This window comes from Pristiophorus japonicus, chromosome 15, assembly GCF_044704955.1.
Source record: "Pristiophorus japonicus isolate sPriJap1 chromosome 15, sPriJap1.hap1, whole genome shotgun sequence".
Lineage (NCBI taxonomy): Eukaryota > Metazoa > Chordata > Chondrichthyes > Pristiophoridae > Pristiophorus > Pristiophorus japonicus.
The window spans coordinates 54015779-54087867 of NC_091991.1; the positions used below are offsets into that span (position 1 = coordinate 54015779).

The window sequence follows — 72089 nt, forward strand, 5'->3', positions numbered from 1 at the left end:
ACCAGCACGCTACTGCACCAACTACTCACCCAAGGTTGAAGTGACCCGCCAAGGGTCAACCAGACAGAGCCCACATAAAGCAAATCCAGAGCACAGTCAATGCAGAGGCGATTTGCACTGAGGGCTTAGGGAGGAGTGATGTCATGTATCCTACATGGCTACTGTTGGTACTATCACAAGGTGTGCCACCAGAGGGAACAGCAGTGGAAGACTTGTAGGTTACCTGTACAGGTGTGCCTGGCCTAATATAAAAGGCAGGCCACCAGGTGTGATCTTCACTCTGGAGTTAGCAAATAAAGGACTAAGGTCACTACAGTTCAAGTACAACACGTTGCCTCATGGAGTCATTATTAGAGCATCTAAGATCACAACAATTGGCGACGAGATTACGAACTTTCATTTGAAAATGGCTACCCTTGGTACGTTGCAGCAGTTCGCCGATGGTGATGATTGGGACGCCTTTGTGGAGAGGCTCAAACATTTCTTCACAGCAAGTGACCTGGCAGGAGACGACCCGGCCACACTGGCTGATAAGCGCAGAGTTATCTTACTAACCAGTTGTGGACCCACCATCGCTGTCCTCGTCAGGGACTTGTTGGCACCAGTGAAGAGAACGACCAAGACGTACAAGGAGCTCGTAACCCTGATCCATGAGCAACTCAAGCCCAAGGAGAGCATTCTCACAGCCAGACACTGGTTCTATACCCACCGACGGCCCAAAGGCCAGGAAGTCGCGAAATACGCCGCAGACTTCAGGAGGCTGGCGGCACCGTGCAAGTTCGGCAACCACCTCAACAAAGCGCAGCATGATATTTTTGTCATTGGAATTGGCCATGAAGTCCTTCTTCACAAGCTACTGTCGGCAGATACCACAGTCACACTGCAGAAGGCCATCTCTGTGAGCCAGTCATTCATGACCTCGACCTGCGGATCTAGGCAGCTGTCTCACCCTCAGGACTCAAACCAGGCAGGTACTGTACACAGAGTGGCGGCATTTAAAGGCTGGACTGTAGAGCATGAACCCTCTCAGGGAAGAGAGAACAGGCCCCGAGTCTCTTAACTCAGAGTCCGCCAAGGGGGGCTAATCGAGTAGCACCATGCTGGCATTGTGGAGGGCTCACGAGTGCCGCTTTAAAGACTGTATGCAAAGGCTGCAGCACAAAGGGCCACCTCCAGCGAATGTGTAAGAGAAATATGACTCACTGTGTCGATGAAGAGTCTGCAGATGGCCATGAATCCAGCACGGATTATGAAACGATAGGCAGAGAGGCAGCTCAGCCCCACGATGAGGTACATAGCATGTTTACCTACACCCCCGAGTGTTCCCCGCTGAAGATGGAAGTTGAGATAGATGGCATTCCAGTCTGCATGGAAGTGGACACAGGGGCGAGCCAGTCAGTACTGAATCAAGAAGCCATTGAAAGGCTATGGGACAATCAAGCTGAACGACACAGGTTGGTCCCCGTTAGGCAAAGCTGCATATCTACACCGATGAAATTATTGCAGTCGTTGGTGGTAGGAATGTAAAGGTGCTCCATGATGGGGTGGTGCACAAGTTACCTCTGTGGATTGTTGCAGGTGATGGACCAACGCTGCTCGGCAGAAGATACATTGGAAGTGAGAAGACTTCAACGTTCCAGCGATCGACGTGTTCAGAGGCACAGCAAGCCCTCACTTGAGGGTGGACCCGGCACCAGAGAGCAGACCAGCACAGCACCCGAGGCATAGAGCGCTCAGCACGACTACGGGTAGATGATCCAGCTGAGACAACCCGAATGCACCTTCCAGGCTCCAGTGGCAGGACTCCAGAGGAAAAAAATCGGATCCAGAGGCGACTTTCCAGCTTCGGTGGCAGAACCCGAGAGAAGAAGGTCACCGCAGTCGATATCGTGGATGGAGGAAAGATGGTGCCCAAACCACGAGGTGAGGCACCGAAGGAAAAGATGGCCAAGGCCAGACCACGAGGTGCAGCGCTGATGGAGCAACACGTGGCACTAACCGGAGAAGAGGATTGGGATAAAGCAAGCAAGGCTCTCTTAAAGGAGGCCTGCAACCCACTACAATTAAAGGGGCAGTTCCACACACTCAAGCAATGTAATAGCAGCTGTAAGTTAGAGACAAAATGTGTAACTGACGATCAGAGTTGTGTACATGCAATAAGCAAGGAAATGTCACGCGATCATGTAAAATGTGTAATTGATGATCTGAATTGTGTACATGCAACCAGCGAGGAAAAGTCACGCAATCGCGAACGGAACTACAGAGTATCCATCATAAGTAATGAAAAGTTGTGCAATGTAGGATTTCAACTGCGCGCAGCCAATGCAGCAGGCAGACACCCATCGGGAGCACACAGGTCCAGCGAGCTACCCAATGCTGTAGCCTGCGTCCTGGGGACCAGAGTTATGCACCATGGAGTGTGGCCACAAGCAGCCAACACACACGAGCTACAGAGCAAGCGACCTCAGCAGGGCAACGGCACCGGTATCACTACCCTGCCCCTGATCGGCTCCACCTCTCAGGCACCCGATGGCACCAACCGCCACGAGCCTGGAAGAGCAAACTGTGGTAAGGTGCAGTCCCCAGACCCCATCACCACCAAGGCCATGCCCATAAACGAAGGGTCACCTGCTACAGCCCCCCCCAAAAGGGACTGGGACTAGTCAGGATCCCAAACCAAACAACACCCAGGCCAGCGAGTCAGCAGTTCCCTGTGCACTGTGTCATGTATTCAACTGTCATTGTAACCCATGTATAAGCTGACCTAAGTTGTATACCTTGAGAACACTGACCAGAGGGGGCGAACTTGTGGGAGACACTCCTAACCTGGACTTTCCGGTATAAAAGGGGAAATTCCACCCACTGTCTGCCTCTTCAGGTAATAAAGGTAACTGGTCACAGGGTGATCTTTTCTCAAGTATGGGCCTTGTGTGCATTTATACTGTATAGTAAGGACATTTTATTGGCGACGAGAAATTGGGATTTAAACCACGCGAGCATGGCCACCAGTGGCACAGAAGAGAGGTACTGTGTTGGTGATGATTGGGACGACTTTATTGAGAGACTACAGCAAAGTTTTGTCACTAAGGAATGGTTGGGACAGGATTCGGCGGACAAACGCAGGGCTCATCTCCTAACGGTTTGTGGATCCAGAATGTACTCCCTGATGAAGGATCTTCTAGCGCCAGAGAAGCCGGCGGACAAGACGTTCGAAGAGCTCAGTAAGTTGATTGGGGAACACCTTAAACCGGCGAGCAGCATGCACATGGCGAGACACCAGTTTTACACGCACCGGTGGCGAGAAGGGCAAAGCGTTACAGACTTCGTGACAGATCTCAGGCGACTGGTGAGCCTATGTAAGTTCCCAGATGCATGCAGCTGCGAGACTTTTTTATTGAGGGCATCGGGCACACTGGGGTTTTCAGGAAACTGATTGAGACCAAAGACTTGACTTTGGAAGTGGTGGCTATGATAGCCCAGACAATTGTCTCAGGGGAGGAAGAGACCAGAATGATTTATGGCAAAAATCTTGCCTCAAATGCGGCAAACGACCAGGGAGTCAACATTGTTAACGCGGCACATAGTTCTCTAGGCAGACAAAGGCAATCAGACATGCCTCAGCATGCAGTCGAACCCAATGGGGGAATTCAACAGAGACAATGGCTAGCTGAATGGTGATTCATGCCATCGCAATGCACAATATGGCCAGTAATGGGGCCATCAGCACCCGTTAATGGTGCACTTAAGGACAGTTACGGAGACGGTCAGAGATGATCGACTGGTAATGGATCTTTTGTTTCCAACAACGGGGTCTCCAGCTCATGCTGGAGGTGTGGAGGCAAACACCCAGCCAGAGCTTGCAGATATCAGCAATATACCTGCAGTAATTGCAACATCAGCGGTCACTTGGCATATATGTGCAGGAAGCCTGTGGTCAGGTTGATGTACGAGGAGGACGGGCCTGATATAAACCCTATGAGGCCAAATAAATACTGGGGGAAATCACTGGAAGCTGAAGTTCAGCGAGTTCATGTGGAGCATATATACAGTTCATAAACCAGGACGCCACCGATAATGGTGAAAGTGCTCCTCAATAGCATCCCAGTATTAATGGAGCTAGACACGGGGGCCGGCCAGTCCCTAGTGAGTATCAAACAGTTCGAAAGGTTGTGGGTGTCCAAGGACAGGAGGCCAAAATTATTGCCGATTGACGCGCTGTTACGGACATATACAAAGGCAGCACCACGGTAGTTGTGACCCACAAAGATTCGGAGAACAGGTTGCCACTCTGGATTGTCCCGGGGGATGGTTCCGCACTACTGGGGGGGAGTTGGCTTGCTGTCATGAACTGGAAATGGGGCGATGTCAATGCAATTTCTTCTGTGGAGCGAGTATCATGCTCACAGGTCCTGGACAAATTTGACTCATTATTTCAACCCGGCACCTGCACTTTCATAGGGACCAAGATAGTGATTCACATAAACCCGGATGCCAGACCAGTACACCACAAGGCCAGAGCGATGCCGTATGTGATGTGAGAAAAGATAGAATGCGAATTGGACTGCCTGCTGAGGGAAGGCATCATCTCGCCAGTCGAATTCAGTGACTGGGCGAGCCCGATCGTGCCAGTGCTCAAGGCGGATGGGTCAGTCAGGATATGTGGCGATTACAAGGCCACCATCAATCGGGTGTCACTCCAAGACCAGTACCCGCTACCGAGAGCGGAGGACCTCTTTGCGACGCTATCCAGTGGAAAACTTTTTTCAAAATTGGACCTGACCTCAGCTTACATGACCCAGGAGCTGGCGAGTGAATCGAAGAAGCTGACCATCATCACGACACACAAGGGGTTGTTTGAGTATAACAGATGTCCGTTCAGGATTCATTCGGCTGCCGCGATCTTTCAGCGAAATATGGAAAGCCTCCTCAAGTCGATTCCAAGGACGGTGGTTTTTCAAGACAACATCCTCATCACGGGTCGCAATACTGAAGAACACCTCCACAACCTGGAGGAGGTGCTACGTAGACTGGACTGGGTAGGGCTGCGACTGAAAAAGGCGAAGTGCGTCTTCTTAGCTCCAGAGGTAGAATTCCTGGGGAGGAGGGTTGCAGCAGACGGGATCAGACCTACTGCGTCCAAAACGGAAGTGATCCAGAGAGCACCCAGACCCCGTAACACGACGGAGCTGCGTTCGTTCCTGGGGTTCCTGAACTATTTTGGCAACTGTCTTCCCATATTGAGCACGTTGTTAGAGCTGCTACACGTGCTCCTACGCAAAGGTCGCGATTGGGTCTGGGGGGACAGCCAGGAAAGGGCTTTTGATAGAGCACGCAATTTGTTATGCTCCAACAAACTGTTAACATTATATGACCCGTGTAAGAAACTAGTTTTAACGTGTGATGCGTCGTCCTATGGGGTCAGGTGTGTGTTGCAGCATGTGAATGCCAATGGTCAGTTACAGCCGGTAGCTTATGCCTCCAGAAGTCTGTCCCGGGCAGAAAGGGGCTACGGGATGGTAGAAAAGGAAGCGCTAGCATGTGTATATGCAGTAAAAAAAATGCACTAGTACCTGTTTTGCAGGAAATTTGAGCTGGAGACAGATCACAAACCCCTAACGTCTCTTTTGGCTGACAACAAGGCCATAAATGCGAATGCATCGGCCCGCATACAGAGGTGGGCACTTACGTTAGCCACCTATGACTACACAATTCGGCACAGACAGGGCACTGAAAACTGTGCCGATGCACTCAGCAGGCTACCACTAGTCACCACTAAGGGGGCAGCTGAGCATGATGCTGAGATAGTCATGGCTGTTGAAGCTTTCGAAAGCAAAGTCTCACCTGTGACAGCCTGTCAGATTAAAGTCTGGACAAATAAAGACCCGCTACTGTCTTTAGTTAAGAAATGTGTCCTGAATGGGGACTGGGCTGCCACGTACGGGGCATGCCCTGAGGAGTTTAAACCGTTTCATAGGCACAAGGATGAACTCTCGATTCAGGCAGATTGCCTACTGTGGGGAAACCAAGTAGTCATGTCCCAGAAGGGCAGAGAGGTGTTTATCAGAGAACTTCACAATGAGCACCCGGGCATTGTCATGATGAAGGCAATTGCCAGGACACACGTTTGGAGGCCAGGGATAGATGTAGACCTGGAACTTTGTGTTCGCAGGTGCAACACGTGTACTCAGCTGGGCAATGCACCCAGGAAAGCCCCCCTTAGCCCCTGGTCCTGGCCCGCCAAGCCATGGTCACGCATCCATGTGGACTATGCAGGTCCTTTCATGGGAAAAATGTTTTTGGTTACAGTAGACGCCTACTCCAAATCGATTGAGTGTGTCATTTTAAATTCAAGCACATCCTCTGCCACAGTAGAAAGTCTGCGGGCAATGTTTGCCGCCCATGGTCTACCGGATGTCTTGGTCAGCGACATTGGCCCGTGCTTCACAAGCACTGAATTCCAGGACTTCATGGCAGGCAATGGAATCAACCATGTCAGAACGGCACCGTTCAAGCCGGCCTCAAATGGCCAGGCGGAATGAGCAGTGCAGATAATCAAACAGGGGATGCTCAGAATTCAAGAGGGTTCCCTACAAAGCTGCTTATCACGCCTCCTGTTGGCCAATAGATCGCGATCACACCCGCTCACAGGGGTTCCACCCGCAGAGCTGCTAATGAAAAGGACGCTCAAAACCAGGTTATCCCTTATACACCCTACTATGAAAGAAATTGTTGAGAGCAGGCGTCAGTCACAATGTGACTACCATGATAGGAATGCGAGGGCGCGATGTATTGATGTCAATGACCCTGTTTTTGTCCTTAATTACGCTGCAGGGCCCAAATGGCTTGCAGGCACTGTGATTGCCAAAGAGGGGAATAAGGTTTTGGTAGTTAAACTTACCAATGGACAAATCTGCCGCAAACACGTGGATCAAACTAAAAGGAGGTTCAGCAACCCCATAGAAAAAGCAGAGGAAGAACACGACGTAGAGTTTACTCCACCACAGGTGACCAAACACCGGAACCAAGTGGAGGAGAGCCCAGTCACTGTGGGCAGTCCGGACAGGCCTGAGGCACCGCAAACAGCAGACACTCAGGCCAGCGCCCAACAACCGGAGCCCCAACCCAGGCGCTCTACAAGGGAACGTAAACCACCAGAGAGACTCAACCTGTGATCCCAATAAGACTTTGGGGGGGAGGTGATGTCATGTATTCAACTGTCATTGTAACCCATGTATAAGCTGACCTAAGTTGTATACCTTGAGAACATTGACCACAAGGGACGAACTTGTGGGAGACACTCCTAACCTGGACTTTCCGGAAGCTCCACCCACCATCTGCCTCTTCAGGTCTCAGTAATAAAGGTAACTGGTCACAGAGTGATCTTTTCTCAAGTATGGGCCTCGAGTGCATTTATACTGTATAGTAAGGACATATTACACTGCTAGACAACAGCTCCTCAGGGAGCAGCAGCGACCCAGAGCGCAAAGAAAGAACAGGGAGGTCACAGGAATCTGTGAACCTGCCCGAAGCTAGGAACCACGGCAACCGCCCCAAGAGCAGGCAACTTGAGAAAACCGGGTTCCCACTACCAGCACTGGGAACCGCGCCGCCACCGCCACCAGACTGCAGGGACACCATCCAGCAATTCTGGAACTACTTTGTCCTTACGCACCGGTCACCGTATCGATAATGTATCTCACCAGTCTAACGTTACTTGTCTCATAACCGAACCACAAATGTAATGCAACCTTGTTTTTCTGAACTTGAATGTATATGAATGCAATGAGCCTCTGGCATAATCTATATGTGGGGGTGGGGGTGCGGGGAGAATGGAGTGGTCAGGGACACACACAAACAGCAACCACCAGCACTCTACTGCACCAATCACTCACCCAAGATTGAAACAACCTGCCAAGGGTCAATCGGATAGAGCCCAGATAGAGCTAAGCCCAGAGCATAGTCAACGCAGAGGCGATTTGCACAAAAGGCTTAGGGGAGAGTGATGTCATGTATCCTATATGGCTGCTGTTGGTACTATCACAAGGTGTGCCACCAGAGGGCACAGCAGTGGGAGACTTATAGGTTACCTGTACACGTGTGCCTGGCCTAGTATAAAAGGCAGGCCAGCAGGTGTGATCCTCACTCTGGAGTTAGCAAATAAAGGACTAAGGTCACTACAGTTCAAGTACAACACGTTGCCTCGTGGAGTCATTGTTAGAGCATCTAAGGACACAACAGATGTATCCTGCTATATCCCAGTATTTTGTTATCCTATAACTTAACTAAGCTAGCTAACTTCTCCCCAATACTGTACTTTACTTTTATTTATTATAATCAGTCATCTTGCTTTTAACCAATTCAGGATTTAATCCTCCTCAATATCCTTTCTTTTTTAAACACTGAAGCGAAACACCTGCCAACTTCTGTTTATTATCTCCTAACTCACTATCCTCTCCTCTCAGGGGGTCCCATCTCACATTTAACAATTAGTTTTATTGATATATTTGTAGAATATTTTACAAGTGTGGCTCAGTGGGTAGCACACTTGCCTGAGTCAGAAGGTTGTAGGTTCAAGTCCCACTCCAGGAACTTGCGCATATAATTATTGTCTGACACGCCAGTGCAGTGTTGCACTGTCGGAGGTGCCGTCTTTTGGATGAGATGTTAAGCCGAGGCCCCATCTGTTATGTCTCAAATAAAGCAATGTGACTGAGTACTGTAGACTTGAGTAAGTGTGACTTTAGTCTCTTTATTCTGACTCCAGAGTGCCAGCACAGAATGGGAGGCCTGCTTATCTGCAGTACTCCCAAGGGATGGTGGGATCCCTTGGGACTCCAACAGATGCGTCCTCTGGTGGCAGTAGAATGCTGGTTACAAGGTGTTGCATACATAACATCACCCCCCGCCGCCCCCCCCACCAAAGTCAATAGTACACTTATTTACAGGGTGAGACGATTTGGGGCTTTCCGCTCCCTAGTCGATCATCTCAGTACAAACACAGGTGTAGGTGAGTTGGTTGGGCCTTCGCTGGGCTGCTGCGCAGCTGGCCTTGCAGGGGTGCTGGGGATGATGATTTCAGCTTCGTGGTCAACCATGATATCGGTTGCTACTTGTGTGTGTATCGGAGGGTCGAAGTTGGTGGTGTCCTCTTCAGGTTGCTCGTGGCTGTCTGTGAATCACAGTTTGGTTTGGTCCAAATGCTTTCTGCAAGTTAGTCCATTTGCAAATTTGACCTCAAACACCCTACTCCCTTCTTTGGCTATGACAGTGCCAGCAAGCCATTTGGGACAATGTCCATAGTTGAGTAAAAATACAGGGTCATTGACAAATTTGCGCGATCATGGTACACGCTTTGTTGATGCCGTCTGCCCTCGACATGATCATGGAGATCAGGGTGGACTAGAGAGAGCCTTGTTTTGAGTGCCCTTTTCATGAGCAGTTCGTCAGGGGGAACCCTGGTGAGCGAGTGGGGTCTTGTGCGGTAACTGAGTAGGTCTCGGGACAGGTGGGTCTGCAGGGAGCCTTTCGACATGCATTTCAAGCTTTGCTCGATGTTTTGGACTGCCCGTTCTGCCTGGCCATTTGATGCGGGCTTGAACAGGGCAGATGTGACATGCTTGATCCCATTGCGGGTCATGAATTCCTTGAATTCAGCGCTGGTGAAGCACAGCCCATTGCCGCTGACAAGGACATCAGGCAGCCCGTGCGTGGCAAACATGGCTCGTAGGCTCTTGATGGTGGCAGTGGAAGTGCTTACAGAGCATCAACAACAACCAAAAACATTTTGCCTAGAAACGGGCCAGCGAAGTCAACGTGGATCCTAGACCACGGTTTGGAGGGCCATGACCACAAACTTAGCGGTGCCTCCCTGGGTGCATTGCTCAGTTGAGAGCAAGTGTTGCATTGGTGCACGCAAGACTCCAAATCTGAGTCAATGCCAGGCCACCACACATGGGATCTGCCTATAGCTTTCATCATTACTATGCCTGGGTGGGTACTGTGTAGGTCGCATATGAACGTTTCCCTGCCTTTCTTCGGCAAAAACATGCGATTACCCCACAAAAGACAGTCCGCCTGTATGAACATTTCATCTTTGCACCGCTGGAATGACTTGATCTCCTCATGCATCTCCGCTGGGACGCTGGACCAGCACCCCTGGAGGACACAGTTTTTTACAAGGGACAGTAAAGGATCCTGGCTGGTCCAGGTCCTGATCTGGCGGGCCGTAATGGGTGACTTTTTGTTTTCAATGCATCCATCACCAAGAGCAAGTCTGCAGGCTGTGCCATTTCCACCCCGATGGTGGGCAATGGTAGCCGACTGAGAGCATCAGCGCAGTTCTCTGTGCTTGACCTGTGGTGAATTACATAGTTATATGCAGACAGCGTGAGCGCCCATCTTTGGATGCAAGCAGAGGCATTGGTATTAATACCTTTGCTCTCTGAAAATAGCGATATGAGCGGCTTATGGTCAGTTTCTAACTCAAACTTAAGCCGAAACAGTTACTGATGCATTTTTTTTATCCCGTAAATGCATGCTACAGCTTCTTTTTCAATCATGCTGTAGGCCCTTTCGGCCTTGGACAAACTCCTGGAAGCATAAGCAACCGGTTGCAATGTTCCCGATTCGTTTGCTTGTTGTAACATACACCCGACCCTGTACGAAGATGCATCGCAAGCTAGTACTAAATGTTTACATAGGTCATACAGAACAAGCAGTTTGTTGGAACATAACAGATTTCTGGCTTTCTCAAAAGCAGTCTCTTGTGATTTCCCCCATACCCAGTCATCTCCCTTGCGTAGCAACACATGTAGAAGGTTCTAGCAAGGTGCTTAACCCGGGTAGGAAATTACCAAAATAATTGAGGAGTCCCAGGAATGATCGCAGCTCCGTCACGTTCTGTAGTCTCGGCGCATTCTTGATGGCCTCCGTCTTGGCGTCAGTGGGTCTGATGCCGTCTGCCGCGATTCTTCTCCCTAAGAACTCGACTTCTGGTGCCAGGAAAACACACTTTGAGCGTTTCAACCTGAGTCCCACACGATCTAGCCGACTTAGAACCTCTTCCAGGTTCTGCAAGTGTTCGATGGTGTCCCGACCTGTGACCAGTATGTCGTCCTGGAAAACCACGGTGCGCGGAACCGACTTTAGCAAACTCTCCATGTTCCTTTGAAAAATAGCCGCGGCTGATCAAATCCCAAACGGGCATCTGTTGTAGATGAGCAGGCCTTATTGCGTGTTGATGCAGGTAAGGTCTTTCGAAGATTCCGCCAGCTCCTGCGTCATGTAGGCCGAGGTGATGTCCAACTTGGTGAATGTCTTCCCTCCTGCCAGCATCGCAAATAGATCGTCTGCCTTGAATAGCTGGTACTGGTTGTACAGCGAAAAACGGTTAATCGTTACTTTATAGTCCCCACAATTTCTGACCATGCCATCGCCCTTGAGAACCAGAACAATCGGATTGGCCCACTTGTTGAACTCCACCGGTGCGATGATGCCCTCTCGTTGCAACCTGTCCAGCTCAATTCCCACTTTCTCTCGCATCTTGTATGGCATCGCACATGCCTTATGATGAATCGGCCGTGTACCGGGAACCAAGTGGATCTGCACCTTCGGTCCAGAGAAATTTCCGATGCCTGCTGAAACAACGACGGGAACTTAGAAACATAGAAACATAGAAAATAGGTGCAGGAGTAGGCCATTCAGCCCTTCAAGCCTGCACCGCCATTCAATGAGTTCATGGCTGAACATGCAACTTCAGTACCCCATTCCTGCTTTCTCGCCATACCCCTTGATCCCCCCTAGTAGTAAGGACTACATCTAACTCCTTTTGAATATATTTGGACAATTGGCCTCAACAACTTTCTGTGGTAGAGAATTCCACTCTCTGGGTGAAGAAGTTTCTCCTCATCTCGGTCCTAAATGGCTTACCCCTTATCCTTAGACTGTGACCCCTAGTTCTGGACTTCCCCAACATTGGGAACATTCTTCCTACATCTAACCTGTCTAAACCCGTCAGAATTTTAAACGTTTCTATGAGATACCCTCTCACTCTTCTGAACTCCAGTGAATACAAGCCCAGTTGATCCAGTCTTTCTTGATATGTCAGTCCCGCCATCCCGGGAATCAGTCTGGTGAACCTTCGCTGCACTCCCTCAATAGCAAGAATGTCCTTCCTCAAGTTAGGAGACCAAAACTGTACACAATACTCCAGGTGTGGCCTCACCAAGCCCCTGTACAACTGTAGCAACACCTCCCTGCCCCTGTACTCAAATCCCCTCGCTATGAAGGCCAACATGCCATTTGCTTTCTTAACCGCCTGCTGTACCTGCATGCCAACCTTCAATGACTGATGTACCATGACACCCAGGTCTCGTTGCACCTCCTGTTTTCCTAATCTGTCACCATTCAGATAATAGTCTGTCTCTCTGTTTTTACCACCAAAGTGGATAACCTCACATTTATCCACATTATACTTCATCTGCCATGCATTTGCCCACTCACCTAACCTATCCAAGTCACTCTGCAGCCTCATAGCATCCTCCTCGCAGCTCACACTGCCACCTAACTTAGTGTCATCCGCAAATTTGGAGATACTACATTTAATCCCCTCGTCTAAATCATTAATGTACAGTGTAAACAGCTGGGGCCCCAGCACAGAATCTTGCGGTACCCCATTAGTCACTGCCTGCCATTCTGAAAAATACCCATTTACTTCTACTCTTTGCTTCCTGTCTGCCAACCAGTTCTCAATCCATATCAGCACACTACCCCCAATCCCATGTGCTTTAACTTTGCACATTAATCTCTTGTGTGGGACCTTGTCGAAAGCCTTCTGAAAGTCCAAATACACCACATCAACTGGTTCTCCCTTGTCCACTCTACTTGAAGCATCCTCAAAAAATTCCAGAAGATTTGTCAAGCATGATTTCCCTTTCACAAATCCATGCTGCCTTGGACCTATCATGTCACCTTTTTCCAAATGCGCTGCTATGACATCCTTAATAATTGATTCCATGATTTTACCCACTACCGATGTCAGGCTGACCGGTCTATAATTCCCTGTTTTCTCTCTCTCTCCTTTTTTTAAAAGTAGGGTTACATTGGCTACCCTCCACTCCATACAAACTGATCCAGAGTCTATGGAATGTTGGAAAATGACTGTTAATGCATCCGCTATTTCCAAGGCCACCTCCTTAAGTACTCTGGGATGCAGTCCATCAGGCCCTGGGGATTTATCGGCCTTCAATCCCATCAATTTCCCCAACACAATTTCCCAACTAATAAGGATTTTCCTCAGTTCCTCCTTCTTACTAGACCCTCTGACCCCTTTTATATCCGGAAGGTTGTTTGTGTCCTCCTTAGTGAATACAGAACCAAAGTATTTGTTCAATTGGTCTGCCATTTCTTTGTTCCCAGTTATGACTTCCCCTGATTCTGACTGCAGGGGACCTACGTTTGTCTTTACTAACCTTTTCCTCTTTACATATCTGTAGAAACTTTTGCAGTCCATTTTAATGTTCCCTGCAAGCTTCCTCTCGTACTCTATTTTCCCTGCCCTAATCTAACCCTTTGTCCTCCTCTGCTGAGTTCTAAATTTCTCCCAGTCCCCGGGTTCGCTGCTATTTCTGGCCAATTTATATGCCACTTCCTTGGCTTTAATACTATCCCTGATTTCCCTTGATAGCCACGGTTGAGCCACCTTCCCTGTTTTATTTTTACGCCAGGCAGGGATGTACAATTGTTGTAGTTCATCCATGCAGTCTCTAAATGTCTGCCATTGCCCATCCACTGTCAAACCCTTAAGTATCATTCACCAATCTATCCTAGCCAATTCACGCCTCATACCTTCAAAGTTACCCTTCTTTAAGTTCTGAACCATGGTCTCTGAATTAACTGTTTCATTCTCCATCCTAATGTAGAATTCCACCATATTATGGTCACTCTTCCCCAAGGGGCCTCGCACAACAAGATTGCTAATTAATCCTCTCTCATTACACAACACCCAGTCTAAGATGGCCTCCCCCCTAGTTGGTTCCTCGACATATTGATCTAGAGGTCTGTACACAACTCCCACTTGCGTTTTCTGCCCTTTGGTATTCCGTAGCTCCACCCATACCGATTCCATATCATCCAAGCTAATGTCTTTCGTTACAATTGCATTAATTTCCTCTTTAACCAGCAACACCACCCCGCCTCCTTTTCCTTTCTGTCTATCCTTCCTAAATGTTGAATACCCTTAGATGTTGAGTTCCCAGCCTTGGTCACCCTGGAGCCATGTCTCCGTGATGCCAACCACATCGTATCCGTTAACTGCTATCTGCACAGTTAATTCGTCCACCTTATTCCAAATACTCCTCACATTGAGGAACAGAGCCTTCAGGCTTGCCTTTTTAACACACTTTGACCCTTTAGAATTTTGCTGCAAAGTGGCCCTTTTCGTTTTTTGTCTTGGGTTTCTCTGCACTCCACTTTTATTCATCTCCTTTCTGCATTGGTTCCCATCACCCCTGCCATATTAGTTTAACTCCTCCCCAACAGCACTAGCAAACACTCCCCCTAGGACATTGGTTCCAGTCCTGCCCAGGTGCAGACCGTCCGGTTTGTACTGGTCCCACCTCCCCCAGAACCGGTTCCAATGCCCCAGGAATTTGAATCCCTCCCTGCTGGACCACTGCTCAAGCCACGTTTTCATCTGAGCTATCCTGCGATTCCTACCCTGACTAACAAGTGGCACAGGTAGCAATCCTGAGATTACTACTTTTGAGGTCCTACTTTTTAATTTAGCTCCTAGCTCCTTAAATTTGTCTCGTAGGACCTCATCCCGTTTTTTACTATATCGTTGGTACCAATGTGCACCACGACAACTGGCTGTTCACCCTCCCTTTTCAGAATGTCCCGCACCCGCTCCAAGACATCCTTGACCCTTGCACCAGGGAGGCAACATACCATCCTGGAGTCTCGGTTGCGGCCGCAGAAACGCCTATCTATTCCCCTTACAATTGAATCCCCTATCACTATCGCTCTTCCACTCTTTTTCCTGCCCTCCTGTGCAACAGAGCCAGCCACGGTGCCATGAACTTGGCTGCTGCTGCTTCCCCCTGATGAGTCATCCCCCTCAACAGTACTCAAAGCGGTGTATCTGTTTTGCAGGGGGATGACCGCAGGGGATCCCTGCACTACCTTCCTTGCACTGCTCTTCCTGTTGGTCTTCCATTCCCTATCTGGCTGTGGATCTTTTACTTGCGGTAAGACCAGCTCATTAAACGTGCTATTCACGTCATTCTCAGCATCGTGGATGCTCCAGAGTGAATCCACCTTCAGCTCCAATTCCACAACGCGGTCCGTCAGGAGCTGGAGGTAGATACACTTCCCGCACACGTAGTCGTCAGTGACACCGGAAGCGTCCCTGATTTCCCACATAGTACAGGAGGGGCATAACACGTGTCCGAGCTCTCCTGCCATGACTTAACCCTCAGATTAACTTAAATTGGCAACAACAATGCTAAAGGTTACTTACTGATAAAGAAAAAAGAAAAGCTACTTACCAATCACCAGCCAATCACTTACCCCCTTGGCTGTGACGTCACCTTTCTATTTCTTTCTACTTCTTTTATGCCCTCTCCCTGTAGCTGAACCGGCTAGCCTCTTGTAGGCCTCTCGCTGACCCCGAACTCACGTCTCTCCACGCACCTCCCGACTGCTGAACTCACGGCCTTTATAGGCCTCTCGCCGACCCCGGACTCACGTCTCTCCACGCACCTCCCGACGCCTCTCGCGGCCTCTTGTAGGTCTCTCGCCGACCCCGGACTCACGCCTCCCCACGCACCTCCCGACTGCTGAACTCATGGCCTTTATAGGCCTCTCGCCGACCCCGAACTCACGTCTCTCCACGCACCTCCCGACGCCTCTCGCGGCCTCTTGTAGGCCTCTCGCCGACCCCGAACTCACGCCTCCCCACGCACCACCCGACTGCTGAACTCACGGCCTTTATAGGCCTCTCGCCGACCCCGAACTCACGTCTCTCCACGCACCTCCCGACGCCTCTCGCGGCCTCTTGTAGGCCTCTCGCCAACCCCGGACTCACGTCACTCCACGCACCTCCCGACTGCTGAACTCACGGCCTTTATAGGCCTCTCGCCGACCCCGGACTCACGCCTCTCCACCTGGGCACATGAGGCATCGTCGACGGACAAAAGCGCTCGGATGTCGTCCCAGTTCCAGCAGATTTTTCCCAGCCAGCTTCTGCCGAACAGTGTGGGGTCATCTCCTGGTACAATCCATAGTTGTAGTTCGTGCACCGCTCGATCATAGGAGACTTTTACTGCTGCACTGCCAATTACAGGGATCAGCTCTTTGGTGCAAGTTCTCAGCTTGGTATGAATAGGGCTCAGCTTGGGCCTTTGTGCCTAGTTGCACCACAGCCTCTCAAAGGCCTTTTTGCTCATGATAGACTGACTCGCACACGTGTCCAATTCCATGGATACTGGAATTCCGTTCAGTTCAACTTTTAACATGATCGGTGGACATTTCGTGGTGAAGGTGTGTACCCCCAACACTTCTGCCTCCTTGGTTCGAGTCTCTAGTTCAGTTTGGTCCGCCATGGATCAGTCTTCCTCTGCAACGTGGTGGTTTGCAGGGTTTGCAGCTCGTCTGCATTTGCTGGAGGTGTCCCATTGTTCCACAGCCTTTGCACGCATAGTGTTTGAAGCGGCACTGATGGGCTCGATGATCACCTCCGCAGCACCAACAAGGTGTTAATTGCCTCGCATTCTCACTTGATAGCGAACTCTGAGTCATCTGAGGTTGTGCAGCTGCAGGCATGTACCTTCTGCCATATGGATTCCTGCCCGAAAATGACATTACTTTGTGTACAGTACTTGCCGATGCATCTTTATGCTGCAAAATTTGTCTGGTGTTATCGCTGGTGGACATAAATGCCTGGGCTATTGTTATGGCTTTGCTCAGGTTCGGTGTTTCAACAGTCAATAGTTTGCAAAGGATAACCTCATGGCCAATGCCAAGCACAAAAAGTCTCAGCATTTGCTCCACTGCGAATTCGCAATGTCCTGCAAGGCGCCTTAGTTTGGTGACGCAGCTCGCCACTTCCTGGCCTTCAGACCGTTGACATGTATAAAATTGATACCTTGCCATCAGAATGCTCTCCTTCGGATTTAGTGCTCCCGGACCAGCATACACAGTTCTTCATACGATTTGGTTGTTGGTTTCACCGGAGCAAGAAGGTTCTTCATGAGGCCATAGGTTGTTGCCCCGCAGACGGTGAGGAGGATTGCCCTTTGTTTGGCAGCGTTCTCATTCCCTTTCAGCTCGTTGGCCACGAATATTGGTCAAGTCGCTCCACGAAGGCTTCCCAATTGTCCCCTTCTGAGAATTTCTCCAGGATACCAACAGTTCTCTGCATTTTTGCGTGATTGTTCGTTATCTATTACTCGTCGCCAGTTGTTATGTCTCAAATAAAGCAATGTGACTGAGTAGTTTAGACTTGAGTAAGTGTGACCTTAGTCTCTTTATTCTGACTCCAGAGTGCCGGCACAGCATGGGAGGCCTGCTTATATGCAGTGCTCCCAAGGGATGCTGGGAGACCTTGTGACTCCAACAGATGCGCCCTCTGGTGGCGGTAGAATGCTGGTTACAAGGTGTTGCATACATAACATCATCTACCCTCAGGTGGACGTAAACGATCCCATGGCACTACTTCGAAGAAGAGCAGGGGAGTTCCCCAATGTCCTGGCCAATATTTATCCTTCAATCAACATAACAAATACAGATTATCTGGTCATTATCACATTGCTGTTTGTGGGAGTTTGCTGTGCGCAAGGTGGCTGTCGCATTTCCCACATTACAACAGTGTCTACACTCCAAAAGTACTTCATTAGCTGTAAAGCACATTGGGTCGTGAAAGGCACGATATAAATCCAAGTCTTTCTAAAATATTTTTTCAAGATTGTTCCCCATACTCCATCCTTACATTCCTTATCCCTCCCTTAACTTGTTATTTTCTCGTATTTTGTATTTATTTTTATGTGTATCATACTTATAGGCCACATATTCCGTATTCTTCAATTTTATTTGTTTCTAACCTTTTTAGATCATATAAGTATGGACAGACACAGGGTCATCAAATTTCTGTTAATCTATTATTAGGTTTATGTATTGTGTGTCTTGTCTTAATAGCTTATTATTTCAGCTGGATAGTAAGTAATCTTGTTGCAGGATTGTTATGCTGCTCCTCAATTTCTGGTTGCACTTCAGTCCCACACTCCTGATCTTTGGGCACTCTGTGCGGAGGGGAGCGGGTAGGTCCAAGGGCCTCCTCGTAGGACTGCTCCTGGGCACGGCCAAGGGTGCCATCAGCCGGTCCAGGCAGCGGGCGGTCGAGGGGGTCGTTCAGTCTGACTGCCTGCCTCTTTTCCGTGCCTACATCCGGGCCAGGGTGTCCTTTGAGATGGAGCACGCGGTGTCCACTGGTATGCTCGCGGCCTTCCGCGAGAGGTGGGCGCCAGAGGGACTGGAGTGCATTGTTACCCCCGGCAACCAAATTTTAATTTGATTTTATTTGTTTTAAAGTTTAATTTGTTTTAATTGCCGGGTTTTAGTGTCCCCCTCCCCTTTTATAGGGGGCACTTGTAAATTAAAGGATTTTAATGCCCCCCAAAAAATCACAAAAAAACAAAAAAAAACATTAATTTAAAAAAGGGGCAGTTAAGTGTCTGGAGTGTCCCCCAGATCGGGGGGGCACTTGATCTAACGTTATTTTGTTCACCCCCCCAAAAGAGTTGCAGGATTGTTATGTTTGGGTAGCTGGAGTTAGGACGGGGTTATTATTTGCAGGGGGTTCTGCACATGAAAATGTCAATAAATACTGATTAGAAGGAGCTGGTGGCATTCGCAAAATGGTATAGGTGGGACATTCAGCTGGGAAACATGAGAAATGGTGGTGTTTATTTTTAAAGTGACATTCATCAAGTTATGCCTTTACTGTGAATGGCGGCTCCACCATCAAATCATCAGAACGGTGGTTCTGAGCGTGCGCAGACTGAAGGGTGCTGGGTGACACAGGATTGGCCACTGCACGCGCAGGCGCAGTCGATTGAGTAACGGCTTGTCGGCCTTAGGGGGCGGGGCTTAGGTTGCTGTCAGTTTGCGGGACAGCGGCGGCGAGACTAACATCCCGGGGTAATAATTACCATAGTGACCGCGGACAGCTCGTGTCAGATCACTCCCAGCGGTGGAGGGAAAAGGGGCAAGAGCAGGCCTGAGTGGGGCGATTCCCGAAACCTGTAAGTATTCGGGGTTTGGGGGCAGATACAGAGCCGGTGGTGTTAGGCCCAGGAGGAGGACGGACATCGAACGGCCTGTCTCTAGCCGGATCCTAAATAATTCGCCCTCACGCCACCTCTACCCGACCAGGAGCCGCAGGAAGGGGTGGTTGAACCCTTTCACTGCAGCGTCCCTGTCCCCCTGGTCCGAGCTGAGTGCCAGAAATGGACCCTGTGAAGTGGGTGAAATACAGTGAGGTTGTGTGTGGAGGGAGAGGCAGTGTGTTTATATATTTCACCAGAACCGAAAGTGAATCCGTTATCAAGGGTTCCAGTAAGTCGGGTGGTTGTGGCCGGCTTTCACACGCCCTTCTGTTGTACAATGTCATTTATGTGTTTTCTACATGCACAGCTTTGGGATATTAACCATGTAACCTTTTCTTAGCAAATATATTTTTTTCCTCAGTGCGTTTTCACTTGATTTTTCATCGTTGCTTTACTATTTCATCAATCTCTATTAAACCAGTTTATGCATTTTATTTTAATCTGGATTTCAACTGCAAACGGTATTTCTGCCTTTGTCGAAGACACACTAATTTCTTTGTTTGCCGAAGTACAGTGCCTTTGCAAGTCCCAGAGTGTGTTGGGAAAAAAACAGAAGACTACCACAGTACATTATAGAGAACAAAGAATTATATTTTATCTTTTAAAAACCCTTGAAGGGTTGCCTTGAAATGTTGTTTTCCTCCAAGTTGTCTGCAGAGCAGAGAACACTTAACCAACAAGGAGTATAAGTTGAAGGCCAAACAACTAAAAGTAAGGAATTCCAGGATTTTGGTGAAAAAGCTGTGATCTATGACCAAGTCAGGATAGTGTAGTTCTTGGAGGGGAACTTGGTGGTGATGATGTTCCAATGATCTTGCTGCTCTTGTTCTTCTTGGTGGTAGAGGTCATAGGGCTAGGAGGGTGTTGAAGGAAGCTTAAGGAGTTTCTGTAATATCCAGCAGACCTTACATGCTGGCCATTGCCTGGCCATCTCCTGACCTTCAACGGCACCAACTAGTGCTGAGTCCCCATCATCAGCATCCTCGGGGATCACTTGTCAGCTCAAGCCTGGATGTTTGTCCTGGTTCTGGGTGGGCTGGACTGTTTCATTATATGAGGAACTATGAATGGATCTGAACAGTAGAGAATCATTTGATAAACAACCCCATTTCTGATCTAATATAAATGTTATTGAAGCAGCTGAAGATGGTTGGGCTGAGTACGTTGCTCTGAGAAACTCCTGCAGTGATGTACTGGGGTATTAAGTTGTCTTCAACAACTGCGACCATCTTTATTTGTGTCAAATTTGATCCCAGCCATCGGAGGATTTTCTCCATAAACCTCCAATGACTTGGAAGTGATTGGGAATGCAAAGAATTTGTCGGAAGTGTTTCCCCCCCCCAGCGGTCAAAATCTTTTGCTAAGCTAATTCCAAAGCACAGTCAGGAAAATAGCTTTAAAATACAAATGATCATTGATCTTCTGCTTGAAGAAAACCATAGAACAGTTTAGAGGTTCCTGGAACACCTTGGATGACATAGGAGGCTGTTGCTGCCCAAAACAAAAATCGTGACTTTATTTATATGGGTAATTCTTGGAATATTGTGAATATTCATTTCCTTTTGCAGCAAGAACTTTAATACTGACTGCTGGTGAAACCAGTGAGTGATGTCCTGACCGATGTGCTGTATTTTAGATGAGATGTTAAACTGAGTCTTCTATAACTGCTCGGATGGATATAAAAAAAACCAAGGCATTAGTCGAAGAAGAGTAGGGAGTTCTGCTGATATCTTGGCCAACTTACACCTCAAATACCACCATCAAAACTGATTGACTGGTTATTTATCTCATTGCTGCTTGTGGGACCTTGCTGTTTAAAATCATTTCAGTGCAGAATTGGCACATCTTTAGGATGTGAAGGGTGCAATATAAATATAGGTCTTTTACCATAAGATGCTGGAATGAAACAAGAAAAATAAGAAGGTTTCAGATACCCTGAAATTCTTCTAAATTATTGGAGAATGACAATTTTCTGTGTCATGTCACTGGATGCTCAAGCAGAAATTGATTATACTTTCCAGTGACTCAGATCCTAATTAATCTATGATTTAAGAGTTTTAGATTCTTCTGGGTGGCATGTTCCGACATGAATGCTCTGTGCCACAGAATGGTGGTGTGAGTTTTTGCCTGCAGCTTCCTGCAAACCTGCTGAGTTTCTGATCTCAATTGTGCTGTACTGTAGGGTGACCATGTTTTCGAAACCAAATCCGGGGAGACACCGGGTGGGGGAACTGCAAAGTAGCCAGGACGCGTTTCAAGAAAGCCAGCATGGTGACTTTGTTGCTTCTGCTAGTGGAATACACGTAGAGGCAGCGCTTTTTTCACTTTACACAAATCTCGAATCTTGCGTGTGTTCTGGCAATAGTGCTGTACCATCTGTTTTTGTCCCCGAATACCCAAACTTTTAATTTCTCAATTTTAAATCTGTTCCAAACAGACTGAAATTTTCCATATAAGGTGAGAAACACCCTCTGTCTCAGAAGGTTTCAGAAAACTCTTCCCGGTGGGAATTTAGAGCTCGCCATATCCATTTAAAAAAAAAAGATGCACCATACTGATCCGAAGTAAAGTAAATCCACTCACCCACCAGCTCTCGCTGCATCCTCGGCTTCTCCTGCGCATTTTAATGATTCTGCATTCCGACCAGTCACTATTGGCCGAAGCACTGGGTCAGGTGACTCAATCCACCAGAGTGCATTGCGGCCCGAACTATCAATTGGGCCTTTTCTCCACCACACTGCATTGTGGGAAAGCAGGGCTACCGTCGTCGCCTCTGTTCAACTAGCTCCTGAAATCCATTCCTGAGCTCAAACTGGGTACGAATGGGACAAGAAGCTCCCTCTGGGGCTTCTGTACATTTGTGTTTTTAAAAAAAAAAACACGATTGAATTTTTCTAGTTTATCCAAAAATAAAGTTTAAAATCAAACTCCTGCTGACCAGGGGACCAATGAATATGGGATTATTCGGAGACAAGTTTCCTGAACCAGGGAGAAAGTACCTAATCCAGAACTGTCCCTGGAAAACGGGAGCCATGGTCAGCCTCATGGGTGAGGGAGCAGTTATCCTTGGGTAACACTTGCAACAGTCAGAGTGGCATCGGTGGAAACCTTGGAGCTGGTCCGCCTCTATTCTACAAGCTAGCCATGAATACAGAAAAAGAGAGAGTATCCTTTTTTTTTAAAAAAAAAGAGGGGATCACTATCATTAGAAAGGTATTTACTGCCTCCATTTTTAGAACTCAATTTTTTTATGGCTGAAAGGAAACTGACTGCCTATTAATCTTTGTAACTGAGATAGAGGTGGCCACTTCTGTGTTTTTTTTCTCCATTCACTCTGGGAGTTTCCTGATCTTCCATTTGATGCCTTTCCACAATGAGAATAGCTAATGTGAGGAACGCGATGTGTGGGAATTAAGTGTGTGTCCCAGTTCTTAGCCAAGGTGTCTCAGCATGTATACCACAAAGTTTATTAACCTGCATTTCAGTTAAATTTGATTCTTTTTTGAGAATACTGTAATTTTAGTCTTTTTCTTCTCTCTCCAGCTCCTCTTGCACCCGCAGAAATACCAACAGCAGTTGACAACTTCATGTTGAATCAGCTGCAATGAAACTGCGTGTGCGAGTTCAAAGACAGAGAGGCTGGGTGGATTTGGAGGAGAATGAGCCTACACTCGATGACCTGCGCAGGAAGATTAAAAACTCCTTTCTGCCATCCTTAGGATACAAGTAAGTGAAGCAAAGTCAAACCACTGCTTCAATAGTTAACTAATTTGAGTGTCTGTGCTGCTAATATGGTTTGAAATGCAAAATATCTTTATTTTCATATTATCAAATGGGCCATATTGCCTACTAAAAAGCTTTCTGATCAAATAGCAATTTATTGACATTCTTAATAATTTTAGAGCATAGAGACATTTTTTTGACTTGTCACGCTGTATGCTGTGTTCCAGAATATCTTTACAATAAGTTAACTAGAATGGAATGTCACATATCAATGCTGTCAAATTATGGTTTGAACACAGTAACAAAAACTTGTATTTATATAGCGCCTTTAACGTAGTAAAACATCCCAAGGTGCTTCACAAGAGTATTATAAGACAAAAAAATTGACACCGAGTCACATAAGGAGAAATTGGGGCAGAGGACCAAAAGCTTGCTCAAAGAGGTAGGTTTTAAGGAGCTTTTTAAGGGCTGCGTGGCTCTTTGTCAGCCGGCGCAGACACAATGGGCCGGAATGGCCTCCTGCGCTGTAAATTTCTATGTTTCATAGAAACATAGAAAATAGGTGCAGGAGTAGGCCATTCGGCCCTTCTAGCCTGCACCGCCATTCAATGAGTTCATGGCTGAACATTCAACTTCAGTACCCCATTCCTGCTTTCTCGCCATACCCCTTGATCCCCCTAGTAGTAAGGACCTCATCTAACTCCTTTTTGAATATATTTAGTGAATTGGCCTCAACAACTTTCTGTGGTAGAGAATTCCACAGGTTCACCACTCTCTGGGTGAAGAAGTTCCTCCGCATCTCGGTCCTAAATGGCTTACCCCTTATCCTTAGACTGTGACCTCTGGTTCTGGACTTCCCCAACATTGGGAACATTCTTCCTGCATCTAACCTGTCTAACCCCGTCAGAATTTTAAATGTTTCTATGAGGTCCCCTCTCATTCTTCTGAACTCCAGTGAATACAAGCCCAGTTGATCCAGTCTTTCTTGATAGGTCAGTCCCGCCATCCCGGGAATCAGTCTGGTGAACGTTCGCTGCACTCCCTCACTAGCAAGAATGTCCTTCCTCAGGTTAGGAGACCAAAACTGTACACAATACTCCAGGTGTGGCCTCACCAATGCCCTGTACAACTGTAGCAACACCTCCCTGCCCCTGTACTCAAATCCCCTTGCTATGAAGGCCAACATGCCATTTGCTTTCTTAACCGCCTGCTGTACCTGCATGCCAACCTTCAATGACTGATGTACCATGACACCCAGGTCTCTTTGCACCTCCCCTTTTCCTAATCTGTCACCATTCAGATAATAGTCTGTCTCTCTGTTTTTACCACCAAAGTGGATAACCTCACATTTATCCACATTATACTTCATCTGCCATGCATTTGCCCACTCACCTAACCTCACAGCATCCTCCTCGCAGCTCACACTGCCACCCAACTTAGTGTCATCCGCAAATTTGGAGATACTACATTTAATCCCCTCATCTAAATCATTAATGTACAGTGTAAACAGCTGGGGCCCCAGCACAGAACCTTGCGGTACCCCACTAGTCACTGCCTGCCATTCTGAAAAGTACCCATTTACTCCTACTCTTTGCTTCCTGTCTGACAAATAGTTCTCAATCCACGTCAGCACACTACCCCCAATCCCATGTGCTTTAACTTTGCACATCAATCTCTTGTGTGGGACCTTGCCGAACGCCTTCTGAAAGTCCAAATATACCACATCAACTGGTTCTCCCTTGTCCACTCTACTGGAAACATCCTCAAAAAATTCCAGAAGATTTGTCAAGCATGATTTCCCTTTCACAAATCCATGCTGACTTGGACCTATCATGTCACCTCTTTCCAAATGCACTGCTATGACATCCTTAATAATTGATTTCTATGTTTTAAAGGAGGTAAGAGAGGTGGAGAGGCAGGGAATTCCAGAGCTTAGGGCCTAGGCAACAGAAGGCATGGTCATTAATGGTTGAGCGATTATAATCACGGATGCTCAAGAGGGCAGAATTAGAGGAGCGCAGATATTTTTTTTGGGGGGTGTGGCGGTGTGGGTCTGGAGGAGATTAGAGATAGGGAGGGGAGGGACTTGAAAATAAGGATGAGAATTTTGAAATCGAGGTGATGCTTAACTAGAAGCCAAAGTAGGTCAGCGAGCACGGAGGTGATGGCTGAACGGGACTTGGTGCGAGTTAGGGCACAGGCAGCTGAGTTTTGGATCACCTCAGGTTTACGTAGGGTAGAATGTGGGAGGCCAACCAGGAGTGCGTTGGAATAGCCAAGTCTAGTAAGGCACGGATGAGGGCTTCAGCAGTGGATGAGCTGATGCAAAGGCAGAGACGGGCAATGTTACGGAGGTGGAAATAGGCGGTCTTAGTTATGCTGCGGATATGTGGTCGAAAGCTCATTTTGGGGTCAAATATGACATCAAGGTTGCAGTCTGGTTCAGCCTCAGACAGAAGTTGGAGAGAGGGATGGAGTCAGTGCTAGGGAACAGAGTTTGTGGCGAGGACCAAAAACAATGGTTTCGGTCTTCCCAATATTCAGTTGGAGAAAATTTCTGCTCATCCACAACTGGATGTCGGACAAGCAGTCTGACAATTTAGAGACCGTGGAATATTCAAGAGAAATGGTAGTTAGAGCTAGATGTTGTCAGCGTACATGTGGAAACTGACGCTGTGTTTTCGGATGATGTTGCCAAGGGGCAACATGTAGATGAGAAATAGGAGAGGGCCAAGGATAGATCCTTGGGGGACACCAGAGGTAACGATGCGGGAGTGGGAAGAGAAGCCATTGCAGATGATTCTCTGGATACGATTAGATAAGAATGGAACCAGGCAAGTGCAGTCCCACCCAGCTGGACGATGGTGGAAAAGGATAAGAATGGTCAACCGTGTCAAAGGCTGCAGCAAGTCAAGAAGACTGAGGAGGGATAATTTGCCTTTGTCACAGTCACAAAGTATGTAATTTGTGACTTTGATGAGAGCCGTTTCGGTACTGTGGCAGGGGCGGAACTTGATTGGAGGGATCCAATCATGGAGTTGCAGGAAAGATGGACATGGATTTGGAAGGCGACAACACATTCAAGGACTTTGGAGAGGAAAGGGAGGCTGGAGATGGGGTGGTAGTTTGCAAGGACGGAGGGGGTCGAAGGTTGTTATTTTGAGCAGAGGGGTGATGACGGCAGGTTTGAGGAGAGAAAACCGTTAACAATGCCGGCTAACATGGGAGCCAGAAAAGGAAGTTGGGTGGTCATCAGTTTAGTGGGAATTGGGTCGAGGAACCAGGAAGTGGGTCTCATGCTTTTACAGATATATAAAACGAAAAAGAGTAACTAAAGTAAATGTTGGTCCCTTAGAAGATGAGAAGGGGGATTTAATTATGGGAAATGTGGAAATGGCTGAGACCTTAAACAATTATTTTGCTTCGGTCTTCACAGTGGAAGACACAAAAACCATGCCAAAAATTGCTGGTCACAGGAATGTGGGAAGGGAGGACCTTGAGACAATCACTGTCACTAGGGGGGTAGTGCTGGACAGGCTAATGGGACTCAAGATAGACAAGTCCCCTTGTCCTGATGAAATGCATCCCAGGGTATTAAAAGAGATGGCGGAAGTTATAGCAGATGCATTCGTTATAATCTACCAAAATTCTCAGGACTCTGGGGAGGTACCAGCGGATTGGAAAGCAGTTAATGTAACGCCTCTGTTTAAAAAAGGGGGCAGACAAAAGGCAGGTAACTATAGGCCGGTTAGTTTAACATCTGTAGTGGGGAAAATGCTTGAAGCTATCGTTAAGGAAGAAATAGCAGGACATCTGTATAGGAATAGTGCAATCAAACAGACGCAACATGGATTCATGAAGGGGAAATCATGTTTAACTAATTTACTGGAATTCTTTGAGGATATAATGAGCATGGTGGATAGAGGTGTACCGATGGATGTGATGTATTTAGATTTCCAAAAGGCATTCGATAAGGTGCCACACAAAAGGTTACTGCAGAAGATAAAGGTACGCGGAGTCAGAGAAAATGTATTAGCATGGATAGAGAATTGGCTGGCTAACAGAAAGCAGAGAGTCGGGATAAATGGGTCCTTTTCGGGTTGGAAATCGGTGGTTAGTGGTGTGCCACAGGGATCGGTGCTGGGACCACAACTGTTTACAATATACATAAATGACCTGGAAGAGGGGACAGAGTGTAGTGTAACCAAATTTGCAGATGACACAAAGATTAGTGGGAAAGCGGGTTGTGTAGAGGACACAGAGAGGCTGCAAAGAGATTTAGATAGGTTAAGCGAATGGGCTAAGGTTTGGCAGATGGAAGACAATGTCGGAAAGTGTGAGGTCATCCACCTTGGGGGGAAAAAAACAGTAAAAGGAAATATTATTTGAATGGGGAGAAATTACAACATGCTGCGGTGCAGAGGGACCTGGGGGGTCCTTGTGCATGAATCCCAAAAAGTTAGTTTGCAGGTGCAGCAGGTAATCAGGAAGGCGAATGGAATGTTGGCCTTCATTGCGAGAGGGATGGAGTACAAAAGCAGGGAGGTCCTGCTGCAGCTGTATAGGGTATTGGTGAGGCCGCACCTGGAGTACTGCATGCAGTTTTGGTCACCTTACTTAAGGAAGGATATACTAGCTTTGGAGGGGGTATAGAGACAATTCACTAGGCTGATTCCGGAGATGAGGGGGTTACCTTATGATGATAGATTGAGTAGACTGGGTCTTTACTCGTTGGAGTTCAGAAGGATGAGGGGTGATCTTATAGAAACATTTAAAATAATGAAAGGGATAGACAAGATAGGGGCAGAGAGGTTGTTTCCACTCTGGGAGACTAGAACTAGGGGGCGCAGCCTCAAAATACGGGGGAGCCAATTTAAAACTGAGTTGAGAAGGAATTTCTTCTCCCAGAGGGTTGTGAATCTGTGGAATTCTCTGCCCAAGGAAGCAGTTGAGGCTAGCTCATTGAATGTATTCAAGTCACAGATAGATAGGTTTTTAACCAATAAGGGAATTAAGGGTTACGGGGAGCGGACGGGTAAGTGGAGCTGAGTCCACGGCCAGATCAGCCATGATCTTGTTGAATGGCGGAGCAGGCTCGAGGGGCTAGATGGCCTACTCCTGTTCCTAATTCTTATGTTCTTATGGACAGGATGAGCTCGGAAAGGTCATGAGGAGAGATCAGAGAGAAACTGGAGAAAGATGCGAGTTCAGGGCGAGGGCAGGGGGGAACCTTTAGAGGAAGTTTGGCCCAGTGGGCTAGGGGAAGGAAGGGAAGAGGCAGAGGCAGCTGATCGGATGGTCTCAATCTTGGAGACAAAGAAGTCTATGAGCTCCTCACACTTGTCGGAGATGGGGGGAGACCGGGGAGAGGGGTTTAAGAATTGGTTGGCAGTGGGGAACAGAAGCTGGGATTTATCTTTGCATTCCAGAATGATTATGGAATTGTGAGCAATTTTGGCAGATGAGAGTCGGACCCAATAGTGCTTTATGTGGTCCAACCAGATCTGCTGGTGAATGGCTAAACCAGTTGTCCGTCACATCCGTTCAAGCCTGCGTCCCTTGGACTTAAGGCAGCGAATATGAGGGCTGTACCAGGGGGAACAGCCAGGGTGGGTGAGTGAGTGAGTGAGAGAGTCATTGTTTTAATAGGGACTAGGGCATCAAAGGTGGTGGGCAGCAGTTTGGTGGGAATAGGATCGAGGGAGCAGGAAAGGGAATAGAATATAGATACAATACAGTGTTATCCAGTGTTATACATTGTTCTTAAACACTGGAATTTGATTTTGGTGTAGTGCAAACCATAAATTTATACCTGCTAATTTTTATTGGAAATTGTACATGTGCACAGAAAGCCTAAGGGAAAGTTTAGAATCCTAGAAAAATTATGACATGGCAAGAGGTCATTTGGCCCATCGTGTCCGTGCCGGTCGAAAAAGAGCTACCCAGCCTAATCCTACCTTCCAGCACTAGATCCATAGCCCTGTAGGTAACGGCTCTTTAAGTACACATCCATGTACTTTTTAAATGTGCTGAGGGTCTCTGCCTCTACCACTCTTTCAGGCAGTGAGTTCCAGTCCCCATCACCCTCTGGGTGAAAATAATTTTCCTCATCTCCCCTCTAATCCTTCTACCAACTATTTTAAATCTATGCTCCTCTGGTCATTGACCCATCTGCTAAGGGAAAATAGGTCCTTCCTATTCACTCTATCTAGGCCTCTCAATTTTATACACCTCAATTAAATCTCCCCTCGGCCTTCTTTTGTTCCAAAGAGAATAACCCCAGCCTATCCAATCTTTCCTCATAGTTAAAATGTTCCAGTCCTGGCAACATCCTCGTAAATCTCCTCTACCCTCTCTAGTACAGTCAAATCTTTCCTGTAATGTCGTGACCAGAACTGTATGCAGTACTCAAGCTGTGGCCTAACTAGTGTTGTATACAGTTCTAGCATAACTTCCCTGCTCTTATATTCTATGCTTCGGCTAATAAAGGAAAGCATTCTGTATGCCTTTTAACTACCTTTTGTATTGGTGTAAGAATATAAAAAGTATAGACTGGGAAAAGTGCAGTAAACAGATGAGGGAACTTAATTTTCCTCTTTCCCTCCCTCAGTGCAGGATTACAATAATTTTGTAATTTTTAGTTACAACCCGCAACCTCTACCACCTAGAAGGACAAGGGCAGCAGGCGTATGAGAATGCCATCACCTGCAAGTTCCCCTCCAAGTCACACACCATCCTGACTTGGAAATATATCTCCGTTCCTTCACCGTGGCTGGGTCAAAATTCTGGAACTCCCTCCCTAACAGCACTGTGGGAGTATCTTCACTTCATGGACTGCAGCGGTTCAAGAATGCGGCCCATCACCTCCTTCTCCAGTGCAATTGGGGATGGGCAATAAATGCTAACCTTGTCAGCGACATCCACATCCCATAAATGAATAAAACACCTGTCCTGCTATCTTTAAGGATCTGTGGAAATACACTCCAAAGTCCCTCTGTTCCTCCACATCTCTCGGTATCTTCCCATTTATTGTGTATTCCCTTGGCTTGTTGCACCTCCTCCAATGCATTATCTCACACTTTTCCAGATTGAATTCCATTTTCCACTTTTCTGCCCTACTGACCAGTCAATCGATTTATTCCTGCAGTTAAAGTTTTCCTCCTCACTGTCAACCACATGGCCAATTTTTGTATCATCTGCAAACTTCTTTATCATGCCCCCTACATTTAAGTTAAAATCATTGATATATACGACAAAAAGCAAGGGACCCAGCACTAAGCCCTGTGGAACCCCACTGGAAACAGGCTTCTAGTCATAAAAACATCTGTCAACCATTACCCTTTGCTTCCTGCCACTGAGCCAATTTTGGATCCAATTTGCCAGTCTCCCTTGGATCCCATGGGCTTTTACTTTTTTGATCAGTCTGCCATGTGGGACCTTGTTAAAAGCCTTACTAAAATCTATGTAGATTACATCAAACGCACTGTCCTCATCAACCTTCCTTATTACCACCTCACAAAATTCATTCAAGTTAGTAAGACATGACCTTCCCTTAACAAATCCATACTGACTGTCCTTGATTAATCTGTGTTTTTCTAAATTAAGGTTTATACTGTCCCTCAGAATTAATTCCAAAAATTTGCCCAACACCGAGATTAGACTAACTGGCCTGTAGTTATTCGGTTAATTCCTTCCTCCCTTTTTAAACAATGGTACAACGTTAGCAGTTCTCCAATCCTCTTGCAACACTCCTGTAGCCAGGGAGGATTGGAAAATGATGGTCAGAGCCTCTGCAATTTCCTCCCTTGCTTCTTTTAATAGCCTTGGATATATTTCATCTGGTCCTGCCGATTTATCTATTTTCGAAGATAACTAAACCCCTTAATACGTCCTCTCTTACTATGTTTATCCCATCCAATATCTCTCACATTTCTTCCTGAACTTCAACGTCGGCACTGTCCCCCTCTTTTGTGAAGACAGCCGCAAAGTATTTATTTAGTACCCTACCCATCCTGCGGCTCCACACATAGGTTACCATTAAGGTCCCTACTCTTTAGTTATCCTCTTGCTCTTTATGTAATTATAAAACATCTTTAGGTTTTCTTGGATTCTACTTGCCAGTATTTTTTCATGCCCTCTCTTTTTGTTTTCCTAATTTCCTTTTTAATTTCACCCCTACACTTTCTATACTCTTCAACACTTTCTGCAGTATTGAGCTCTTGATGTCTGATATAAGCTTCCATTTTTTGCCTTATCTTGCCCTGTATGCACCTTGTCATCCAGGGGGCTCTAAATTTGGCAGTTTTACCCTTTTTCTTTGTGGGAACATGTTTACCCTGAACCCCTTGTATCTCTCTCTTGAATGCCTCCCACTGCTCTGACAGTGATTTACCTTCAAGTAGCTGTTTCCAGTCCACTTTTGCTAAATCACTTCTCAACTTAGTAAAATTAACCTTTTCCCCCCAATTTAGAACCTTTACTCCTATTTTATCTTTGTCCTTATCCATAACTATGCTATAACTAACTGAATTATGATCATTACCACAAAAATGTTCTCCCACTGATAGCTGTCCAGCTTCATTTCCTAAAACTAAATCCAGAACTGCCCTCCCCGCCTCCGCCCGCCCCCGCCCCCCCCAGTTGGGCTTGCTACATACTGGCCAAAAATATTCTCCTGAATGCAGTTTAGGAATTCTGTGCCCTCCAAACCTTTTACACTGATAGTGTCCCAGTTACTATTGGGGTAATTGAAATCCCCCGCTATTACTGTTCTATTGTTTTTGCACTTGTCACTAATTTGCCTACAAATTCGCTCTTTTATCTCCCTCGGACTGTTTCAGGGTCTATAAGGATACTCCCAGCAGTGTGATTGCCCCTTTTTTGTTCTTTAGTTCAACCCATATAGCCTCATTTGATGATACTTCTCAACATATCATCCCTTCTCACAGCTGTAATTGTTTCTTTAACCAATATTGCCACCACCCTCCTTTTTTAACCCCTCTCTATCTCATCTGAAAACCTCATAATCAGGAACGTTAAGCTGCCATTCCTTCCCCTCTTTAAGCCATGTTACAGTAATCGCTAAGATATCATACTTCCACATGTCTATCTGTGCCCTCAACTCATCTGCCTTATTCACTATACTCCTTGCATTTAGGTATATACCATTACGCACAGCCAAACTTCTTTTTGTCTATTTTCCAACCTTTATTTGCTCTGCCTTCCAAACTTTCTTACTACTCTTCTACCTTCCATCTCTAGCTTTGCTTTTCTCCCTTTTTAAGAAGGGAGGGAGAGAGAAGGTGGGTAATTATAGACCGGTTAGCCTGACATCAGTGGTGGGGAAAATGTTGGAATCAATTATTAAAGATGAAATAGCAGCACATTTGGAAAGCAGTGACAGGATCGGTCCAAGTCAGCATGGATTTATGGAAGGGAAATCCTGTTTGACAAGCTTCTAGAATTTTTTGAGGATGTAACTAGTAGAGTGGACAAGGGAGAACTGGTGAATGTGGTGTATTTGGACTTTCAAAAGGCTTTTGACAAGGTCCCACACAAGAGATTGGTGTGCAAAATTAAAGCACATGGTATTGGGGGTAATGTACTGACGTGGATAGAGAACTGGTTGGCAGACAGGAAGCAGAGAGTCGGGATAAACGGATTCTTTTCAGAATGGCAGGCAGTGACTAGTGGCGTGCCGCAGGGCTCGGTGCTGGGACCCCAGCTATTTACAATATACAGTAATGATTTGGATGAGGGAATTGATTGTAATATCTTCAAGTTTGCAGATGACACTAAGCTGGGTGGCGGTGTGAGCTGTGAGGAGGACGCTAAAAGGCTGCAGGGTGACTTGGACAGGTTAGGTGAGTGGGTAATCGAGTAGCAGATGCAGTATAATGTGGATAAATGTGAGGTTATCCACTTTGGTGGCAAAAGCACAAAGGCAGAATATTATCTGAATGGCGGGAGATTAGGAAAAGGGGAGGTGCAACGAGACCTGGGTGTCATGGTTCATCAGTCATTGAAAGTTGGCATGCAGGTACAGCAGGCGGTGAAGAAGGCAAATGGGTATGTTGGCCTTCATAGCTAGGGGATTTGAGTATAGGAGCAGGGAGGTCTTACTGCAGTTGTACAGGACCTTGGTGAGGTCTCACATGGAATATTGTGTTCAGTTTTGGTCTCCTAATCTGAGGAAGGACATTCTTGCTATTGAGGGAGTGCAGCGAAGATTCACCAGACTGACTCCCGAGATGGCAGGACTGACATATGAGTAGCGGCTGGGCCTGTATTCACTGGAGTTTAGAAGGATGAGAGGGGATCTCATAGAAACATATAAAATTCTGACGGGACTGGACAGGTTAGATGCAGGAAGAATGTTCCCATTGTTGGGGAAGTCCAGAACCAGGGGACATAGTCTAAGGATAAGGGGTAGGCCATTTAGGACTGAGATGAGGAGAAACTTCTTCACCTCAGAGTTGTAAACCTGTGGAATTTCCTACTGCAGAGAGTTGTTGATGCCAGTTCATTGGATATATTCAAGAGGGAGTTAGATATGGCCCTTATGGCTAAAGGGATCAAGGAGTATGGAGAGAAAGCAGGAAAGGGGTACTGAGGTGAATGATCAGCCATGATCTTATTGAATGGTGGTGCAGGCTCGAAGGGCCAAATGGCCTACTCCTGCACCTATTTTCTATGTTTCTATATTTCTGAATCTATGCTCAGCTTCCCATCCCTTGCCAAGCTAGTTTAAACCCTCCCCAACAGCAGTAGCAACCCCCCTCGTGAGGATATTGTTCGCGACCCTGTTGAGATGCAACCCGTCCAGCTTGTACAGGTCCCACCTCCCCCAAAGATCTAAAGCCCTCCCTCCTGCATCATCTCTCCAGCCACGCATTCATCTGCTCTATCCTCCTATTTCTGTACTCTGTTGCTGAGGCAGGGATATTCAGATGTGTATTATGCTGTGCCAATTTTGTTGCTACTTTGTCAAATTTTTCCCAACTCTTCAGTTTGTTGCCATTGGGGTGTCGAGATTGAAAGCTATATTATTGACAGAATTTATCACGGAAACTACCCCTTGCTAATTCTGTTTATCTCTTAATGTTAGATCATTCTAAGTTGTGGCCTCAAAGCTTTAGTGAGTGAGCATGGTGTGAATTCATAGACATACAAAGATGTTACAACATGGAAATGGGCCATTTAATAAAAAATATAGTAAATCGTCAGCATGGATTTCTAAAAAGAAGGACATATTTAACCAATCTTATTGAGTTGTTTGAAGAAATAATGGGAAGATTAGACCAGGCTAATAGGTGTATGTGAGAGACGTGGACTTTAGAAGGTCTTTAATAAGGTACCACATAAGAGATTCATCAAAAGGTCAGGGAACCTGGAGTGTTTCTCATACTGCAGAAAGTGAGAGGTGTTGTCCTGTAGTGATTTGTGCTGGGACCACTGTTGTTTGCCGAATGCATAAATGATTTGGGCCTAAGGAATTGGAGATATGGTGTCGAAATTTGCACATTATACAAAATTGTGGGATATAGAATCATGGAAACTTACGGCACAGAAGAAGGCCATTTGACTCATCGTGTCTGTGCTGGCCGACAGAGAACTATCCAGCCTAATCCCACTTTCCAGCTCTTGGTCCACAGCCTTGTAGGTTGCAGCACTTCAAGTGCATATCCAAGTACTTTTAAATGTGATTAGGGTTTCTGCCTCAACCACCCTTTCAGGCAGTAAGTTCCAGACCTCCACCACCCTCTGGATGAAAAAAGTGCTCAATTCCCCTCTAATCCTTTTGCCACTTACTTTAAATCTATATCCCCTGGTCAGTCACCTCTCTGTTAAGGGAAATAGGCCCTTCCTAACCACTCTATCCAGGCCCCTCAGAATTTTATACACCTCAGTCAAGTCTCCCTTCAGCCTCCTCTGTTCGTCAGGGGGAAAAAAAAGTTTAACCAATCTTTCCTCATAGCTAAAATTCTCCAGTCCTGGCAACATCCTGGTAAATCGCCTCTGTATCCTCACTAGTGCAATCACATCCTTCCTGTAATGTGGTGACCAGAACTGTACGTTGCACTCTAGCTGTGGCCTAACTAATGTTTTATACAGTTCAAGCATAAACCTCCCTGCTCTTGTATTCTATGCCTTGGCTAAGAAAGGAAAGTATCCCATTTTCCTTAGCCACCTTATCTACCTGTCCTGCCACCTTTCAGAGATCTGTGGATATACACTCCAAGGCCCCTCAGTTTCTCTGCACTTTTCAGTATCCTACCATTTATTGTGTATTCTCTTGTCTTGTTAGCTCTCTCCAAATGCATCACCTATAGCTAATAATATGAAGCACTACACTACAATACAGGAAGACATAAACAGGTTTCTTCCCTTAAGACCCTCCTTCAAGCTTTAGGTTGTCTCCCCCCCCACCTCCTTGATTTCTCCTCCTCTGGCTCAATAGCTAGTTTTTTGCTTGCATTTCTGTGATAACACTTGGAATTGTTTTTTTCCATAAAGGCACTATATAAATGAAAGCTGTAGTATTGGAACTCTGTCAGATTTCACACCAACTGATTGGCAACATAAATTCTTTTAAATCTACATGTAGTGCATTAAAATAGTGTGAACTTTAATGTTTAATAGTGTCTTTATGAGCAGAAAGCTATTTGTAAGATTTTTGGAAAATTCTTTGTTTGCATTAGCATTAAAGCCCAAAAAAGCATGTTGTAATTTTTAATGATTGTGGCCACAGTAAACATCAAAATTGTACTCGAGGTCCTCTACTTGAGCAATGGCAATGGAAATCTGCTCGTGGAGAAGGAAAGTAAATTATTCTGTTTTGCTCTGGTGGTGATTGCATTGCATAATTCAGCTCAAATGCATTTTGCCAAATCCCAGGTTTCTAAATTTCCTTTTTATTTGAGATTCATTATTGGGGAAAAGAAAGGTCTTCTGTTGTTAACAAAAAAAGGGATATTGGGAGGCTTATGAGCAGAGTACTTTGAAGTTGTTGATTTGATTTAACATTTTGATTTATGTACACTCATCATTCTAGTCGATTTTCTTCAAATTGCTGGAGCATACTTCTCTCCCAGATATTCTCACCGCTCTATAGATCAGCTGAAGTGACAGATTTGATGGCAAGCCAGTCTTATCTGCCATTAAGCTGTGAAATAGAGTCAGAGAACACTCTGCTCAAAGCTGCTTACATTAAAAATGGCAGTGCTGCTCCTGTCCAGGGTAGATGGCAGCAGTCTTTGAATTCGCTGAATGCAAATTGGAAGCCGCATTTCCCTAATTTTGATGTTTGATGTAATCCTTAATCAGAACTGGAAAAAAATTGAAGACGAACAGCATTTAAACAGGAGCAGCACACAGGAAAGGGAGAAGAAATCCCCCCAATAAACACGCATATGAGAGAAATATGTGTAGAATGACTTGTAAAGTGCATAAAAGGAAAATGGAAGCTGGCAAAATAGTTGGTGATATTAACATGAGCCAATAGGAAGAAGCATAATAAAATAAATTAAAGACACTTAAGGGACTCAGAACATGTGAATAGCTGAGACAGTGGCAATTGAGTTGGGGCCGGTCTGAAATGGAAACAGGAAAAGTTGGCAAAGTGGAACAGATTGCCTGAGAAGAACAAAAGCAGCCTGACACCATGTGCAAACTGCCCTGCCAGCACAGTGTTCCCATGGAGTACCCTTCCCCAACTGCCAACCTGTCTTTCCCCAAACCTGCAGGAATGCTGAGACATCCATCCTTTACTGCCAGCATCTCCTGCTGTAAAGAAATGGGAGCTATAATGAAGATTAATGTTATTAAAGGTTAAGGCCAGTGGACTGCAAAGTGACTGAAATATAAGGCGTTGTTCCTCGAGTTTGCGTTGAGCCTCAAATGAAAGGGAGTCCAAGGCTAAAGACAGAGAGGTCAAAGTGGGAGGAGTGGAAGGGGCGAACGACAGGGACTTTGTCATATTTGACAGAATGGAGATGTTCTGAAATGTGTTCACTTAAAGGCAAGGATTTGCATTTATATAGCGCCTTTCATGGCCTTGGGACATCCAAAAGCACTTTTTGACAAATTAGTCACTGCTGTAATATAGATAAATGCAGCAACCAATTTGCGCACAGCGACGTCACACAAACAGCAATGAGATAAATGACCAGATAACCTGTTTTAGTACCATTGGTTGGAAAGATAAATATTGGCCAAGACACTGGGATAACTTCCCATCTCTTCTTCAAATAATACCATGGGATCATTACGCCCACCCGAGAGGACAGATGGGGCCCCGGTTTAACGCCTCATCCAAAAGATGGTACCGCTGATAATGCAGCATTCCGTCAGAACTGCACTGAAGTATCTGCCTGCATTATGTACTCAAGCCTCAGGAGTGGAGCTTGAACCTATGACCTCCTGACTCTGAGGCAAGAGTGCTACCATTGAGCTAAGGCCGTGTTTAGTCTCCCTAATGTAAAGGGGCAGCAGATATACTATACTAGATTGGAAGATGTACACATAAATTGCTGTCTCATGTGGAAGGAGTGTTTGGGCCCTGGACAGTAGTGTGGGAGGAAATGAATGGACAGTTATTACATCTTTTGAGCTTGATGGGAAGGTGCCAGAGGAAAGGCAGCAACTGTTGGGGGTGGTAGAAACGTTAGCTAAGGTATTGCAAAGGGAACTGTCCTTTCAAAAGGCGGGGAGGGGAGTGTTATGTTCGTAACGAAGTAATGTAACTGAGTACTGTAGACATGAGTAAGTGTAACCTTAGCTCCTTTATTCAAACTCGAGTGTTGGTACAGCATGGGAGGCCTGCTTATATACAGTGCTCCCAAGGGATGCTGGGATCCCTTGGGACTCCAACAAGTATGCTCTCTGGTGGCGGTATGATGCAGGTTACCTAGGGTTGCATACATAACATCACTCCCTCCCAAAATCAATAGTACACTTATTTACAAGGTGAGACGATCTGGGGCTTGTCGATCGTCTCGGTACAAATGCAGGCGTGGGTGAGTTGATTGGTCTTCGCTGGGCAGCTGGCCTTGCTGGGCTGCTGGGGATGGTGAGTTCAGCTTCATGGTCAACCGTGAAGTTGGTTGCCACGTGTGTGTGTGTGTGTGTGTGTGTGTGTGTGTGTGTGTGTGTGTGTTGGAGGGTCGAAGTTGGTGGTATCCTCTTCGGGTTGCTCGTGGCTGTCAGTGAATCGCAGTTTGGTTTGGTCCAAATGCTTTCTGCAAGTTAGTCCATTAGCAAGTTTGATCTGAAATGCCTACTCTCTTCTTTGGCTATGACAATGCCAGCAAGCCATTTGGGACCATGTCCATAGTTGAGTACAAATACAGGGTCATTGATTCAATATCGCGTGACACGTCTGTGCGATCATGGTGCATGCTTTGTTGATGCCGTCTGTTCTTGATGTGATCATGGAGATCAGGGTGGACAAGAAAGAGCCTTGTTTTGAGCGCTCTTTTCACGAGCAGCTCAGCTGGGGGAACCCTGGTGAGCGAGTGGGGTCCGGACCGGTAGCTGAGCAGGACTCTGGGCAGGGAGCCTTCCGACACCTGTTTCAAGTTTTGCCTGATGGTTTAGACTGTCTGGCCGTTGGATGCGGGCTTGAACGGGGCAGATGTGACCAACTTGATCCCATTGCAGGTTATGAATTTCTTGAATTCAGCACTGGGGCAGCACAGTCCATTGTCACTGACAAGGACATCAGGCAGGCCGTGCGTAGCGAACATGGCTTGTAGGCTTTCGATGGTGGCAGTGGACGTGCTTACAGACATTATTACGCACTCAATCCATTTTGAATAAGCATCCACAACAATCAAAAACATTTTGCCTAGAAACGGGCCCGCAAAGTCAACGTGGATCCTAGACCATGGTTTGGAGGGCCATGACCACAAACTTAGCGGTGCCTCCCTGGGTGTATTGCTCAGTTGAGAGCAAGTGTTGCATTGGTGTACGCATGACTCCAAATCTGAGTTGATGCCGGGCCACCACACAGGGGATCTGGCTATAGCTTTTATCATTACTATGCCTGGGTGGGTACTGTGTAGGTCGCGTATGAACGTTTCCCTGCCTTTCTTAGGCAAAACCACGCGATTATCCCACAAAAGACAGTCCGCCTGTATGGATATTTCGTCTTTGCGCCGCTGAAATGGCTTGATCTCCATGCATCTCCGCTGGGACGCTGGACCAGCTCCCATGGAGGACACAGTTTTTTTTTTACAAGGGATAGTAAAGGATCTTCGATGGTCTAGGTCCTGATCTGGCGGGCCGTAACAGGTGACTTTTCATTTTCAAATGCATCCATCACCAAGAGCAAGTCTGCAGGCTGTGCCATTTCCACCCCGGTGGTGGGCAATGGTAGCCGATTGAGAGCACCAGTGTCCTTCTCTGTGCCTGGTCTGTGGCGGATTACATAGTTATATGCAGACAGCGTAAGCGCCCATCTTTGGATGCGGGCAGAGGCATTGGTGTTAATCCCTTTGCTCTCTGAGAATAGCGATATGAGCGGCTTATGGTCAGTTTCTAACTCAAACTTGAGACCAAACAGATACTGGTGCATTTTTTTCACCCCGTAAACGCATGCCAGAGCTTCTTTTTCAATCATGCTGTAGGCCCTTTTGGCCTTGGACAAACTCCTGGACGCATAAGCGACCGGTTGCAATGTTCCCGATTCATTTGCTTGTTGTAACACACACCCGACCCCGTACGAAGACTCATCACAAGCTAGTACTAATCGTTTACATGAGTTATACAGAACAAGCAGTTTGTTGGAACATAACAGATTTCTGGCTTTCTCAAAAGCAGCCTCTTGTGATTTCCCCCATACCCAGACATCTCCCTTGCGTAGCAGCACTTGTAGGGATTCTAGCAAGGTGCTTAACCCGGATAGAAAATTACCAAAATAGTTGGAGTCCCAGGAACGACCGCAGCTCCGTTACGTTCTGTGATCTCTGCGCGCTCTTGATGGCCTCCATCTTGGCGTCGGTGGATCTGATGCCGTCTGCCGCAATTCTTCTCCCTAAGAACTCGACCTCTGGCGCCAGGAAAACGCACCGAGCGTTTCAACCTGAGTCCCACGAGATCTAGCCGACTTAGAACCTCTTCCAGGTTCTTCAAGTGTTCAATGGTGTCCCGATCTGTGACCAGTATGTTGTCCTGGAAAACCACGGTGCGCGGAACTGACTTTAACAGACTCCATGTTCCTTTGAAAAATAGCCGCGGCTGATCGAATCCCAAACGGGCATCTATTGTAGGTGAACAGACCTTTGTGTGTGTTGATGCAGGTGAGGCCTTTCGAGGATTCTGCCAGCTCCTGCGTCATGTAGGCCGAGGTCAGGTCCAACTTGATGAACGTCTTTCCTCCAGCCAGGGTCTCAAATAGGTCATTTGCCTTGGGTAGCGGGTACTGGTCCTGTAGCGAAAAATGGTTAATCGTTACTTTATAGTCCCCACAAATTCTGACCGTGCCATCGCCTTTGAGAACCGGAACAATCTGGCTGGCCCACTATTGAACTCCACCGGCACGATGATGCCTTCTCGCTGCACCTGACCAGCTCAATTTCCACTTTCTCTCGCATCTTATATGGCACCACCCGTGCCTTGTGGTGGATGGGTCGTGTACCGGGAACCAAGTGGATCTGCACTTTCACCCCCGAGAAACTTCCGATGCCTGGCTCAAACAATGATGGGAACTTGCTCAGAATCTGGGCGCATGAGATGTCGTCGACGGACGAGAGCACTCTGATGTCGTCCCAGTTCCAGCGGATTTTTCCCAGCCAGCTTCTGCCGAACAGTGTGGGACCATCTCCTGGTACAATCCATAGTGGGAGTTCATGCACTGCTCCATCATAGGAGACTTTTACTGCTGTGCTGCCAATTACAGGGATCAACTCTTTCGTGTAAGTTCTCAGCTTGGTATGAATAGGGCTAAGCTTGGGCTTGTGTGCCTTGTTGCACCACAGCCTGTTGAAGGCCTTTTTGCTCATGATAAACTGACTCGCACCCGTGTCCAGTTCCATGGATACTGGAATTCCATCCAGTTCAACTTTTAGCATGATCGGTGGACATTTCGTGGTGAAGGTGTGTACCCCGTACACTTCTGCCTCCTCAGTTCGAGTCTCTAGTTCAGCCTGATCCGCCATGGATCGATCCTCCTCTGCAACGTGGTGGTTTACAGCTCGTCTGCACATTCGCTGGAGGTGTCCCATTGTTCCACAGTCTTTGCATACAGTGTTTGAAATGGCATTGATGGGCTCGATGATCACCTCTGCAGCGCCAACAAGGTGTTAACTGCCTCGCATTACCGTTTGATGGCGGACTCTGGGTCATCTGAGGTAATGCAGCTGCAGGTGTGTACATTCTGCCATATGTGTTCCTGCCTGAAAACGACGTTACTTTGCGTACAGTACTCGCCGAAACCTCTTTATGCTGCAAAATTTGTTTAGTGTTATTGCAGGTGGTCATAAATGCCTGGGCTATCATTATGGCTTTGCTCAGGTTCGGTGTTTCAACAGTCAGTAGTTTGCGAAGGATAACTTCATGGCCAATGCCAAGCACAAAGAAGTCTCTTAGCATTTGCTCAAGGAATCCATCGAATTCGCAATGTCCTGCAAGGCGCCTTAGTTTGGCGACGTAGCTCGCCACTTCCTGGTCTTCAGACCGTTGACATGTATAAAATCGATACCTTGCCATCAGAACGCTTTCCTTCGGATTTAGGTGCTCCCGGACCAGCGTACACAGTTCTTATGATTTGGTTGTTGGTTTCACCGGAGCTAGAAGATTCTTCATGAGGCCATAGGTTGTTGCCCCACAGACGGTGAGGAGGATCGCCCTTCATTTGGCAGCGTTCTCATCCCCTACCAGCTCATTGGCCATGAAGTATTGGTCGAGTCGCTCCACGAAGGCCTCCCAACCATTCCCTTCTGAGAATTTCTCCAGGATACCAACAGTTCTCTGCATTTTCGTGTGATTGTTTGTTATCTCGTCGCCAGTTGTTACGTTTGTAATGAAGTAATGTAACTGAGTATTGTAAACATGAGTAAGTGTGACCTTGGCTCCTTTTATTAAACTCCAGAGTGTTGGTACAGCATGGGAGGCCTGCTTATATACAGTGCTCCCAAGGGATGCTGGGATCCCTTGGGACTCCAACAGGTATGCCTTCTGGTGGTGGTATGATACAAGTTACCTATAACACAGAGGATATGTTTTGTGATGGGATTATGTGTAGGTGGTGGAAATGGCAGAAAATAATCTGGTGGAAGGTGAGGATATGGGGGGACCCAATCACAATTGCGACTGGCTAGAGGTGAAAGCATAAAGAAATGGGACAGACCTGGTCAAGGGTCTTGTCCACCATGGCACCATCCTCACCTGAGGGAAAAATTGAACAACTCTGAAACTCTGATGTGAAAGGAACAGATGTGAGAAAGATAGAAACAAACTAGGTGAAAAGAATGAAGTCCTTTCAGGAAGCAGTATAATCCAGTTAGCTGTGCAATAGATTTGTAATACCCTGTAGATATTTGTGGAAAGCCCATCGCATGGGAAGGGGGAAGAGACAAGAGCATGTGAGAGGAAGAGAAACGAGCATGTGAGAGAAAGAGAAAGAGAAAGTCCAGGAAGGGAAGAAAAGCAATCAGCGGTGGATCATGTCAAGTTAAGGGATGGCTAGAAATTTGAATCATAGTTAATGAAATTCTCTAGATCAGGGCGAGGGTCGAAAGCAACACCAACACAGTCATTAGAGGTCCAGGAGGGGGCCAGAGGGGGCCAGAGTGGGACTGGAACAAAATGTTTAACATATCCTACAGAAAGACAGGCATAGCTGGGATGTGTATGTGTATCCTCCTATGCTCCAACTTAACAAATTCTGAAATTGTCACAATGTTGAGCTCTTCTTCCGCCACCTTGACCTTTATACCAACGTTTGTTCGAGGCTGGAGTAAAATTCCTCTTTGGTCTCATCTGTTGCGTCGAATGTTGGGGCGTACGCGCTGATGATTGTGGTGCACTAGTTCAGGGCTAGGGTGAGCCGGAGAGTCATGAGATGTTCGCTTATCCTGCAGGGTGAGTCTCGGACGGCCCACCAACTCATTCTTGATGACGAAGCCAACTCCACGGAGGCAGCGTTCTTCTTCTGGTTTGCCTTTCTAAAAGGTGTAACCACCACCTTGTTCTTTGAGTCGGCTTTTCCCTGCCCGCCGAGTCTCACTTAGGGTGGCGGTGTCAGCGTCGAAGCGTCTGAGTTCCCAGGCAACGTTAGCAGTGTGACATTCCGGTCTGTCAATGTTGGGGTTGTCCATGAGGGTCCTAACGTTCCAGGTCCTGAACTTCATTTTGAAGGGTGGAAAATGCCTGTGCGTGAGTTATTTTAACGTGGGATGGCCATTGCACACCAGCTACCACACGGGCTTAGCAGAGCAAGGTGTTGGTCCAGTGGCAAAGGGGTCTGAGACAATTGGAGACCAGGCTCTACTGTATGGGGCCTAGTTGCCTACGGTGGGATCTGAGCTGTAAGCTCAGCACTGAGCAGCGCCTTCAGGAGAGGTGGTGGGAGATCTGAGGTGTGATGAGGGGCTGGGATGAGAGATGCTGGGGCCCTGCTCCACTTTAGCTTCTTGAAGGGTTGTGAGAAAAGCTGCCATTCCCTTCGGCCAGCTCAGAACCTTGACCGGACCTGTAATAGTTAGCTTATTTTAAAACTCCCTCCAGCTGCTCCAGGCTGAAGCTGCCCCTGTTGTCAGTGAGATACTTATATTTAAAACTCGCTTGAGCTGCCTCCGTTGTCAGGGAGACGCTTAGAGACAATATAGATAAGTATCAGGTGGTGCATTTTGGTAGGAAGAATAAGGAGGCCACATACTGCTTGGATAATAAGAGTCTGAATGGGGTAGTGGAACAAAGGGATCTAGAGGTACAGATACACATCACTAAAAGTAGCGACACAGGTTAATAAGGCCATTGGGGGAAAAAAACGCAAACTAAGCACTAGAGTTTATTTCTAGAGGGATAGAATTGAAGAACAGAGAAGTTACATTAAACAATTAACAAACCTTGGTTGGACCACACTTGAAGTACTATCCACATTATAAGAAGGATAAAAAAGCATTGGCGAAGGTACAAAAAAGATTCACGGGTGATACCAGAACTGAGAAGGATATACTTATCAGGAAAGGCTGAACAGGCTGAGGCTCTTTTTTTCTAGAAAAGAGAAGATTGAGAGGTGACCTGATCGAGGTCTTTAAGATAATGAAAGGGTTTGATAGGGTAGACATAGAGAAAATGTTTCCACTTGGGGAGTCCAAAACTAGAGATCATAAATATAAGATAGTCACTAATAAATCCAATAGGGAATTCAGGAGAAACTTCTTTACCCAGAGAGCGGTTAGAATGTGGAACTTGCTACCATATGGAGTTGTTGAGACAAATAGCATAGATGCATTTAAGGGGGAAGCTAGATAAGCACATGCAGGAGAAAGGAATAGAAAGGTATGCTGATGGGGTTAGATGAAGTAGGGTGGGAGGAGGCTCGTGTGGAGCAAAAACGCCAGCAAAGATCAGTTGGGCCGAATATTGTCCAGACTGATGTAAGTGAGATCTGCTATTGCATTCAGATGAGATGGGAGAAACAGTGAGAGATTATTACATCAGTTTCTTTTCAACGTCTCTTACGCATCTTGTTTTTGGTGTCATTAATGGAATATTATCAGAATAATAGATAGTTGATACAAGCAGCAATTAAGTCGATCATTTCTAATAACTTAAATTTGGACAAATGTCAACTAAACAGAAATTTACTAACATCCTTTAACTTCCTGTCCAAGACTAATTATTTCTAAGTTATATATTCTGTAGCTTTTATTAAATAACTCCTTTCTGGTTTTCATATATTGTGAGATGAATAAAGTGAGATGATGTGGCTATGATAGTGAGGTGAGATCTGTAGATGTATTGTGTACTCTGCCAGGTTCTGCAGTATTAGCATTTTTTGCGCGGGGGTGGTTACAGGAAATATACGTGCAATGAAAAATGGAGTGAAGTTCTGTCTGTCTTTTATATTCATGCAGCAAGTTCAAACTTTGCAGCTCTCATTTAAATTCTGAAACTGTTCTCCACTTTTGCTTTACAGTTCTGCTACCCAGTTCAACATCAGTTTAAATGGGAAAGATGTTCTGACTGACCACCAGCAAACTGTGAAGTCCATAGGAATAGTCTCTGGGGATTTGATCTGCTTAATACTGCCAGATTCCTCTTCAGCCTCTGACTCTGCCTCTGCCTCTTGCTCGGTGTCAGACTTGAATGTTAAGGAGCAGCCGTCATGCTCCAATACTGCTCAAAATCTGGTCCTTATTAATGGTGGGAATAGACATGAGTCCAGTCATGAGATTGACTCTCGTGCATATCAGCAGCCAGAAGCAAGCCTCCAGAGTTCATCGTCTGACGAACTGTCTGAGACCACAGCAAAATATTCATATGAGCCAATGCTGTGCAGTGAAGCAGTTGATGGGAAGGTGCCGCATTCGTTAGAAACACTCTATCACTCTGCTGAGTGCACCAACCCAAAGGATGCTCTGATTGTGGTGCTTCATCTCCTCATGCTGGAGGCAGGATACATTCCACAGGTAAACAATCTGAGAGTGACATGATATTTCTTTTGGAATCACAGAAATTTACAGCACAGAAGGAGGCCATTCAAATAAGTGCTATCCAGTCTAATCTCACTTAGCCTTGTAGATTACAATATTTTAAGTGCATATCCCAGTAAATTTTCAATGCAGGGTTTCTGCCTCTACCACCCTTTCGGGCAGTGAGTTCCAGACCCCCACCACCCTCTGAATGAAATAAATTCTCTTCAACTCCCCTCTAATCCCTATATCAATTACTTTAAATCTATGCCCCCTGGTTATTGATCTCTGTGCTAAGCGAAATAGGACCTTCCTATCCACTCTTATCTATGCCCCTCATAATTTTATACACCTCCATTAAATCTTCCCTCGGCCTTTCAATGTGTGATCTGCTTATGTACAGTAAAGAATCACGCCTACAGCATTGATGTCCAACCTTTTGGAGCAGCTGACGAATAAGAATGAATTTGCTTTCTAATGGACAGAATCATGATTAACCCCCATGACCATCTCCCACTCTACTTTGAACATCTTGCAGTTGTAATTTTCACTGTTATTTCTCTCTCTCTCTCTCTCCGTCTCTCTCTCTCTCTCTTTGTCTCTCTCTGTCTAGATTTTTTTTTGTTTCCTCTATTTTAAAATGAATCCCTGCCTTTGAGTGCATAGAGATGACCTGTGCTATTTCCTAGCAGTGTATTCATTCCACAAGACATTGAAAACTGTCCTTCTATTTTCCTTCAATCTTAACAATTATAAGTGTTGCATTTATGTAGTACTCTTGTCAAAGATCCCAAAGCATGAGTCCAAGTAAAAGGGTTCTATCATTGTCTTAGCCAACATTGATCCCTAGATCAAGACTTCCAAAAAGAGATGAATTGGTCATTTTTCTTTTTGCTGTTTGTGGGATCTTGCTATGTACAAACTGACTGCCTCATTAGTCTACCAAACAACAGAAACTATACTTCAAAAGCAATTAATTAGCTGTAAAGTGTTTTAGGATGTTGTGAGGATGTGGAAGGCCCTATATACATGCAAGTTTGTTCTTTAAATTTTCATATCAAAATGTCTTTACTTTAAAGAATGACTTGCTTGAGAAGTGCAGTGACTGTTGACAAAATACTGCGGCTTTTTTGTACCAACAATGTCCCACAAAGAACACTGAGGTGAATGCCCAATTAGCTCTTTTTGGTGATATTCAAGGAAAGAATGTTGGCCAGGACACTAAGATGACCCTGCTCCTCTTTAAATTGTGGCCATGTGTTGTTTAACATGCACTGGGAGGGGCAGATGGAGCCACACTGATAGCTTATTCACAGGACAACAACTGGAGCAATGCAGCACATTCTCTATCTACTGCACTGGATGATTACCCTAGATTATCAGCTCAAGTTCACAAACTGCCCACCCTGAGGGTGTTTGTACACAAATCTTTGAAGGTGGCAGGACAAGGCTGTTAAAAAAGCTTATGGGATTCTTGGCTTTATTAATGGAAGAATAAAGAGCAAGGAAATTATGCTAAAACTTTATAATACCTTGGTTAGGGCTCAGCTGGACTATTGTATTCAGTTTTGGGCACTAAAGTTTAGGAAGGATGTCAAGGCCTTGGAGAGGGTGCAGAAGAGATTTACTAGAATGGTACCAGGGACGAGGGACTTCAGTTACGTGGAGAAGCTGGGGTTGTTCTCCTTCGAGCAGAGAAGATTAAGAGGAGATTTGATATTCAAAATCATGAATGGTTTTGATAGAATGAATAAAGAGAAATTGTTTACAGTGGCAGAAGGGTCGGTAAGCAAAGGACACTGATTTAAGGAGATTGGCAAAAGAACCAGGGGTGACATGAGGAAACATTTTTATACACAGTGAGTTGTGATCTGGAATGCACTCTCTGGAAGGGAGAGGGTGGAAGCAGTTTCAATTGTATCATTCAAGAAGGAATTGGATAAATACTTGAAAAGAAAACAATGACAAGGCTATAGGGAAAGATTAATTGGATAGCTCCACCAAAGAGCCAGCACAGGCACAATGGGCCAAATGACCACCTGTGCTGTATCATTCTATGATTCTGCAATCTGACAAAAATATTTTTATCCGCTTCCATTCGATTTGGATGGAAATCGTTGGTGTCTGGTTCAGTGCTCCCTCTAATTTTTTTTTCGCCTGCGGTCCCTTTAAATTTGCTGCACAGCATCTTCACCAGCGGCAACAGCTGGTGAGCAGCCTACGCGGGATCTCTCGATCAATGCGCGGCCACACACCCGTGCATTTTAGGGAGAAAGTTACTCTGGTTATTAGTGGACCTTTTGTGTGTTAAGTGAACATGAGCACCATACAGGAATGCATAGCAGACACGAAGGTTAGTTTCCACCTCAATTGCACCCTTAAATTGTTGGCTGGTTTGAGGCTGATGGGGAAATTTGAGTGGAGGGGAGCTTGCCCTGTGACCATCATACAGGATTTTTAAGCTACCACTTCAGGTGGGCTGTATAGTAGTGCTGCTGGTTGTATCAAGAAATGGTAACATGTGGTGCATCGACTGTTCTACATATGGCAAGTCCACAGCCTGAAATATAATATGAAGGAAGGTGTCCAGGAGAGGCTAAACTCTTTCCTAAGGAAGAGTCACCCAGGTCACACTCTCACGCCTTTCGCCTATACTGGTTGAGCCCTGGGTGCAGGTCAGCTGCTCACTTTCTTAGCTGGAACTTTTGCTGGGATCTCAAAGAAAGGGGATGGATATAACTTGCAAAAAAAAAATCTTTGTATTTTCCTAGGGTACTGGACTGAAGGTTGCCTATATGCCTGAGAAATGGAAGAACGGAGGTGTCTATAGACTGCAGTACAATCACTCCCTGTGTGAAGATGGTTCTGCCACACTTGTCTGTGTCCCAATGGGAAATCTGGTTGTTGTCAATGGTAATGCATGCTAGCTTTTTGGAAATAGTATATGTCGCTCATTTGACAGCTGTCATGTATTGCTTTATGTCGCATGATCTTTAGACTAGGGTAGACACGCATACTTGTTTAGTGGCACTTCTGGTTTTAGAACAAGAGAGTCTTGACCACCTCCCCATTCATTCAATGGCATTACCATCGTTTAATCCCCCATCATCACCATCTTGGGGGTCACCACTAACCTGAAACTCAATTGGACCAGCCACATACATGCTGTGACTACAAGAGCAGGTCAGAGGCTGAGTATTCTGCACAGACTGACTCCCCAAACCCCTTCCACCATGTACAAGGCACAAGTTGGGGGTGTGATGACCACTTGCCTGGATGACTGGATGAGTGCTGCTCTAACAAACTCAAGAAGCTCGACAGCATCCAGAACAAAGCAGCCGCTTGATTGGCAGCCCATGCACCACCGTGCACCATGGCTTCAGTGTGTACCATCTACAAGATGCAGTGCAGCAACTCACCAAGGCTTCTTCAACAGCACCTCCAAAACCCGTGATCTCTACCACCTAGAAGGACATGGGCAGCAGGTGCATGGGCACACCATCACCTCCAAGTTCCCCTCGAAGTCACACATCCTAACTTGGAAATATATTGCCGTTCCATCATCGTCGCTGGGTCAAAATCCTGGAACTCCCTCCCTCACAGCACTGTGGGAGTACCTTCACCACAGGGACTGCAGCAGTTCAAGAAGGCAGCTCACCATCACCTTCTCGAGGGCAATTAGGGATAGGCAATAAATGCTGACCTTGCCAGTGACGCCCACATCCCGTGAATTAATTTTTTTAAATCCCTGAGTTTCTACTTTTGGTGATCAAGCCTTTGATTAGTCCAAAAAAGTCTGATTCTCCTTTGTTTCAAATTACCCTCCCTTTTGCTCTCTTGCTTTATCTGCTAGCTATGAAGTATTTCTGCTTCCTACCTGATTCTACTCTTGCAGCAATACAAGAATTGTGGAATATATGGGTCAAAAAGGTCTAGTCCCCAGAGTGAGACCAGTCTCGGGTACTGAGGAAACTGGGATAGCCGTTCTGCTCCTCCACCTCCCTCCCCCCCCACCCCCAATACAGTAAAATTCTGTGACAGGTTCAAAGTGGGAGGGTACCGTGACATTTTATATCAAGCAGAGATTAAGGGGTTTCTGGAAAGCGAGGCCAGCATAGCATTTTTTAAAAAAGAAAGAACTTGGTATTTATATGGTGCTTTTCATATCCTCACGATGTCCCAACGCACTTTACAAGTGAATTTGTGCATAGTGAGAGCCTACACACAGCAGGGAGATCAATGGCCAGTTAATCTGTTTAGGTACTGCTGTCTGAGGGATAACTGCTAGCCAAAACACGGAGAATGTTTTACTTTGAATAATGCAATGTGATCTTTTACGTCCACCTGAACAGGCAGATAGAGCCTTAGTTTAATGTCTTATTTAAATACAGCATCTCCAGCAGTGCTGCACTGAAGTGTCAACCAAGTTTAAGTGTTTAAGGTGTAATACATGTAAGAGGGAAACAGTCATTTTAATTTTTAAACAGCCATAGTAAATGACCAAAGAATAGTTTATAAGTGAGTATTCATAGCTATATCTTATTTACAATCCTCATGCCTTAATCGCTTTAAAGTAATGAGATTAATGAAGTTTGAGCATTGCCCATTTTACTACCTGGATTGTGCACCAATTTTGAGAAGACAGGTGCCTACAGATGTAGGCCATGCTGAACATCCTTTCCTGTAGATAAGCATCTGGCAAACTCACCATGATATGCTACTGAGATTGGGAACTTGCCAGTTTTGGGGGCATGGGGAGAGAGAAAGTGGGCTTGCATCCTACCACTCAGTGACGTCGTATTAATACTCCCAACATGCTGCTATCAAGCCCTTTAAGCTTTTTGTGCAGGGTTTCTCAATAATAGTTGGAATAGTGCAGGAGCTCTGTAACATACTTCACTTTGGTTGTGAATGCATTAATAAATGCTGATTGCATTAAATGTTTTCTCTCTTCCCAACAGCCACACTGAAGATCAACGAGAATGTCAAAAGTGTAAAAAAAGTGCAATTGTCTCCTGCGTACTATGTTTATTTAAATAGACTGGGTAAGTTATGTTTGTAACATCTGTGGTGGAATTTAAAACTAGGTTTTTGAATGTACATATCTTTATTACATAGTTATGGGAAATAATCACAGGAATGAACATATTACTTGAATAAATTGTGTTTACTTTTTGCTGAGGCAAAGAATTGATGGTTTCTTTTTTTTAAAATGAATATCGACAAGAGGGGTGTCAGTGCTGGATAACAGACACAGTTTGTTGTTTTGGAATCCATTGACAGCATTAGCAGTTTCAGTTCTCGCACAGCACATGAGATTGTCAAGTTCGACTGAATTACAGCGAGATTTGTACTCGCTAAGAATTGCCAAAGTCCAGATTAACATGACTCGGGTGAAAGGGACTAACCCACTGTACCAACTAGTCTCTTGCATATCCTTCCATATTTACTGAATTGAGCATTTCATCAGTAAGAGGTCAGGTTATCTGATTCAGTAAAACGTTTCTTTTCCTAGCACTACAGAGCTCCATTGCAGCTGTTTGTCAGTGGGCCCTTGACTAACTTGTACTTTCCTAATACTTTAGCTGGTGTGTTATTGATAGCTATCGTCTTCTGCATGCACACGTCTATGTTTGTGATGTTCTGATCCTTAGTTCTGTGATGTGGTGTAACTATAGTACTGCAGTACATGTGCATTATTTTCTCAGTATCAGCATCAATTATTTGAGTAAAGTAGAGTAAATCAGGTGTAGAGTTAACTATAATATAAAATCTGAAATTTAAAAAAAAATTGAAAATCCACAACAGGTCAGTTTCAGATGGAACCCTTCACCAGAGCTCAACATTCCAGGATTTTTATAAAAAAGCACATTAGCATCCTATGTCCTTTTCAATGCATTGCTTGTAGTTACCTGTGCTCATGCAAAATATTTTCTTAAATACATCTGTACACAGAGAAATATTTTTACGTTTTTTTTAAATTACTTTTGAGTGGGTGAGAAATGTAAACAAATGTAAGTACAGCTTAAAAACCTTTGAGGGTGAGAGTATGTTGAGTTGATAGCAGCCAAGTTGTTTTCCTCCTGTTTATGAAACTGCCCAACTTTATGGATGGCAGAGTAATTTCACAAATATGACGTGGGGACACTGAATACTTAGACCTGACTCGGGGTTGAGTTTTAAATTGCATCATCATAGGCAGTCCCCCGGAATTGAGGAAGACTTGCTTCCACTCTTGAAGTGAGTTCTTTGGTGGCTGAACAGTCCAATACGAGAGCCACAGACTCTCTCACAGGTGGGACAGATAGTCGTTGAGAGAAGGGGTGGGTGGGACTGGTTTGCCACAAGCTCTTTCCGCTGCCTGCGCTTGATTTCTGCATGCTCTCGGCGTTGAGACGCCACAGTCTCTCACGAAAGAATGTTGTAACAAAGATATCAGGGCTGAAATTGCTTTCAGCGGGAAATTGGGGCGGGCAATTCGAATATTCCAAAAATTTTCTGCCCGGTGGGAATCAGAGGGAAGAATAGGAAAATTAGGCTCTTTAACTCTGACACCACATCCCAGCACTTTGGGGCGCTGTTTGAGGTGATGTAGAGACGGGATTGGGTATGGAGCGGGGCGGTGTCCATCACCGCCGCGTTGACCATTCAGCATGGCGGTAATGACGTCAGCACGACATGGACATGCCACGTCGTGCTGATGCGTCGCAACGTCCCTCCCCTTCACTTAAAAGAGAGGGACGCTGCGAGGCCTATGCGAGCCCAGTGGGCCATCGGGGAGGGTTTCGGCTGGGCCAGTTGCCCGGCTGGGCTGCCTGTTGGTAGCCTAGCCAAACCAGCGGCCGCTGTTGTCTAGCCGGCTAGAACGGCCACACCGCCCAGCCACTGGCAGCTTCCCAACTCTCGATGTTATCTGGACCGGCGACCACCGTGCTTCCGCAGGGTAATTTTCCCCGCGGGGCAGAAAAGGGGTTGTCGCCGCCGGTCAGTAAGGAGTTGGGTTGGCACGCGGGGCGGGGTGGAATCACGGGACGTGCGTCCCTGGCCTGGGGGCAGTTCCGGATGGGTCAGCCCCGCCGCCTGCCCCCGAGCGGAAAGGCTTTACCGGCCCGTTACCATTCTAGCCTTAAAGAAGAGGGCAATTTCCCCTCCACCCTCATTTCTGGTCTAACTTTGAGAGACTTAACAATTTAAGCTTGGCGTCTCAACCATTCCAAATTGTTTCCAATAATTTTTTGTCTTTGCAAGGTGAGAGTGCTGCAAATGTGTATAAAGATCTACAAAAACTGTCCTGCATGTTCAAAGATCAGCTTGTGTATCCTCTACTTGCCAGTGCCAGACAAGGTAAGAGCCTTGGCCTATTCCATCCTCCCAATATATCTCCTGGGATGAGAAGGAGCGGGATGGGTAGGGACAGGGATGCTAATTTACATTGAAAGTAATGCTTTCTTCTCAAATACTAATGATTTCCATTTAGAACCTTTTTTAGTCCCTCATTGCTTTTAGAAAGCTGAACAAGTTTCCTGGGAAATTACTTTCTGGAAATGAGTTGCTGAACGAGTGTTAATTTTAATGGCTTCGCAACCTGATGCTTCCTAGCAGACCAAATATGCCCTGATCTGCTCTGCTGAGAATCTCCATTGCATCTTAATCAGCGAAGAGAGACACACTAATGTTCAGTGGCAGTAATGTGTATGGAAACAAAAGGCTGTGATTAAATTGGGTATAAGTATACAGAAATATTATTATTTATGTAGTAAAGTTTATCTACTGTCTTTCATTTTTCTTTAATATTTTATAATTTAAAATGTCATTGTTTTGCATTACATTAAAGGTGCTATATTGGTGTAAGTTGTTGCATTATAACATTTCAGTTTGAAATCAGAAATCAATTTAAAAAAAAAGATTGACTTTATTAAAGGAGGAAATGCAGTTTCCTTCACCATGCAAAAGCAATAACTGTTTTATAAATGATACATTTTAAACCCTTCCAGCTTTGAACCTCCCCGATGTGTTTGGTCTTGTGGTTCTCCCTTTGGAACTCAAATTGCGAATTTTCCGACTCCTGGATGTATTCTCTATTTTATCTCTCTCGGCGGTATGCCGGGATCTTCATACAGCTACCAACGACCAATTACTTTGGAGATTTCTGTACCTGAGGGACTTCAGAGGTGAGTAATATTCTTATAGTTCAGGGGACCCCCATCAAGGCAACCATCGAGCTGATATGTGCCTGGCAGCAGAGCCCTGATAACTCGTACAAGTGTCATGCATATATAGAAATGTTACTTGTGATGTTGAAGCATAATGGCTCTCTCATATTAAATGAATAGATACAACATTTGTTGCACTACCAACCCTCTAATATATTTCATTGTGATCAGAGTCCAGTGATGAAATTTTCGAGTCACAAAATATTGTCAAGAAAGTGGACACTGCTATTTATTTCATAGAAAATAATAGAATAACATTTATTATTAGTCTGTGTGTATATTGTAAATCTCATTAATGTTTTTAAATGCCAGCATCAATGCCAAAAATTAGCCTTATTTCTGGTTGAGAAAGCCTTTAGTCAAGCTTTAAAGCAGCAAACATTCCGAGTAATATATTGTAACTTGCCTGTTGCTTCACTTGCAAATTAAGTTAAGGATCATCCAACTTTCTATTTTTGAAACAGATTCACGAACCAGCAGCCATGACTGGAAGAATGTAAGTAGAGCTTTTAAAGAATTACATTTTATTGTGAAGTTACAGAGATAATATTTTAAAGTCTCCAGATTAGTGCAAGGTTGACTGAGTGGGATTCAAATGTTTGCATGAATGTAATGCTGTTTGTGTGTTTTTATTTTGTTTTAATAATTGGCTTTAACTTCCGTGGGCTAGGGGAGAACAAAAATCAGCCCAGTTTCCCATTCAACTCTCATTAAGTGCATTTGTTTAGGTGCTGAGGAGAAGAGAAGGCTGGGTTGATCTCTGTTTCACATGTGCACTGTCCACTACCCCCCAGATGAATAACCTGACAGTTGCTGTTCAGACTCGCGCATTAAGAATGTCCAGTTAGGCAAGGGGCTAATGGTGCCTGTTCAAGTACACCCCAGCATAAGGCACCACCAAAAGGAGAGAAAATTAAAGCAAGGAGGTTGTTGTCATATGACAAGGACACAAGAGTATGGTGCTATTGAGATGACGATGCAGAGGGTAATCTTGAAGATTTGCACAAAGTACCATTGAATTCAAATTTTAAGGAAAAAAGTTTATGCAGGAAGTGATATGGGCACTCCCTGCTGCATTGTTCCATCGAGCAGTAGGTACTGATTAGTGCAAAATAAGTTCCTAGTCTCGGTCGTATTGTTGGGAAGACTTGCCTAATTGGGATACTGTTTTCCCTTTGCATTAAAAAGGGACCATCACAGCAAGTCACCCCACACAGCCTCATACCTTTCCCAATTTGGGAGGTGAAAGCCTGCCCTGCTTTCTCAACTGAGGTGTGCCATGTGGCAAAAACACTGGGGTGTAAGCTAAGATAGTTAAATGAGGAAAAATGGATAATTAAAGGAACTTTAAAAAAAAAATGTATCCTTACATTTGTACAGATGTTCTAACTTCAGCGTAACCATTGTTTTTAAAGCTCTACAAGGAAAAGCATGCGCTGAGGAGAAAAACACTGCACAGAATTCCTTTGTATTTGCCACCCGCTTTGCCCCTGTTTCCAGGTCAGCCCGGCCCCTTCAATCCCTTCCCATTTGAACCTCGCCAGTTTTATCCACCTGGGATTATCGGAGGAGAATATGATGAACATCCTCAGCTGCCTTACAGAGGAGATCCTATTAATCGCTTTTTACCTGGATCAGGACCGATGCCAGGGACATTGCCTCCATTCAGACCACAGTTTGACCCAACTGATTCTATGCCAGGTCAGTCATCTGCAGTGCCTGGATTTCACGCTAACAGATTTCCAGGGAGGTCTACTGGAGGCAGATCAGCAAATATTAGACGTGGTATCATTTAAGAACTCTTCCTGGAAGCTTTTGGACTTTAGACTTAGTTCTTAAAGGATGGTTAGTTTCTGCATCTCTAGTCTTTGTCAATTTTCTTTTTAAATCTGAAAAACTTGCAACTGAAACATACACAAGTTATATTTTCAATTGCCAGGTGAAATAAGGACTACACAAAATGTGGAACAAAGTGATCTAAATGCACAATTGGTCCAAGATAGTGGAATATTTGTACATTTTATTTCATGGGGGGGGGAGCAAAAGTGGGCTTTAGAATATTGCATCAATTTTTCTGAATATGTTCACATTTTTGTCTGGAATACTTTTCATGGAAAATTTAAATACTTTATTTGACTGAGCAGATTGTAATGTAGATTTGTAAAGAATGGGTTAAATTGAAGTATGTGATTCAAAGAAAGCAGCTACTGAAGAATTGGTAACCTGCATAGTAAGTGTTTCAATCTTATCTGTATTTTGCTTCTAGATATATAACCAAATTATGATTCCTGCATGCTACATGTAAGGGAAAAACAGCTTGCTAAAGTAAAAATCATTTATAACATCTACTGTAAAGTGCACAGAAATAAATGGGTTCCGATGACTTTGGAATGATTCTTTCTGAAAACTGGAATAGTTTATGAAAACATTTTTGTAAAAATCACCATTGGTACAACGATAATAATTAATTATTCTGGAAAGGACCTGCAAGATCATCTGTGGATCTGGTTTATTGGAGTTTGGACCTGCTCTGATTTATTTGGATTCTTGTGCTGTAGATTTGTGAAGTGAGATTTACTTTTTTTTATATCATATTCCTTCATTCCCTCCCCCCCCCCCCCCCCGCTCCATCATTTCAACTTGTGTCCAACCTATCCCAGTGTTGCTCTTGAGCCAGCAGGTGCAATGGGTTAATTCTTTTCCGTGCCTTCCTCTGACTACAATCAGGAGCTCCCCCTTTTGGGGAACCATGAGCATGAACCTACATCTTAACGCACTGGCACAGCACATTGATGCACATACACAACCTAGCCAAAGTAAAGCAGACATGTTTGCAGCAACTATGTGTTGATAAAATGGTTTGGCTTATTAAACTTGCGCTTTTTTTATTCACTTGCATATCAAAAATTAGCAAGCTGGTGCAAAGCATTATAGTTAGCGAAGAGTTTATAAAGTCAGCTGTCTAAAGCATGTCACTGATATTTTAAAGCTGCATTGATATCTTTGTGTATGTCAGAGAGGTAATTTTCCATCTTTGCATTCCCGATGGGGACCCTCACCCATTGCATGCATATCTGAAATTTAATATAAAGTAATGTAGTGCACATGCTGGGATTCCCAATATACACTGTCAGCTGGTGAGGCTCGCCTGGAGTGCAGTGTTGGAAAATTAACCTGCCAGTGTCGGTGTCACGTGCTTCCAGATTAGGTACAGCACCGGTTAAATGAGGAGCCTCAAGAGTGCATCAAGACTTGTGGCATCATTTCCAACCTCCAACTATCCTGCAGACTTTGAATGAGATTACTAATTGTGGTTAGTGGTGGTTTTGTGCTTTGCATTCATGCTTGAAACTACATTGTTCAATGAGGGAGCACAGGTATTTCTGTCATCAATCTGGCTTGAATTTGAAGCCAGATCTCAGAGTACAGTGCCATCCAGTTTGCATAAACTTTTAAGCAAAAGAATATCAAAGATAATTATAATTTGCAGGCAGCTCCTACTGGCTGAATGGTGTGAAACCATGCAAACTAGAAAGGTCTCAAGTGGATTCCCTAATATTGGTTGAAATAGGCAAATTCAGTAAAGTTGGCCTCAGTACTCCTGATTAGCATGGGGTAGTAACATAGAAACATAGACAATAGGTGCAGGAGTAGGCCATTCAGCCCTTCGAGCCTGCACCACCATTCAATAAGATCATGGCTGATCATTCTCTCAGTACCCCTTTCCTGCTTTCTCTCCATACCCCTTGATACCTTTAGCTGTAAGGGCTATATCTAACTCCCTCTTGAATATATCCAATGAACTGGCATCAACAACTCTCTGCGGTAGGGAATTCCACAGGTTAACAACTCTGAGATGAAGAAGTTACTCCTCATCTCAGTCCTAAATGGTCTACCCCTTATCCTAAGACTGTCCCCTGGTTCTGGACTTCCCCAACATCTGGAACATTCTACCTGCATCTAACCTGTCCCATCCCGTCAGAATCTTATATGTTTCTATGAGATCCCCTCTCATCCTTCTAAACTCCTGTGAATAAAGACCCAGTTGATCCAGTCTCTCCTCATATGTCAGTCTCGCTATCCTGAGAAACAGTCTGGTGAACCTTCGCTCCACTCCCTTCCTCAGATTAGGAGACCAAAACTGAACACAATATTCCATGTGAGACCTCACCAAGGCCCTGTACAACTGTAGTAAGACCTCCCTGCTCCTATACTCAAATTCCCCTAGCTATGAAGGCCAACATACCATTTGCCTTCTTCACCGCCTGCTGTACCTGCATGCCAACTTTCAATGACTGATGAACCATGACACCCAGGTCTCATTGCACCTCCCCTTTTCCTAATCTGCCACCATTCAGATAATATTCTGCCTTCGTGTTTTTGCCCCCAAGGAGGATAATCTCACTTTTATCCACATTATACTGCATCTGCCATGCATTTGCCCACCCACCTAACCTGTCCAAGTCACCCTGCAGCCTTTTAGCGTCCTCCTTACAGCTCACACCGCCACCCAGTTTAGTGTCATCTGCAAACTTGGAGATATTACACTCAATTCCTTCATCTAAATCATTAATGTATATTGTAAACAGCTGGGGTCCCAGCACTGAGCCCAGTGGCACTCCACTAGCCACTGCCTGCCATTCTGAAAAGGACCCGTTTATCACGACTCTGCTTCCTGTCTGCCAACCAGTTCTCTATCCACATCAGTACATTACCCCCAATACTATCTGCTTTGATTGTGCACACCAATCTCTCATGTGGGACCTTGTCAGAAGCCTTTTGAAAGTCCAAATACACCACATCCACTGGTTCTCCCTTGTCCACTCTACTAGTTACATCCTCAAAAAATTCCAGAAGATTTGTCAAGCATGATCTCCCTTTCATAAATCCATGTTGACTTGGACCAATCCTGTCACTGCTTTCGAAATGCGCTGCTATTTCATCTTTAATAATTGATTCCAACATTTTCCCCACTACTGATGTCAGGCTAACCAGTCTATAATTACCAGTTTTCTCTCTCCTTTTTTAAACAGTGGTGTTACATTAGCGACCCCCCAGTCCATAGGAACTGATTCCGAGTCGATAGACTGTTGGAAAATGATCACCAATGCATCCACACTTTCTATGGCCACTTCCTTAAATACTCTGGGATGCAGACTATCAGCACCTGTATGCACTTTTAAACAGGGGTCACTGCATAGCTATATTTTGCCAGGTGAGGGAATGTTTGGGCTTATTGTGATGCCCCATCCCAAGATGAATAGTTTTCTGACCCTCCCTGTCCAGACTTGCATGAAGAGCCACTTGATTAATGTACCAGAGGGTTGCTGACTCACTGCGGGCAGTACCTCAACACAAGTTAGATACCTTTTTGAAAGGGAAATAAATTCCATCTGAAGTGTAAATGTTTACATAGTCACTTTTTTTCCTAAAATCCAACCCCCATGACAAATTGAAGACCATTTGCAATGGAAATTTAGTCTTCTACAATTCATGTTATCTATATGGTTTTCTGCAGTCTTCTTAGACGGTCCCTTGTATCGAGGAAGACTTGCTTCCACGCCAAAAAGGGATAAGTTCACAGGTGTTTCAATGAAGGACCTGATATTCCAGGTCCCGAACTACATATTGAAGGGTGGAAGATACCTGTGCATGGATTTTTTTAACATGTGGTGGCCGTTGTATACCAGCCACCACAAGTGCTTCACAGAGCTAGGTCTTGGTCCAGTGGCAAGGATATTAACCAAGACGACTGGAGACCAGCTCTGCTGCACGGATCTAGTGCGCACACATATCGTAGTGTGGGCTGGCCCGTGCTGCCCCTGGGCCCTCGTCTCTCCTGGGCCCCGATCACGTCGCTCTACAATCTCTTGCCGCTCCTGCTGTACCTCCCATGCTCCAATCAGCATCTGGATTATGCTGACGTCCAATCCAGTCGCCCTCTTCACAGCCGTCGCCCTCTTGAACCGGCTCGCGCTGCACCTTGTAGTGGCCCCGACTTGCCGCTGATGGTTCCTCGCAGATCGGGGCCGCTTCACACTGATTTGTATCTTTGAATATTAAGCAGTGTCATTATTAAAAGTCCCACTCCACCTGACAAATTCCAGGTTGCCTTTTCCACCAGAGGGAAGAGAAAGTTGTATTTTTCTAAAAGGTATTATACTTCAATCTAAAATATGAGTGAAGATTCTAAAAAAAATTGTACCACATCAATAGATAGCTGGTGGCTTTTAACAAGAGCTCATTCTTAACCTTTCAAATACTGAGGGAGGGATTTTAACCACAAAGAGTGAGTGGGTTTGGGAGCGAGTGGGTGGTTAAATGCGCTGAAATTGTCAGCACATTGGGAAGCCGGCTCCAACCCGCTGACTTCCGCTTTTAACTGCAGCGGATTCGGTTGTGTGCAAGAACCCCCCATGGGAGATGTAGGTTGGCAATTAACAGATGTTGGGCCATTAGGAGTGTTTTAACTGCAGATTTGAGCTTCAACTCTGAGTGCACCGGGCTTCCTGAAACTTGCCAGTTAAAGCAAGGCGAGAAATGACTGCGCGAATGGAGGGGGCTGACCAAATGACAGCAAACAATCCTGTAAGTGCTCAAACCTTACACTTGCTTCCTTGCCTAAGTGAAAGGCTTTTGCTCACTGGACTTGTTTCGAGGGTGTGCTTTCACTACTTTGAGGTGATTTACATTACTTTGAAGGTCATTTCTGATACCTTAGATATTTGAGAGTCTGATCTACACTTTCCATCTGTCAAGCATCAGTTCAGCCTTCGCTTGGCCTACCTGCCACTCCATAGGAGAGGGGATGAGCACAGGGGTGCAGCTCACAGGATGCCCCCCAACAGGATATATAGGCAGAGGATCAGCTACCTGGACATGTCGGAACAGCAGGGCCTCAGGAGGCACAGAATCTCTTAATCTACTGCCCATAATTGCAGCACTCAGGTGATCGATGTCATGTTTACCAGGACTGGCACTTTGAAACCGATGAGGCCAGTCATAATGAGCAGACGTCAGCTTGTGGCTTCCCACAGGTCCAGGGTCTCATCGATTGCAGACGTGGCAATCAAGACACCCCCCCCCGATCACCCTGATCAGTCTTCATTGACTGCAAGGGCTTCCACTCCATCAATGTTCAGCTTGTATGCCACCACAAAAAGATCATCGTGCCGATGTGTACAAGATTCCCAGGCAGCTGCCATGGTGCTTTCATCCTAGTCAGTCCATTCTTCCAGAGCTCCTCGGACCTTGAAACAGAGTTGGCGGCTGGCTCCTCGGAGATGTGGGCTACACCTGGAAGATGCAGCTGATGCCATTCTTTAGGAGCCCACACAATGAGGCCCAGGAGAGATACAATCAAAGCTACGTGACCACGAGAATGGTCATCGAGCAAGCAGTCAGAAGGCTGAAGATGTGCTTTATGTGCCTGGACAGATAGGGTGCGCCTACAGGGTAAGTACGAATGAGGAGTGATGTGTTGGTTTTGGGCAGAGAATCTCTGCGGGCCCTTACAGAACGCAGTATCAGCTCTAGGGAGGCATCATTTAAGCAAGGTGTAGCCTTGCCACGTTGGGACTCGATTAATGCAGTTGTTGCCTCTGTTCCCCCACCTGGACAATCCTTTAAATAGTTCAACTGAAATAGACCCATGTGTGTTGTCCCGCCCGCGCTAATTGGTCGGAAACTCGGAAGTCAGATGCCACTGAGTGAAGCGTTGCAGCTATATTCGGATTTCCCGCGCCGCGCACTTACCACCACCACCACCACGTCAGGACGGTAAATATTCCGGCTCGAGTTTCAAAATCGATATTTGTGTCAACAATGAGGCACACATTTACACTGTGTTAAATTGCCAATTGACAAGTAGGTTGGGGTGTGGGAGAAACTAGTCAGTTGCATTGTTGTGTTTTTATGCCAGATATTTTCTCCGGCTCTGACACAAGCCCCTCCCGTAAACGGACATTATCCCTACTACGATCTGGAATACGCTGTTTCCTGGCCAATGTCAAGGTAAACGATAGCAAAACCTAAGGATCACAACAGAAAACCCTTACTCTGCACAGCGGCGACTAAAATATATCAAGCGTCATCACACGATTCAGCACTCCAAGGTGGATTGGATAAGCACACTTGGTGAGAAATCAGGATTCTGAACCAACAAATGGTTTTATTTGCGTAAGATGAATGAACACTAAACAGTTTAACAAATGTAAATATATTTCTCTAACCTCCTTAATACATAAACATAAAATAATACGATACCACTTTCTTTCTAAATGTAGACTTTAAACAGAGACTTGATCTAGTCGAGGTTACTTTGAGTCCTCTGGCTGTGACTGCATAGCTGGCATGCATGTTCCGGAGTACATGATGCATGTTTTGTGAAATGGCACAATTTCTTTACCAGGTCTGGTGGCAGTGCATCATTTTGGGAGACCCAAGCTATCTTGTTTACCCCTTTCATTATTTTAAATGTTTCTATAAGATCACCCCTCATCCTTCTGAACTCCAAGGAGTAAAGACCCAGTCTACTCAATCTATCATTATAAGGTAACCCTCTCATCTCCGGAATCAGCCTAGTGAATCGTCTTTGTACCCCCTCCAAAGCTAGTATATCCTTCCTTAAGTAAGGTGACCAAAACTGCACGCAGTACTCCAGGTGCGGCCTCACCAATACCCTATACAATTGCAGAAGGACCTCCCTGCTTTTGTACTCCATCCCTCTCGCAATGAAGGCCAACATTCCATTCGCCTTCCTGATTACCTGTTGCACCTGCAAACTAACTTTTTAGGATTCATGCACAAGGAACCAGGGTCAGGGACCTGCTCGATGGCGGAGGAGCGGGCTGGATGGCGCCAGTCACGCTGGCGCGGCGCCTAAATTCTGCCAACGTCCGCCACGCGGCCGATGCCATCGAGTCGCTAAAAACAGCTCTGGGCCCTGACTCCGTTAGGTGTATCGAGGAGGCTCAAGCACGTGGGGAGATCCCGTCCGAACTGACCCCCGTCCGGACGGAATTCCTCATCGGCGCCAAACCCCGGAACCTCCCTCGGGGGCCGGCGCCTCACAACTTGAGCCGCCTCGGGGAAATCCCCTCCGTGCCTTTCAGTTCCGCGCGGAGGGGTTTCCTGTACGGGCTGCTCCTGCACACCCTCAACTTTGCCATCCTCGCCGGCCGTCCGGACACGCCATGGCGTACCATCTTGCCGTCCGGAGGAGGCGGGGGTCCCCGATGGAGGGCACTCTACGCAGGGGTCCTCCCACTATTCATCGGGGACTTGGCCTGGAGGGTGGTGCACGGAGCAGTGCCGTGCAATAAATTTTTAAGCCGGTTCACGGACTCCCAGGCCGCCTGCAATTTCTGCGGTCTGGAGGAGTCCGTGTTCCATGTTTTTATTGAATGCACGAGGTTGCAGCCCCTGTTCCACTATTTGAAGGGGCTGCTCCTGAAATTCTGGCTGCACTTCAGTCCCACTCTCCTGATCTTTGGGCACCCTGTGCGGAGGGGAGCGGGTAGGTCCGAAGGCCTCCTCGTAGGACTGCTCCTGGGCACGGCCAAGGGTGCCATCAGCCGGTCCAGGCAGCGGGCGGTCGAGGGGGTCGTTCAACCTGACTGCCTGCCTCTCTTCCGCTCTTACATCCGGTCCAGGGTGTCCTTGGAGATGGAGCACGCGGTGTCCACTGGTACGCTCGCGGCCTTCCGCGAGAGGTGGGCACCGGAGGGACTGGAGTGCATCATCACGCCCGGCAACCAAATTTTAATTTGATTTTACGTTTTAAAGTTTAATTTGTTTTAATTGCCGGTGCTTTTAGTGTCCCCCTTCCCTTTTATAGGGGGCACTGGGGAAAATTGTGATTTTAGTGCCCAAAAAAAAAAAACCAAAAAAAAAAGAAAAACACAAAAAAAAAACCAAAAAAAAAAAAAAGGGGGGAAAAAAAGGGCCTTGAAAATGTCTGGAGTGTCACCCAGGTCGGGTGGCACCGTTTATTGTTTTTATGTTTTCACAGGTGAACTCAAAAGAGTTTCATGCACAAGGACCCCCAGGTCCCTCTGCACCGCAGCATGTTGTAATTTCTCCCTATTCAAATAATATTCCCTTTTACTGTTTTTTTTTTTCCCAAGGTGGATGACCTCACATTTTCCGACATTGTATTCCATCTGCCAAACCTTAGCCCATTCGCTTAACCTATCTAAATCTCTTTGCAACCTCTCTGTGTCCTCTACACAACCCGCTTTCCCACTAATCTTTGTGTCATCTGCAAATTTTGTTACACTACACTCTGTCCCCTCTTCCAGGTCATCTATGTATATTGTAAACAGTTGTGGTCCCAGCACCGATCCCTGTGGCACACCACTAACCACCGATTTCCAACCCGAAAAGGACCCATTTATCCCGACTCTCTGCTTTCTGTTCGCTAGCCAATTCTCTATCCATGCTAATACATTTCCACTGACTCCGCATACCTTTATCTTCTGCAGTAACCTTTTGTGTGGCACCTTATCGAATGCCTTTTGAAAATCTAAATACACCACATCCATCGGTACACCTCTATGCTTGTTATATCCTCAAAGAATTCCAGTAAATTAGTTAAACATGATTTCCCCTTCATGAATCCATGCTGCATCTGCTTGATTGCACTATCCCTATCTAGATGTCCCGCTATTTATTCCTTAATAGTTTCAAGCATTTTCCCCACTACAGATGTTAAACTAACCGGCCTATAGTTACCTGCCTTTTGTCTGCCCCCTTTTTTAAACAGAGGCGTTACATTAGCTGCTTTCCAATCCGCTGGTCCCTCCCCAGAGTCCAGAGAATTTTGGTAGATTATAACGAATGCATCTGCTATAACTTCCGCCATCTCTTGTAATACCCTGGGATGCATTTCATCAGGACCAGGGGACTTGTCTACCTTGAGTCCCATTAGCCTGTCCAGCACTACCCCCTAGTGATAGTGATTGTCTCAAGGTTCTCCCATCCCACATTCCTGTGACCAGCAATTTCTGGCATGGTTTTTGTGTCTTCCACTGTGAAGACCGAAGCAAAATAATTGTTTAAGGTCTCAGCCATTTGCACATTTCCCATAATTAAATCCCCCTTCTCATCTTCTAAGGGACCAACATTTACTTTAGTCACTCTTTTCCATTTTATATATCTGTAAAAGCTTTTACTATCCGTTTTTATGTTTTGCGCAAGTTTACCTTCGTAATCTATCTTTCCTTTCGTTATTGCTTTCTTAGTCATTCTTTGCTGTCGTTTAAAATTTTCCAATCTTCTATTTTCCCACTAACCTTGGCCACCTTATACGCATTGGTTTTTAATTTGATACTCTCCTTTATTTCCTTGGTTATCCACGGCTGGTTATCCCTTCTCTTACCGCCCTTCTTTTTCACTGGAATATATTTTTGTTGAGCATTATGAAAGAGCTCCTTAAAAGTGCTCCACTGTTCCTCAATTGTGCCACCGTTTAGTCTGTGTTTCCAGTCTACTTTAGCCAACTCTGCCCTCATCCCACTGTAGTCCCCTTTGTTTAAGCATAGTACGCTCGTTGAGACACTACTTCCTCACCCTCAATCTGTATTACAAATTCAACCATACTGTGATCACTCATTCCGAGAGGATCTTTTACAAGGAGATCGTTTATTATTCCTGTCTCATTACACAGGACCAGATCTAAGATAGCTTGCTCCCTTGTAGGTTCTGTTACATATTGTTCTAAGAAACAATCCCGTATGCATTCTATGAATTCCTCCTCCAGGCTACCCCGTGCAATTTGATTTGACCAATCGATATGTAGGTTAAAATCCCCCATGATTACTGCTGTTCCTTTTTCACATGCCTCGATTATTCCCTTGATTATTGCCCGCCCCACCGTGAAGTTATTATTTGGGGGCCTATAAACTACGCCCACCAGTGACTTTTTCTCCTTACTATCTCTAATCTCCACCCACAATGATTCAACATTTTGTTCATTAGAGCCAATATCGTCTCTCACAACTGCCCTGATATCATCCTTTATTAATAGAGCTACTCCACCTCCTTTCCCTTCTCGTCTATCTTTCCGAATCGTCAGATACCCCTGTATGTTTAACTCCCAGTCTTGGCACCCCTGCAACCACGTTTCTGTAATGGCCACCAAATCATACCCATTTGTAATGATTTGGCCGTCAACTCATTTACTTTATTTCGAATGCTGCGTGCGTTTAGGTAGAGTGTTTTAATACTAGTTTTTAAACCATGATTTTTAGTTTTGACCCCTCCTGCAGCCCCTTTACATTCAGTGGCCCTTTTTTGTTTTTTGCCTTGGGTTTCTCTGCCCTCCACTTTTACTCGTCTCCTTTCTGACTTTTGCTTTTGTCTCCTTTTTGTTTCCCTCTGTCTCCCTGCATTGGTTCCCATCCCCCTGCCATATTAGTTTAACTCCTCCCCAACAGCACTAGCAAACACTCCCCCTAGGACATTGGTTCCGGTCCTGCCTCAGTGCAGACCGTCCGGTTTGTACTGGTCCCACCTCCCCCAGAACCGGTTCCAATGCCCCAGGAATTTGAATCCTTCCCTGCTGCACCACTGCTCAAGCCACGTATTCATCTGAGCTATCCTGTGATTCCTACTCTGACTAGCACGTGGCACTGGTAGCAATCCTGAGATTACTACTTTTGAGGTCCTACGTTTTAATTTAACTCCTAGCTCCTTAAATTTGTCTCGTAGGACCTCATCCCTTTTTTTTTTACCTATATCGGACTGCTCAGCAAAATCAACGAATGTATGGAGCAAAATGCAGCAGACTTGTACATGAAAACACAAAATAATTTCTATAAACCTACTTTCTCCCTTCAAGAAGACTGCTTCAGCTCCTGGGACTTTTGTTATCTTATGGGTGAGCCTTGTGCTGTAGGCAGTACCAAACCAGATACTATTGCTATATGAAATTATAGTATTGCGTCTGTACTATCAAATGACCAATTTCATAAGTTTGAGATTGTTTAAGCCCTTTATTCCCAAGATATCAACCAAGAAATAAAATGGTGCAGCTGAATAAAATGGACAGCAAAATCTGATGAATATGTAGATTAAGCGTATAACCTTCAGGAACGATAAAGTAATCTATTTGAAATGGAACACAATGAACATTTCCAAAAGAGTTTTCTATTGAAACTAAATATTTTTTCAACTCTCACCAGTATCAATGTACTTATTGAGACGTGTTAAAGTGGAAGGATTAAACCACGTGATTGGTCGTTTTCCTTGAATATTCCTCATTTTGTTCATGCGTGCGCACTCTCCAGCTTAGAGGATGGGCAGGTAGCTATCCCAGAGATCTATCCATGCCATGATAACACTCAATATTAGGAGGTGCAGAAGAACGGTCTGGATTGATTTAAATACATTTATAAGAGATCTTCACAGTGCTATGTGAATGAATAGTCTCTTCCTTATGATAGATAGATAAATAAACATATGCAGAGAAAATACACAAGACGCACAAATCACTATGTAACATGGGGTACCAGCTCTTTATTTTTATTGTTTATGGTATGTGTTTTTATAGCAAAGGTCAGTTTTTTTAAGTTAGGGAAAGATTAAACTAACTTCCATCTTCACTAAATATCTCTGCAATAGTTTCACCAAAAGCTTCTGCTTAAATATCTGTTTAAAATGGGGACTTTTATTCGAAATCTCCTTCAAACTTTAATAAATCCTTTCAGTACATGTCTGTTTATATGAATCGTTGCTGTTTGAGATAATAGACGTAAATAAAAGAAATGCAGCTGGGGTAAGCATTTACAATTACTAACTATTAAGCCCTGCAGTGAGTTTTTCTAACCGAGCCCTTGCCCGCTCACCTCTCCCCCAGCCTTTACTTGCTGAATATAATTGTAAGAGATCAGCTAATTTAGGTTCCCAACCCTCTCGATTTCGACGGGAGTCTCCCGATATCGATGGTTCGTATCCCGAGCATTGCCATTGACAACTCGGGAGAAAAGTTTCTTTGGAGATGATCTACCTTTTGCTGTACATTATTTTATTTCGACGTTTTTAAATGGTAGCAGCCAATGCGCTATTCACAGCTGCCGCGCTGTGCCTCTTGGCCGCACTTCTGGAGTTCCAGCAGCTCGAATTTTGGGTTGAGTCGGAGTTGCTGCCTGGGCGTACCGAGTGCTCAGGACTGGTGTGGAGGCAGAAGAATCCATATTGTGAGAGGATTTATTGCCAGGACTATCTGCAACTTCTTGCAGGTAAAGAAAAACATCTCTCTGCGGTGACTGTACAGTGCAGAGCAATTATTTCCTGCTTTTATCTGGTTGCATTAATTTTCTGTGTGTTGGCAACCGATAGTTAAGGTTGATGAGCAAAAATCCGGGAGAAACATCATGGGGGCAATAAAAAAAAACGTTTTTTTTTCATTTTCTTCGAACAATTTTGGTTGTAGAAATATCAGAGCTAGGGGAACGGCTGCCTGTTTTGACAGTCAAGGAACAGCCAATGAGTCTGCTCCCTTCCGATTGGCTGTGTAAGGCAGTTTGTCGTGATGATGGATGTATCGTCGACCAGTGGCGGGAGAGTGGGCGGGGCATTTGAAGGCGGAAGGTCCTGCCACAAAATCTTCAGGGAAACGTCCCAAGTTGGCAACCTTAACTTGTGTCTAGTATACAGCATTATTTCCTTCAAAGTTATCTCAGAAGTACTCATACATTTACCTTGCCTGTTTTATGTTTATTTTCACTTAAAACTGTTTCCTTGGGGAAGTTTGTCCGCAGAAATGTCCCATTAGCACACCTTTATGGCGTGGAGCTGTTTACAACGATGTCCTGGTACGCTGCGTGATGGGCATTTCTGTCAATCAAACAAATACACATTTGAGAACTGTAGGCACAGATGCATGTCAGAACGTGTAGGCTGCTGTTTCGTTAAGTCTCTTCAACTGGGATTGATGGCTCTGGGAACCACATGAACTCAAGACTCGGGCTTCAGATGGAAAACATTGTAGGTTGTACAGGTAAAGATCCACCCAAACAAGATTTTCAAAAAATAATTTGCGTTTTATTGTGCACCTTCCTTTTATTGATATATTTTGCTGATTGCACATTTTGTATTGATTTCAGTCTTTAGTTTTTTTTTGTATGCTTACATTCCTGCTTCCAGTCGGTATATTTCCGAATTATTCAGTTGTGATTTGTTGCTGTTTTCTGAATATGAACATTGAGCCAATAAAGTGAAAATGTGAGAGACAATTACATATAGACAAACTCAGAAGTTTGATGTCCCAAGCGTGGTGGATAAATCACAAGTTAGGCACAATAATACACCCCTATTTGGTGCATGATGATATCCTATTCTGAAAAATCACTGAAAGTTTATTAAGTGGGAAATAAGAGCCCATTACTGAAAAATAATGTGGTGAATGATCATTATTTATTCATAACTTGAGTTTAATTTATATGTCAGTGTATCATTGGTGCCCTGTGACTCATTTTTCCATAATCGGGTTTGTTCTGAGGATTCTTATCCAAGAAGTTCTTGCAGACACCATTCGACTTCAGTTTTCAAGCATTGGTCAAAATATGGTGGGTTGATGTCTTTACTGATTTTTCTAAATACCATTAGTGCGGAGAAAGGTTCCTGGCGGCAACAAAGGTGCAACATTCCTGGCGACAATGAAGGCTGTTTTACAGCCCCCTGAGCATTCTGCAAAAGTGTCAGAGATCAAGACAGAAATTGATAGGTTTTTGGATATTAAGGGAATCAAGGGATATGGGGATAGTGCAGGAAAGTGGAGTTGGGGTAGAAGATCAGCCATGATCTTATTGAATGGTGGAGCAGGCTTGAATGGCCTACACCTGCTCCTATTCGTATGTTCTTATGTCTTGGTCAATGTTTATCCTTTAACATTACTTAAAAAAACAGATTTTCTGGTCAGTACCTCATTACTGTTTGAGGGACCTTGCTGTGTGCAAATTTCCCTACATTACAACAGTGACTACACTTCATAAGTACTTAATTGACTGTAAAGCGCTTTGGGATGCTGAGATCATGAAATGTGCTATATAAATGCAAGACCTTTTTCTGAAAGATAATCGGAAAGCTGTTTAACCCTGGTTAATAATTTCCTTAAAGTTGTACTTTTCAAAGCCATGGAAGTTGCTGTTAACTCTAAAATTACCTGTTGCCTTTATAGTTCTGGCCTCATCTATGATCACCTGTATACTTTTTTGGCATGACTGCAATGTTACCTTGCTATTGAATATTGCTGATGCATTTGTCATCTCCTAGAAAATATCCTAAGTCTTTGATAAGGTCTGACAACATGCACTTCTAAACAAGTTACCATTATTTGGTCTTCCACTGTAGCTATTTTCCTGGCTATCAAATTGCTCCATGTATGCAGTAGTTCATGGCTCATCCTGTGAAACTTTTTCATTAGCTCACGGTTCCCCCAGGGCTCTGTTCTCACTCCCTTCCCCCCCCCCCCCCCCCCCTGTTCTGCACTCATTATTCAACTGTTAACTCTTTTGATTTCACTGTACATTCATCAGCTTTCTTCAGGTTATATAACTTCAATGTGCACAACCTTCATTCTTCTAGCAGCGCCATGGTTAAATTGCTAAAACTTGATCTGCTATCTTTGTTTTCAAAGAGAAATAAAAATCTTGCTTCTTTCACTTCTTCAATGATACACTAAGTGTTTCCACCCATTGACTACAAATAATTAGTTGGTGTCCCGTCCTTGTCTCTCTCAAGACCAACAAGCAGCGACTGCCTCTTGCCTTTAGTGGATTCTCTCATGCTTTCTTCTTCCATTCTTAGCCTCAACTGAACTCCTAAATTTCTTCCATTGCTAAAAAAGGTGCTTGGTTTCTCATTACGTGTCACACACTGGTATCCCTCAGCAACTTTTTAATTCTTTATATAAAACCTATATCCATGAAAGGTTCGAAGTTTGCTTCCATATCTGGGGAAGCTCTTCTAACGCCAGGCTGCTGCTGAATATCATGTGGTCCTTGAAAAGCCATTATTGAACCAATGCCTCAACCCAAGAGTACTTTCCTGTATCAGGTATTCCTCCGCCTGCTGCAAAAGACCTTTGGAGAACTAGTTCATTCTTGGATTAGCATCAAGAGTTCCCAATCAAGCACTGGTCACTCAGTCGGAATTGCCTGTGACTTAAGTAAGTTGCTGTTTTGCCACCCATGAGCCTTGTGCAGTATGTTTTTTGTTAATTTAGCTGCTCCCTCTTTTTATATTTCCCCACAACATGCACTTATCCCAACAAGAGGACGAGTTGCTCGTAGCTTGCAGACTTCTGTCATTGCTGATCTGTCGGAGGTACGCGAGATCACCTAGTGGGAGGATTAACTCTGATTTTGTTCTGTGCTGGAAGATGTCAGGGCCTTTCGCTTGTCATCTCTCTGTGGTGGCACAGTTCTAATAGAATCTCACTGTATGAAGGGATAGTATGACTTGATTACATAAACTACAAAAAATATTTTTATATTATACTAGTTTAGACAGTATGAACAAATTGTGATACTGAGTTTATACAGACCAGGAAACACTCAGGATTTCCTCTTCTGATTACTGTCCTGTGAATACTGCAGCAAGGTGTGCAGGTATGGGTGTTGGATGAAGACAGCATCAGACTTGGTTGTGCTACCCTCTATGATTGAAAGTCTATTTACACTCGCTGTCTAAGCTCATACAAAAAATAATTACTTTGGCAGCATACGCACAGCTACTCGCCCCATAGAACTGCACCCGAGGATTAATCATCGCTGGCTGATGAGGAGGGAGAAAATTGGCATTTAAGAAAACAACTGTACAGAACACAAAAGATTAACTTTATTTCTAAAAGAAACCAGTGTCACTCTTAATTCAACATATTACAACAACACATAGTCCAAATACAACATTCTTCCTCATTACAAGATTAAAGTACATCATTAAATCATTTATAGAAATTTGACAAGAATATAACACACATTTAAAATTAAATCAGAATCTTCATTTCAATACCATCCACAATGGGTTACTGGAGGGTAAGTAAAAGACAGTACATTTCAATAACTTGCACGCTGGTGCAGTGCACTGGTACACACACTAAAGCCTGGATTTGAACTCCCGGGGCACTA

At 45.3% G+C, this 72089-nt stretch overlaps 1 protein-coding gene and 1 long non-coding RNA gene across 3 annotated transcripts in view; both read left to right on the forward strand.

Moving 5' to 3' along the window:
- The first annotated feature begins 19124 nt into the window (after positions 1-19124).
- On the forward strand, positions 19125-56365 carry fbxo7 (F-box protein 7). Of its 2 annotated transcripts, none has more exons than XM_070900436.1 (9): positions 19125-19298; positions 22926-23108; positions 45250-45742; positions 48517-48658; positions 50707-50790; positions 52994-53089; positions 53740-53916; positions 54423-54454; positions 55374-56365. In XM_070900436.1, the coding sequence occupies exons 2-9, from the start codon at positions 22987-22989 to the stop codon at positions 55752-55754; spliced, it is 1527 nt and encodes a 508-aa protein (XP_070756537.1). In that variant the 5' UTR covers positions 19125-19298; positions 22926-22986; the 3' UTR covers positions 55755-56365. The 2 variants fall into 2 exon arrangements, with proteins under 2 accessions (XP_070756537.1, XP_070756538.1); XM_070900437.1 differs by having other exon boundaries at positions 19168-19194.
- A 12192-nt stretch (positions 56366-68557) lies between these two features.
- LOC139280766 (uncharacterized) overlaps positions 68558-72089 on the forward strand; it is a 36427-nt gene continuing 32895 nt past the window's right edge. Inside the window, exon 1 of the long non-coding RNA XR_011596762.1 lies at positions 68558-68959. This is a non-coding gene — a long non-coding RNA (uncharacterized lncRNA). The remainder of the gene's footprint in view (positions 68960-72089) is intronic.

What these genes read in the sequence shown, in the direction of transcription:
- fbxo7 (XM_070900436.1), top strand. Translation starts at nt 22,987, where the DNA reads ATGAAACTGCGTGTGCGAGTTCAAAGACAGAGAGGCTGGGTGGATTTG. An exon ending in AGGCAGGATACATTCCACAG is followed by an intron (nt 45,743 to 48,516) that starts GTAAACAATCTG and finishes GTATTTTCCTAG; the next exon opens with GGTACTGGACTGAAGGTTGC. An exon ending in GTACCTGAGGGACTTCAGAG is followed by an intron (nt 53,917 to 54,422) that starts GTGAGTAATATT and finishes TTTTTGAAACAG; the next exon opens with ATTCACGAACCAGCAGCCAT.